The sequence below is a fragment of the Pleurodeles waltl genome, chromosome 10 (assembly GCF_031143425.1).
Source record: "Pleurodeles waltl isolate 20211129_DDA chromosome 10, aPleWal1.hap1.20221129, whole genome shotgun sequence".
NCBI classification, from domain to species: domain Eukaryota; kingdom Metazoa; phylum Chordata; class Amphibia; order Caudata; family Salamandridae; genus Pleurodeles; species Pleurodeles waltl.
In genome coordinates this window covers 370408026-370480114 of record NC_090449.1, presented here as the reverse complement: position 1 = coordinate 370480114, position 72089 = coordinate 370408026, and positions in this window count along the sequence as shown.

Genomic DNA, 72089 nt, shown 5'->3' with positions numbered 1-72089 from the left:
GTTTTCCTTAAAGGATAATGTGATGCGTTTTGAAAAGAAAAGTGAAAAGTTTCTCTGAAAAAATATTTTCACAACATTTCACCAAGGGGAAGGGGACCCCTTCCCATTTGTGAATGGGTTAACACCAATTTGAAATTGGTGTTAACTGCGATTGTATTACACCCGCATTCACGGTCGCAAAACAATCATACATGCCATTCACATTCGGTATTTGGAATGGATGCCCTGAACACGCCCCTTCCTCATATCAAATTGCAAAACCCAAATTGCGATTTGGTAACAAGTTACTGAATCACAATTTGGGTTTTGTACATCCCAAACAGCATTTTTATAGTCGCAAAAAGTCAGATTCTGCTAATTGGCACGTTTGTGACTAGAAAAGTGCTTTGTACATGTGGCCCAAAATCCATACTGACTATTATAGGTGTTAACACGTGAAGATCCATCACCCCTTATTTCATATCTGGCGGTCTTATAGTGAATAGAACTGAAAAAGGAGATAATAGTCACAGATGTCAACAGGGAAAAGCTGGGCATTCTGAACTGAAAGGTGGATGAGTTCAAAAAAATTGCTGGTGTTAAGAAGCTGGACTACATTCTCTCACAGTAAAAATCATAGCGGCTTACACTGTACAACTGCAAATCATACCTTAACATTTACTAAATTTTCTATTTGTATAAGGTCCACAACATCCCAGTAAAATCTCATAGGTTTCAAGATCACCCACAAGTTTTTCCAAGCAAGAATAGAGAATAAAGATACCTGTATTTTAAGGCATGGTCTAGTGGTTCTAGTTAGATTTGTTTTAGCGGTGTTGTTAGAAATTAGAGCCCTCATTACAACCCTGGCAGTAAATGCCACCTACCACCATGCTGGCGGCCGCCAACATGCCATGACCGCGGCGGTATTCCGCTACAGGTATTATGACCCACACAGAGAAATCTGCCACTATACAGACACCCACACAACTCCACCACACCAAAGATCAGTGATAAATTGGTGGGACCATAACCCACACCATTATACCAAAAGGAACACGCCCACAGTATCACGACCCACTAATCACCGTGGCGGTCTTTTAACCACGGTAAACCATTGGTGGTACACACCTCCGTGCTCAAAATAGACACACACTTACAAAACCACACCACATTGGACAATTCAAACTACGCACACCTGACACATATACACACACCACACCCACAACACTATAAAACATACACCCATATTACCCACAACCCCTTACAGCAAAAAAAAAGATAGCAAGCAGAGAGAGACACAAGGCAGGAGCACCCACTCAATCAGAGGCATAGAACACCATTACCCAAACACCATCCATGCACCTCACACCACACACCACAACACATCACCCCACACATCACCCCACACATCCTCACACCTACCACTCACACCACATTCATGGCACCCCAAAGACACCCCAGATTTTCTGAGGGGGAGCTAAGGGTCATGGTGGAGGAAATAATCCGGGTAGAGCCACAGCTATTCGGATCACAGGTGCAGCAGACGTCCATTGCAAGGAAGATGGAGCTATGGTGGAGAGTCGTGGACAGGGTCAACGCCGTGGGACAGCAGCCCAGAACAAGGGATGACATCAGGAAGAGGTGGAACGACCTAGTGGGGAAGGTGCGTTCCGTGGTTGCAAGACACCAGATAGCAGTATGGAGGACTGGCAGTGAACCCCCACCTACTCCCCCACAACTAACAACATGGGAGGAGCAAGTCTTGGCGATCATGCATCCTGAGGACCTCACAGGAGTAGCAGGAGGACTGGACTCTGGTAAGTCAAATCTTTACTACTATATCCCCCACCCTACATGCATGCCATCACAAACTCATACCCCTACCCTCACCCCCATCACTCCAACACCTCAATTACATCCCACCATGACAACCCACCCATCCCATTACCAAGCCCTGGATGCTACAACAAAGCATGGACACCCATCACAGACCTGCTTGGACACCCATCACCACAGCATGCCCATCACAGAGATTCACCCAGCCCACAAACCCACCACGAACACAAGGCCAAGCTGACAGGGAGATCACAAACATACAGGAAAACACACCAAAGCACAAGATGGCGCACACAGATACATTAACACTGTATTTGCATCCCCACAGGACCACTACTCAACATCACTGGAGAGGAGATGCCAGCTACAACCAGTCCACCGCCTGAAAAGGCCCACAGTGATGACAGCAGCTCGGCACGCCTGGATCAGGATGACCAACCTGGCCCATCAGGGACCTCTGGACGGTCGGTTACCCTGCCACAGTCCCAAACCACCACAGAGCCTCCCCCTCGGGAAACACCAGCACAGCACCCATCCAGCGGGCCCATCCCTCTGTCCCCAGGACAAGTCAATGAGCAGTGTGTCCACCACTACAGGGACACTAGGCAACCCCACATACACAGGACGATCAGGGACCTGGGGTCAGTGGCACCCACATACACAGGACGATCAGGGACCTGGGGTCAGTGGCAGTGGGCACACAGTTCAGGGGACAGAGGAACAGGACAACAGGGAAGCTAGGAGGACTGCTGTGCGACAGTGGGAGGACAGGCACAAGGAACCCACTCTCCACGAGGCTCTCTCCAACATCCTGGGAGCATACCACCATTCCCAGTAGACTAAGGGCCAGATACTGGCCAAGCTGCAGGAGACCCAGCAGCTGCAGGAGGGACAGTACCTAGGGATCAGGGATGACCTAACAAACATCTACACCATCCTGGTCACCATTGCAGGGCTGCTGGGTGGCATGACCAAGACCATGAGGGAGGCGGTGGCACAACAACAGGCCCCTGACACTAGCCACACAGATGAACAGCCCTCCACCTCTGCCGGTGCTAGTGGACAGGAGGCATCGTCACAGGACCAACAGGCCACCAGCACCCATCCCCCTGTAGAAGGAGAACCACCCCGCAAATGTTCCCTGCGATCCAGGCAGAAGCCAGAGAACATTGCCAAGACCCCCGCCTGGAAATAAGACTCTCCTGATTGTCACCCTTCTATCCCACTCTGTCACCCTGTCCACGTTGAACTGCCATTACTCCCCTTCCTATGCCCCCTTGGGCAATGCACCTGTGATAACAAGAAACTGGACTCTACCATGGACATTCCTCCACCATCACCTGTGCCCATTGCACATCCCCTTCTACGTATGAGCACTGAAATAAATACCCTTGGATCAAAAACAAGTACGGAGTCTGTCAATTGATTGCAATATGTTTTAGGTTAACAAGCTGTAAACATTTCAATCCATATGTCCAGTTAAATATATATTGGTATGACCTGTAGTGTGCAGCAGTACACATAGCAGGAACCAGAGTGGGGCACAGGGATCTGAAAATAGACATGGCAAAGGGTAAATTCAGTGGCCACAAACTTAGGGTAAGAGACTGTCTTGTACATTGTCCAACAGTTAAATGAAATGTAATATGAACGTAAAATGTCTTACCTGTGTGTCATTGGAAGTATTGCAGAATAATGTTGCTCCTGTTGTCAACATCTTCTTTCTCTGCCTCCTCTTCCTCACTGTCCACAGGCTCAACCGCTGACACAAGACCATCTCCAGGCTCATCCTCCTGCAGAAAAGGCACCTGGCGTCTCAAGGCCAGGTTGTGCAACATGCAATAGGCAACGATGATCTGGCACACCTTCTTAGGTGAGTAGTACAGGGATCCGCCAGTCAGATGGAGGCACCGGAATCTGGCCTTCAGGAGGCCGAAGTTCAGTTCGATAATCCTCCTTGTACGCCCATGTTCCTTATTGTAATGTTCCTCTGCCCTTCCTCACTGGGGTCAGTAGCCATGTAAGGTTGGGGTAACCAGAGTCACCCGCAAATATTGAGGTATATCTGTTAGACACACACTAACCCTTAGGGACAAACCCATACCCAGAGACATACTCATACTGTGTGGGGACTTTGGGCTCACCTATTAGCCACACCCTGTGCCTCTGGAGTTGGCCCATCACATATGGGATGCTGATATTCCTCAAGATAAAGGCGTCATGGACAGAGCCAGGTTATTTGGCTTTCACATGGGAGATGTACTGGTCCTCCAAACACACCATCTGCACATTCAGAGAATGATAGCTTTTTCTATTCCTGAAAACCTGCTCATTTCTCCGGGGAGAACAAGTGTCACATGTGTACCATCAATGGCACCTATGATGTTGGGAATATGTCCAGGGCATAAAAGTCAGCTTTCACAGTGGCCAAATCCTCCACCTGGGGGAACACGATGTAGCTGCGCACATGTTTCAGCAGGGCTGACAACACTCTGGTCAACACGTTAGAGAACATTGGCTGAGACATCCCTGATGCCATGGCCACCGTTGTTTGGAAGGAACCACTTGCCAGGAAATGGAGCACTGACAGGACTTGAACTAGAGGGGGATACCAGTGGGGTAGGGTATAGCTGACATCAGGTCTGGCTCCAATTGGGCACACAGTTCCTGGACTTTGGCACGATCAAGTCTGTAGGTAATGATAATGCCCCTCATTCCGGCCGTGGCGGTCCTTGACCGCCAGGGCCGCGGGCAACGGAAGCACCGCCAACAGGCTGGCGGTGCTTCATTGCCCATTCTGACCGCGGCGGTAAAGCCGCGGTCAGAAAAGGGGATCCGGCGGTTTCCCTCCGGAATACCCCTGGCAGGGCTGAACCTCCATGGCGGCGCTGCAAGCAGCGCCGCCATGGGGATTCCGACCCCCTTCTCGCCACCCTGTTTCTGGCGGTTCTTACCGCCAGGAACAGGATGGCAGGAACGGGTGTCGTGGGGCCCCTGGGGGCCCCTGCACTGCCCATGCCACTGGCATGGGCAGTGCAGGGTCCCCCTCACAGGGCCCCAGCATGATTTTCACTGTCTGAATTCATTCGGAGGCGGCCTCTGTGTTGCAGGGTCTTTCCTGCTGGGCCGGCGGGCGCTCCTTTGGCGGGCGCCCGCCTGCCCAGCGGGAAAGCCAGAATGGCCTCCGCGGTCTTTTGACCGCGGAGCGGCCAAATGGCGGTGACCACATGGCGGCCGGCTACCGCCGCCCGCCGCGGTCAGAATGACCGCCAATGTGTCTGTCCTCCATTGTTGTAAGGTCCACCAGGGGTGTGTACACCGGAGGATGCCACCATCTCATATGCAGCCTCAGCAGTTGAAGCCTATGGAAGAGAACGGTCAGCAGAGGGTCACATTCCCACATCTATTACACTAATGCTGTTTTTTTTACTTTACAGAAAGAAAATGTAGAACCTAGAATCAGTTGCCGTGCCAATGTATGCTGTAATGCAGTTAAGTGCCATGCCCTGTGGCCCCCTGAAATGGCGTCTGTCTGACCTGTGAGGAGGGACTAGTGGAAATGAAGTAATTGCGCTGGAATTATGCGCTGTCGGGGTACACGGTCCATGACCGCCGCGCAACTTCGCATCTGTTATCATTGGGCCCTATGGGTTCCAGAAGCCAATGGCGATGTACGCCGGCGGTGACAGTATGCACCGTGTCAGACGTGACCACCATTTTCTATCCATTCACTCACTTGCTACCTGACCTTCAACAGGAGAGGACCTATACTACAAGTGCTGCTGTGACCTGTGTCAGGAAGTGACAATGGCTACTGTGTCTGGGGAAAGGGCCCCTTCCTTCATTGTAGAGGAGTTGGAGAAACTGGTGGATGGGGTCCTACCCAGTACACTTTACTCTACGGTCCTCCAGACAAACAGGTGAATACACTGTGAGCATGATGTGTGGGTCATGAGTGTATGGAGTGCTGTGGATGTAGGCCATATGTTGGGGGGTGCTGAGGCATCGTGGCCAGAGTGTAGCATGTAAGGTGGTCATTGTATGTGCATCAGGGGATGGATGGGAACTGGTAGGCAATGAGTCTGATGATCAGACGGGTGAGTATTTCCCTTTTCTGCTGTCTTTTCCACACAGGTCAGCGACAACCAGAAAAAGGGTATTTGGCATGCCATCACCAAGGAGGTGCGTACCCTGGGGGTCTTTTAGAGGCAGAGCACCAACTGCCGCTAGAGATGGGAGGACCTGCGGCGCTGGTCAAAGAAGACAGCGGAGGCCCAGCTGGGGCTGGCATCCCAACAAGGAAGGGGTGCCCATCGCACCATGACCCTCCTGATGTTCTGCATCCTGGCGGTGGCCTATCCGGAGTTGGATGGGCGCTTAAGGGCATCACAGCAGACACAAGGGTGTGAGTACAGGTTCTGAAAGCTGACTGGGTGAGGGTTATGGGATGTGGGTGCCCCTAGGCCAGGACAATCATGGCAGGTAGGTCCCTTGTTGGGAAGGCTCTGGTGCACTCCTACCCCAATAGTGTAAGTGGCCATGTACTACTGTGCACAGTCCAGTGGGTTTCTGGTGTACATATGCTGTTGTTAGGCATTGTATGCCATGGGCTGGTGACTGTCTTAGGAAATGGTTTGGCATGGCCTAGTGCATAGGGCTGCTCCCTGAGTGTTGTGTCATCCAACGGTAGTGGTGTTGCTGGCATTGACCAAGTGTATCCTCTGTCTCTCCCCCCCTTTTTGTTTTCTCACCCTGTCCTTGTGTGCATTTCCATCATCTGGCAGCGGGGCAGAGGCACCGGTAACGGAGGGAACTGCATGCCACATGGGCCTGGAGGCCGAATCCACTAAGGGTGAGGGCAATAGTGTGACGCAGGGCGTGGGGAGCACCACCATGGGGACAGGAGGAGAGACCACAGACAGCTATTCCTCCTCTGATGGAAGCTCCCTGGTGGTGGCAGACACCTCTATGCCCACCCCAACAACAGGTACAGGTGCCAATCCCCCTACCAGCACCACCGTACCATCAACCGCTCAGTGTGTTTCCCGTGCCCGCTACACCCAGGAGGGTGGGCATCTCCTTTGCCCCAGGCACCTCAGGCCCTGTCCTGCTGCCCTAAGTGAGGAGGCTATTGACCTCCTGAGATCCCTCTCTGTTGAGCAGTCAACCATACTGAATGCCATTCAGGGTGTCGAGAGGCATTTGCAACAACCAAATGCATACCTGGAGGGCATTTACTCTGGCGTGGCGGCCCAAAAGAGAGCATTTCAGGCTCTGGCCTCAGCACTGATGGCAGCCCTTGTCCCTGTGTCTAGCCTCCCCCCTCCAACTTCCTCTACCCAGCCCCAATCCCCTCAACCCCAGCCTATCCTAAGCACACCTTCATTCACCCAAACACCACACAAAAGTGGCTCAGGCAAACATAAGCACCACACTTCATCTCACAGGCACTCACACAAGCACCATACCCATACAAATAGACCAGCATCCACTGCCTCCACTGTGTCCCTCTCCTCCTTCTTGTCCACCTCCCTCCTAATAGCGTCACACCTGCATGCACTACATCTTCATCCACTACCTCCATCACCAGCACACCATTCACAACACGCCCGCACGAACAGTCACAACTCCCACAACCATGCACACGTCCCGTGTCCTCTCCCAGTGTCTTTGTGACCCCCTCCTCCCAAAGTACACAAACACAAGCACCCACCCACCTAACAGCCATCCACCTCACAACAACATCCAGCCCATGCACCTTCACCCAAACTCAGCAGACACCTCATACAACCACTCCCTCTTCCTCCACTCCCAAACACTCTCCATCTTCCCATCCCAGTGTGTCTAAAAAACCTTTCCTGGCAAACATTGACCTGTTCCCTACCCCTGCCCACATCCTTCACCTCGGACCAGGGTGTCCAGGTCCCAGGCCAGCACCTCAGCCACCAAGTTGGCGTCCGCTGTGGTACCTGCAACTCCCAGAGGATCAAAAGGGGCACCCATCAGGCCAGGCAGTGTGCCACCGACCCCTGCAAAGGGCCAAACAATTCCGCCACCTGCAAAGGTGAAGAAGAGGCCAGCATGCAGCAAGGCCAAGGAGCACGACCTACCCTGCAAGGCCGCCTCCCAAACTCCAGCTGCCAGAGCCAAGGTCCCAGCACCATCTGACAAGGTGACGAAGGGGCAGCAAAGCCAAGGCAAGGCACTTCAGGCCTCAGATGCTCCAGGTGAGGGCCGGGTGCCCACCATCAGAACTGACAGCCCTGCCACCTGTACCGTGGCCAGTACTGTCACAAGCACCGCTGCAAGAACCGCCAACTGCACCACCATCTATCCTGCCGCTGCCACCACTACTGTCAGCAGCAGCATTCCCAGTGACCAGCCATCCGAGGCTGCAGGAGAGGGGCTGGTGCCTCCCTCCACCACTGGCAGAACCAGCACCTGCACCACGGACAGCACCGCCAGCATCCCCGCAGCAAGCACCGCTGCAAGCACCGCCACCTGCACCGCTGACAGTAGGACCACTACCTGCAGCAGCAGCCCCATTGTGCATCCGTCCGAGGCTGCAGGAGACGGCCTGGAGCCACCAACAACCACTGGAAGCACACCCACCAGCACCGGCACTACCACCAGTTTGCAGGTTTAGGTGCCACAGGATGGAGTCAGGCCCTGCCTCCATGGAGTATCAGGCTACCTGTTCCCTGCAAATCTCGTGCCTCAGAAAGCAGGTGAGGGAATGTGAACTGTCACACCCCAAGTGCTGCATCACTGGGCACAAAGTCCCCTCCAGAACCAGTGGAGAACTGCATCCACTTCCCCTATCCTTGGCAGGATGAAGCACACTGGGCACAAATCCCCCTCCAGAACCAGTTGAGAACTGCATCCATTCACCCTATCCTTGGCAGGATAAAGCACACTGGGCACAAAGCCCCCTCCAGAACCAGTGGAATTAGGCATCCGCCCACTCCCTCCTTGCACCCACCCACTGAACAGACTGTTGCCTTGCACTCCCCAGGACCAAGCAGTGGGCAACCCACTCACTTGAGAGGCTGTAGCTTTGCACTCCCCAGAAGCAGGCAGTGGGCAACCCACCCACTGAAGAGGCTGTGGCCTTGCACTCCCCAGGACATCGCTGTGGGCATGGAGGCCACTTCAGGAGCAGTGGCATTATTTCATCTTCTGGCTGAGGTGCCCTCCTCCCCTGAAGTGCCTGTGTGTTTTCGACCTGATGCCCCTGCCGTGTTCTCTCCATATTGAGGCAGGAGTCAAGTGTGGGCTTGGCCCATGATTTTTGGCCCAGTGGGCCACGGACATTTACAAAGGACAGTGTACGGCCTTCTGTACATATTGTAAATATTTGCATATACTGTTTTTCTATTCATTATGTATATCTGAGTATTTCCAAAATATCACTGACTTAACTCAATTCCTTTTGTCCTTGCATTCTTCCATGGGGTGACGGGGTGTGAATGTACTGTTGTTGCATGTGTTTGTGTGTATGGTGTTGTGGGTGAGGGTTGGGGTGGGGGTGTTGCGTGTTGCATGTGTGTGTCAGTCTCTTTTTCCTCCCCCGTCCCTTGTGTGCTAGCTGCAGTGCTCACCGTGGTCGTCACAGCCTCCTTTGATATTCCTTGTGTATGAGGAGGTAGACGAGCATGGGGAGGACCTGCAGCTCGGACTCCGTGGCATCCTGGTTCTTCGTTGAGTGTCGAGAGGTGAGTGGTTTCCCTTCCAATTCCTGTTTCTGCCGTGCTTTGGATGGCATTGGTACCGCCCCATAAAAGCTGGCGGATTGGCGGGTTGTGATGTGGTGGGTGGTACATTGTCCACCGCCTGTCTGTTGGTGGTGACCGCCGTGGTGTTTGTTGCTACCGCTGTGGCGGTCGGAGTGTTAAAGTGGCTGTCTGTGGTGGAGGTTTCCGCCGTGGTCATGATCCCATATTTTCTACCGCCGGCCTGTTGGCAGTATTACCGCCGCTTTAACACCGACCGCAAAGGTTGTAATGAGGGCCTAGGTCTTTGGTTGGCAGTCAGGTTATCCCATGTCCAACCAAGGACCCTCACTCTTGGCATTGAGCAGTCAGTCTTAACTTAGAAGGCAATGTGTGAAGTATTTGTGCAATAAATCATGCAATAACACAGTATAACATCACAACAAAAAATATAAAATATTTATCTGGTAAGATGCAGCTAAAACATTATCAAGATGCAATAAGTATATGTTACAATATCACTGTAAAAATGATATAAAGTGTCTTTAGTCTCTTAAAAAGAAACAAGTGTGTCTTGCAAGCACAAAGTACCTGGTTTGCGTTCAAATTCTCCGCAAGGTCCGCAGAGGAGGAGACGCGTGGAAAATGGGGAGGTGTGCATCGCTTTTTCTGGCGCAGACCGACAATGTGTTGTTGAGTTTTCACGTAGGGCAGGCTTTGCGTCAATTTCCGGTGCATAGACGAGGATCCTCTTCAGGGTGCGGGGTTCTTGGACGTCCTGGGGACGATGCGTTGAAATCCGGTGCTTGCAGGAAGAAGCCACAGGGGCTACGTCGATCCAGTGGGTGATGCGTGGAAAGTTCTACCACACGGCAGGCGTTGCGTCGATTTCTCTCAGGAAGTCCAGCGTCGTCGTCCCAGCTCGGCTTTGCATCAATCCAGTGGGCCATACATCAAATTTCCAGTTGCAACTCTGGCGCTGCGTTTATCTTCTCCTTGCAAAGTCGGTCTGCATCATTCCTGTTCCGCGTGCAGTGATTTTTCACCATGATGCAGGCTGTGCATCAATTGTTCACCACACAAGGAGTTCTTTGCAGAGATTAAGGGGGTCATTCCAACCTTGGCGATAAAAGGTGCTTACCGCCGTGCAGAAGACCGCCATAACACCGCCGCGGCCGCGGTAAACCGCCACGGTCATTCTGACCCACAACAGGCAAACCGCCAAAATACAGACATCCACAAAAGTCCGCCACACCAAAGGCCAGCGAGAAACTAGCGATGACCAGACCTCCACCGTCACGCCAACAGTAATACGCCCACACTATCACGACACACGAATCCACGCGGCGGTCTTTCAAACGCGGTATTCGATTGGCAGTACACACCGCCGCGCTCAAAATACACACACATATACAAAACACAGACACATTGGACAATTCAAAATACACACACCTGATACACATACAAACAACACTCCCACACACCCAACACAATATAAAACACACACCCACATCACCCACAAACCCCCACTCCTAGAGATTCGTGAACACGCACAGAGATAAGAGACACGAGCACCCTGACGTGCAATTCACTGTCACCCAGCATTATTCCCACGCACTTCAAACTACACACCAATACACATCACCACACTTAGCACCACACAATCCACCCCACACATCACCTAAACCACCCCATGGCACCGCAAAGACACCCCAGGTTTTCTGAGGCTGAACTCAGGGTCATGGTGGAGGAAATTGTACGGGTAGAGCCACAGCTCTTCGGGTCACAGGTGCAGCACACCACCATTGCCAGGAAGATGGAGCTATGGAGCAGAATAGTGGACAGGGTCAACGCTGTGGGACAGCACCCAAGAAATAGGGACGACATCAGGAAGCGGTGGAACGACCTACGGGGGAAGGTGCGTTCCATGGTATCCAGGCACAACATCACGGTGAATTTACAACATGGGAGGAGCAGGTCTTGGCGATCCTGCATCCTGAGGGCCTCGCAGGAGTAGGCGGAGGAATGGACTCTGGTAAGTCAAATCTTAACTACTTCATCCCCCCACCCCACCAGCATGCCAACTCATACCCCCACCCTCACCCCCACCCCATCACACCTACTCCTTCCAAATGTCTCACCCTCACAACCCACCCATCCCAACACCAAGCCCTGCATGCGACCACAAATCATGGACACCCATGACCTAAGCATGCCCACTGCACATACCCATCCCCCCCGGCCAAACCACCGTCACAAAAGCCCCCACACAGGAATGCAAGCACAGGGGTACACGGGCACCCACCCATTGCACGCTATGGCACACACAGAAGCAATAACCATACTTTTATACCCATGCAGGACCCGAACGCCACGTCACCGCGCAGGAGGGTCCACAAATGTCCACTCCACCCCCAGAAGAGGCCCACAGTGATGACAGCAGCTCTTTCTCCCTTTGATCGAGATGACCAGCCCGGCCCATCGGGGACCTCTGGACAGTCGGTTCCCCTCAGACAGCCACAGCAGACCTTCCCTCCTCTGGGAACACCAGCACAGCACCCACCCAGCGGGCCCATATCTCTGTCCCCAGGACACGTCAATCAGCGGTGTGTCCACCACTACAGGGCACCCAGGTTAACCCACCACCCCAACAACAACAGGGCCCTGGGGCATTGGTAGTGGGCACACGGTCCAGGGGACAGAGGCCCAGGGAAACAGGGGAACTGGGAGGGCTGCTGTGCGACAGGGAGGGGACATGCCCAGGGAACCCACTCTCCACGAGGCCCTCTCCAACATCATGGGAGCATACCACCACTCCCAGGAGACGATGGCCACGGTCCTGGCCAGGTTTCAGGAGATCCAGCTTCTGCAGGAGCAACAGTATATGGGGTTCAGGGAAGAACTAAGAAACATCAGTTCCGCCATGGGCACCATCGTAGTGGCTCTGAATCAGGTAGTCAAAACATTGCGGGGCACTGTTGCACCACAAAGGGGCCCTGACACTAGCATGGACCAAGAACTGCCTACCACCTCCTCCAGCGCTAGTGGACAGGAGGCCCCGACACAAGACCAACAGGCCACCAGAACCCCACCCCCTGCAGAAGGAGAACCACCCCGCAAGCGGGCCCTGAGATCCAGGAAGAAGACAGAGTATGATGCCAAGACCCCAGCCAGGAAAGGATACCTCCCTGATTGTCATCCCACTGTCCCACATTGACACCCTGTCCAACCTTACACTGCCCTGCTCCACTTTCCACAGGCATCTGGACAATGTACCTGTGATACTGATAGTCTGGACTCTGCCATGGACAATCCTCCACCATCACACCTCAACGATTTGCAACCACCCACCAATTTTGAGCACTGTAATAAACACACTTATTGCATAAAACAATCTGGAGTCTGGCTGAGATTTTGTACAAATGTATTAGACATTACCGTGCCAAATGGCATATTCACATTGTGATGCCAACATACCAATGTCACACAGCTGTAGTCCATGGGGAATTAAAGCAGATGTCACGCAGTGGGGCCCACATCTCTGAAATCGAAGGGGAAGTCACAACTCAGTTACCATACACTGGGGGAAAAGGTCAGACAGTAGAGAGGTAGTAGGGGTTAAGTATAAGTAAAATGCTGTTGTGGATTCTTACTTGTGTGTCATTGAAAATACTGCTGTATTACTGTGTTCCTGTTCTCTATGTCGTCCTCTTCGCCTTCCTCATCTTCACTCTCCACAGGCTCCACAGCTGCTACAACACCACCATCTGGACCATCCTCCTGTAGAAAAGGCACCTGGCGTCGCAAAGCCAGGTTGTGAAGCAAACAGCAGACCACGATGATCTGGCACACCTTCTTTGGTGAGTACAATAGGGATCCACCAGTCATATGGAGGCACCTAAACCTGGCCTTCAGGAGGCCGAAGGTCTGCTCGATCACCCTCCTAGTTCGCCCATGGGCCTCATTGTACCGTTCCTCTGCCCTTGTCCTGGGATTCCTCACTGGGGTCAGTAGCCATGACAGGTTGGGGTAACCAGAGTCTCCTAATAGCCACACACAGTGCCTCTGGAGTTGACCCATCACGTAAGGGATGCTGCTATTCCGCATGATGTACGCGTCATGCACTGACCCAGGAAACTTGGCATTAACATGGGAGATGTACTGGTCAGCCAAACATACCATCTGGACATTCATGGAATGATAACTCTTCCTGTTCCTGTACACCTGTTCACTCCTGCTGGGGGGGGACCAAAGCAACATGTGTCCCATCAAAGGCACCAATGATGTTGGGTATATGTCCAAGGGCATAGAAATCAGCCTTCACTGTAGCCAAATCCCCCACCTCAGGGTAGAGGATGTAGCTCTGCATGTGTTTGAGCAGGGCAGACAACACTCTGGACAACACCTTGGAAAACATGGGCTGGGACATCCCTGATGATATGGCCACTGTTGTTTGAAATGACCCACTTGCTAGGAAATGGAGTACTGACAGCACCTGCACTAGAGGGGGGATCCCTGTGGGTTGGCAGATTGGTGACATCAGGTCTGGCTCCAGCTGGGCACACAGTTCCTGTATAGTGTCTCGGTCAAGCCTGTATGTCAGTATGACATGTCTTTCCTCCATTGTCGACAGGTCCACCAGCGGTCTGTACACGGCAAGACTTCTCCATCTCCTCGCATGTCCCAGCGGACGGTGCCTATGAAGGACAACAGCGAGCACAGAGTCAATCTACCCACAGGTACGTCACCACAGCTTGCACATAACACGATTCCCAATGCATTGAATGGCTTGTATGAGTGTCGATGCAAGGCCTATGTATGTGTGACGCAGTAGAAAATAAGGCATGTGGGCCCTTGAAATGGCGGCTGCCTGACCTGTGAAGTGCGACAATGGGATGTGAGGTCAATGCGCTGGCGTGGCACACCGTGGCGGTAGGCGGTGGAAGACCGCGGCGCAAAGCAGCATTGGTTAACATTGAACCCTATGGGTCTCAGGAGCCAATGACGATGTGCGCCGGGGCCGCGGTACGCACCGCCACGGTACGCACCGCCGCAGTACGCACTGCCGCGGTATGCACTGCCGCGGTACGCACCGCCGCAGGCGTGACCGCCATTTTCTATCTGCTTAATCACTCGATACCTGATCTTCGACAGGAGTGGACCTACACTGCAAGTGCTGCTGTGACCACGGTCTGGAAGAGACAATGGCTCATGCGACTGGGGAAAGGGCCCCTGCCTTCACTGCTCAGGAGTTGGAGAAACTCGTGGATGAGGTCCTCCCCCAGTATGCGCTACTCTACGGTCCTCCAGACCAACAGGTAAGTACACTGGGACCATGCTTTGTGGCCAATGCCTGTGTTGAGTGGGGTGGATGAAAGATGGTGGGGAGGGGAGCGATTGAGGCATGCATCAAACGACAGATGAGAGCATGTGCCACATGGCAAGGGTGGGGATGGGGGGGCCACTCACGTCGAGCATGCAGAAGGTGATGATTATTCATCTCTCCCTGTACATGTCACATAGGTCAGCGCCCACCAGAAAATCGATATTTGGCGTGCCATCGCCAAGGACGTCCGGACCCTGGGGGTCCACCAGAGACGGGGCACCCACTGCCGGAAGAGATGGGAGGACATCCGACGCTGGAGCCTGAAGACGGCGGAGGCTCAGCTGGGGATGGCCTCCCAACGTGGGAGGGGTGCCCGTCGTACTTTGACCCCCCTGATGTCCCAGATCCTGGCGGTGGCCTACCCCGATTTGGATGGGCGCGTGAGGACATCACAGCAGACACAAGGGGGTGAGTACACTCAAATCCTGGTGACTTTGCGCGCAGTGGAGGGGTCTGGGTGGGGGAGGAGGGCTGTGGGTATCCCTAGGCCAGGGCGATATCTGTAGGCTAGGCCCCTCCGTAAGGCATGGCCCTGTGCCCCGCCCCCCACCTCTGTAGGGTGGCAAGTACAGCTATTCATTGCCCTGTGTCATGTATGTGAGCAGAGTTCGCCCATAGGCTTGTAGGCCATGTCCCACGGATTGCGTAGTCGACCCGAAGTGCGCGGCGTAGTGCAGGGGGCTTCTGTGTCTGTCCTGTCCACCAACGGTGTCGCCAATGCATGCACTCAACATTTCTTTATTTTTCCCCACCCCCCTTTTTTGTTGTCTTCCTGTTCATTTGTGCATTAGCATCATCAGGCGGAGGAGAAGAGGCATCGGAGCACAAGGGAGCTGCATCTCACATGGCCATGGCGGGCCATGCAACAGAATCGGAATTCACCAGTGAGACGGAGGGCGAGGGGAGCTCCACAGCGGGGACTCGTGCGGATGTCAGTGACAGTGACTCGTCCTCTGAAGGGAGCTCCCTTGTGGTGGCGGCAACATCCGTGCCCCCCGCACCAACAGGTACAGCCACCACCCACGCACCAGCACCGCCCTCCCAGCAGCCCCTCAGTGTTTGCCCCGTGCCCGCTCACCCAGGAAGGTGGGCATCTCATTCGCCCCAGGCACCTCAGGCCCTGCCCCAGTCACCCCTGCTGCCCTCAGTGAGGAGGTCATTGACCTCCTGAGGACGCTCATTGTTGGGCAGTCTACCCTTTTGAATGCCATCCAGGGTGTAGAAAGGGAGGTGCACCAGAGTAATGCATACCTGGAGGGCATTCATTCTGGTCAGGCTGCCCATCAGCGATCGTTCAACACTCTGGCCTCAGCACTGAAGGCAGCAATTGTCCCTGTCTCTAGCCTCCCCCCTCCAACGTCCTCCACCCATACCCAATCCCCTGTACCTCTGCCTATCCCAGACACACCATCAGACCAGCCTGCACACACCTCAACACCCAAGGGAAGCTCAGACAGACATAAGCACCACACATCACACAAGCATTCACACAAGCAACATCCACATGCAGACATACCAACACCCACTGCCTCCACTGTGTCCCCCTCCTCCTCGTCTCCCTCCTCCCTCCCTGTCACGTCTCCACTCACACCTGCATGCACAACATCTTCAGCCACTACGTCCATCACCAGCACACACACCAGAACCCCCGCACACGTGCAGTCACCACCCCCACTGCCATTCACACGTTCCCTGTGTCCTCTCCCAGTGTGTCTGTCACCCCTTCTTCCAAGCTACACAAACGCAGGCAGCCACCCACCCAACAGCCATCCACCTCACGACAGCCTCCAGCCCAAGCACATGCACCCAAAGACAGCAGACTTCAAACTCCTACAACCACAACCTCTTCCTCCACTCCCATACCTACTACACCTACCCGTCCCTCTCTTTCTAAACTTATTTTCCTATCAAAACTTGACATCTTTCCAACAACTCCCCCACCCCGTCCATCTAATTGGACTCCAGTCAGCACCTCAGCCACCACAAAAGCGGGCCCTGTGAAGACAGTCTGCCATGGACTGTGGAGTCCCCCACCCTCAAGGTCAGCCAGTTCAGTTGGGAGCCAAGGCACGGCCAGCCCACCCCCGCAAAAAGATGCGAAGATTGTGATTGGCCGGCGCGAGAGGCCTGCAACACCTGGAACCAAAATCCCTACCATGGCTCCGGCAGGGAGTGTGGTGCCAGCTGGCACACCGTCAAAGATGGGGAAGGGCCACAGGCGAACAGGGAAGGCTGGGAAGGGCAGCACGCCCGACAAGACCGCCAGCAGCCCAGCTGTGCAGGAGGGCCCTGCATGCCCCATCCCAGGTGGGCAGGAGGACACCAACAGGCCCAGTACTGCAGCCCAGGAGGGCCCCACCAGGCCCATCCCAGGTGGGCAGGAAGGCGCAGCCATCCACAGGTCAGGTGGCGAATGACCTCCACGCCATGGGCGGATGCGCTGAACTGGGCAGTCATCTGAAGCACCGCTGAACTGGGCACCGCCGTCTCAAGCACCGCTGAACTGGGCACCGCCGTCTCAAGCACTGCTCCACTGGGCCCTTCATCTCAAGCACCGCTGAACTGGGCACCACCGTCTCAAGCACCGCTCCGCTAGGCCCTTCATCTCAAGCACCGCTCCGCTGGGCACCGCCGTCTCAAGCACCGCTGAACTGGGCACCGCCGTCTCAAGCACCGCTCTGCTGGGCCCTTCATCTCAAGCACCGCTGCGCTGGGCACCGCTTTCTCAAGCAACGCTGAACTGGGCACCGCCGTCTCAAGCACCGCTGAACTGGGCACCGCCGTCTCAAGCACCGCTGCGCTGGGCACCGCCGTCTCAAGCACCGCTCCGCTGGGCCCTTCATCTCAAGCACTGCTCCGCTGGGCCCTTTATCTCAAGCACCGCTCTTCTGGGCACCGCCCTCACAAGCACCGCTCCGCTGGGCCCTTCATCTCAAGCACTGCTCCGCTGGGCCCTTCATCTCAAGCACCCCTGGCCCATTGGCGGAAGGGGCAGGCCCGCATCTGTGTCGGGCAGGGCTGCACGAAGCACTCTGGGCACTAGTCCCCCTCCAGTACCAGTGGAGACTGATATTGACTTGAGAGACTGTGGTTTTGCACTCCCCAGGATGGCACAGTGGGCAACCCACCCACTGTAGAGACTTGAGAGACTGTGGCTTTGCACTCCCCAGGATGGAACAGTGGGCAACCCACCCACTGTAGAGACTTGAGAGACTGTGGCTTTGCACTCCCCAGGATGGAACAGTGGGCAACCCACCCACTGTAGAGACTTGAGAGACTGTGGCTTTGCACTCCCCAGGATGGAACAATGGCCATGGAGGCCCCTCGTGGATCTGGCGTCGTGGACTCATCTGGCTGAGGTGCCCCCCCTTCCCTTCCCCCTGAGGTGCCTGTAGTTTTCCTATCTGATGCACCTGCAGTGTTCTCTCCGTTGGAGTCAGGTATCCTGTGTGGGCTTTGCCCATGTGATTTGGGCACAGTGGCCAACGAACAATGCCTGATACACATATCGGACTGGACAATTTAGGTATATAAAGTTTTAGATGTGTGATATATTTTATACTCAGTCATACAATATATTCCAAAGTTTATAATCATTTCCTTTTGTCTTTGCATTCTTCCGGGGGGTTTGGGGGGTAACTGTGATGTGTTGCTATGCATTGATGTGTGTGTTGTAGTGGGTGAGGGTAAGGGTGGGTGTGTCGCATATGTGTGTCCCCGTAATTTTTTGCCTCCCCCCTCCCCTGTGTCGTAGGTGCAGTACTCACCGTTGTCTTCTGCGCCGGCATTCGTGCTCCTGGTAGAGGAGCAGGAAGACAATCGCTGGGAGGATGTGGAGTTCGGGTTCCATGCTGTCCAGATTCCTCGTGGGGTGTATGGAGGTGAGCGTTTTCCGTTTGAAATGGCTGTTTCCGCTGTGTTTTTATCGGCGGGGCTACCGCCCCGGAAAAGGTGGCGGATTGGTGGGTTGTGATAGGGTGGACGGTACATTGTCTCCCGTCTGTCTGTTGGCGGTGACCGCCGCACTGTTTGTTTGTCCCGCCGTGGCGGGCGGTGTGATGAAGTGGCGGTCTCTGTTGGCGGTTTCCGCCAGGGGCGGAATTGCATTTTTTTTACCGCCAGCCTGTTGGCGGTTTTGCCGCCGCTTTAACACCGACCGCCAGGGTTGGAATGACCCCCTAAGTCTTTTTGGTCCTGAGACTTCAAGGAACAGGAGACAATCTCTATCCACGCCCTTGGAGAGCACTTCTCAGCAGAGCCAGAGAGCAGCAAGGCAGCAGGACAACATCAAGGCAGTAGTCCTTCTCAGAAAAGCAGTCCAGATGAGTCCTTAGGGCAGCCAGGCAGTTCTTCTTGGCAGGTTGCAGGTTCTGGTTCAGGGTTTCTTCTCCAGAAAGTGTCTGAGTTGGTAGGGGCAGAGACCCTGTTTCACTACCCAAATGTGCCTTTGAAGTGGGGGAGACTTCAAAGAATGGTTTAGAAGTGCACAAAGTCCCCTTTCAGTTCCATCCTGTCTGCCAGGGTCCCAATAGGGGGTGTGGCAGTCCTTTATGTTAGGGAGGCTACTGTCATTTAACATGTAAGGAAGAGGTGCCCATCGCACCATGACCCCCCTGATGTTCCGCATCCTAGCGGTGGCCTATCCGGAGTTGGATGGGCGCTTAAGGGCATCACAGCAGACACAAGGGTGTGAGTACAGATTCTGAAAGCTGACTTTGCACGCGTTATGGGGTACCTGGGTGGGGGTTGTGGGTGGCCCAAGGTCAGGGCGATCATGGCAGGTAAGTCCCTTGTTGGGCAGGCTCTGGCGCACTCCTACCCCAATAGTGTAAGTGGTCATGTACTACTGGGCAGGATCCTGTGGGTTTCTGGTGTACAGATGTTGGTGTTAGGCATTGTACGCCATGGGCTGGTGACTGTCTTAGGAAATGGTTGGGCATGGCCTACTGCATAGGGCTGCTCCCTGAGTGTTGTGTCATCTAACGGTAGTGGTGTTGCTGGTATTGACCAAGTGTATCCTCTGTCTCTCCCCCCCTTTTTGTTTTCTCACCCTGTCCTTGTGTGCATTTGCATCATCTGGTGGAGGAGCAGAGGCACCGGCGATGGAGGGAGCAGCATGCCACATGGGCCTGGAGGCCGAATCCACCTAGGATGAGGGCACCAGTGGGACGGAGGGCGAGGGGAGCACCACAACAGGGACAGGAGGAGAGACCACAGACAGCTATCCCTCCTCCGATGGAAGCTCCCTGGCGGTGGCGGACACCTTTATGCCCACCCCAACAACAGGTACAGCTGCCAATCCCCCTACCAGCACCACCCTCCCAACAGCCCCTCAGTGTGTTTCCTGTGCCCGCTCACCCAGGAGGGTGGGCATCTCCTTTGCCCCAGGCACTTCATGCCCTGCCCTGCTGCCCTAAGTGAGGAGTCTATTGACATTCTGAGATCCCTCTCTGTTGAGCAGTCAACCATACTGAATGCCATTCAGGGTGTCGAGAGGCATTTGCAACAACCAAATGCATACCTGGAGGGCATTCACTCTGGCATGGCGGCCCAAAAGTGAGCATTTCAAGCTCTGGCCTCAGCACTGATGGCAGCCCTTGTCCCTATGTCTAGCCTCCCCCCTCCAACTTCCTCTACCCAGACCCAATCCCCTCAACCCCAGCCTATCCTAAGCACACATTCAGACCAGCATTCACTGAAATCACCACACAAAAGTGGCTCAGGCAAACGTAAGCACCACATTTCATCTCACAGGCACTCACACAAGCACCATACCCATGCAAACACACCAACATCCCCTGCCTCCACTGTGTCCCTCTCCTCCTTCTTGTCCACCTCCCTCCTAGTAGCATCACACCTGCATGCACTAGATCTTCATCCACTACCTCCATCACCAGCACGCCAATCACACACACCCCGCACGAGCAGTCACAACCCCCGCAACCATGCACACGTACCGTGTCCTCTCCCAGTGTGTCTGTGACCCCTCCTCCCAAAGTACACAAATGCAAGCACCCACCCACCCAACAGCCATCCACCTCACAACAGCATCCAGCCCATGTACCTTCACCCAAACTCAGCAGACTCCTCCTACAACCACTCCCTCTTCCTCCAATCCCAAACACTCTCCATCTTCCCATCCCATTGTGTCTAAAAAACTTTTCCTGGCTAACATTGACCTGTTCCCTACCCCCCCCCATCCTTCACCTCCGACCAGGATGTCCAGGTCCCAGGCCAGCACCTCAGCCACCAAGTTGGCGTCCGCTGTGGTACCTGCAACTCCCAGAGGATCAAAAGGGGCATCCATCAGGCCAGGCAGTGTGCCACCGACCCCTGCAAAGGACCAAACTATTCTGCCACCTGCCAAGGTAAAGAAGGGGCCAGCATGCAACAAGGCCAAGGAGCACGACCTACCCTGCAAGGCCTCCCCCAAAACTCCAGCTGCCAGAGCCAAGGTCCCAGCAGCATCTGCCAAGGTGAGGAAGGGGCAGCAAAGCCAAGGCAAGGCACTTCAGGCCTCAGAGGCTCCAGATGAGGGCCGGCTGCCCACCATCAGAACCGACAGCCCCACCACCTGTACCGCGGCCAGAACTGTCACAAGCACCGCTGCAAGAACCGCCACCTGCCCTGCTGCTGCCACCACTACTGTCAGCAGCAGCATCCCTAGTGGGCAGCCATCCGAGGCTGCAGGAGACGGGCTGGTGCCTCCCTCCATTACTGGCAGCACCAGCACTTGCACCACGGACAGCAACGCCAGCATCCCCGCAGCAAGCACCGCCACCTGCACCGCTGACAGTAGGACCACTACCTGCAGCAGCAGCCCCATTGTGCATCCGTCTGAGGCTGCAGGAGACGGCCTGGAACCCGCGACCACCACTGGAAGCACCCCCACCAGCACTACCACCAGTTTGCAGCCTTAGTCACCACAGGATGGAGTCTGGCCGTGCCTCCATGGAGTATCAGGCTACCTGTTCCCTGCAAATCTCATGCCTCAGATACCAGGTGAAGGAATGTGAACTGCCACACCCCAAGTGCTGCATCACTGGGCACAAAGTCCCCTCCAGAACCATTGGAGAACTGCATCCACTTCCCCAATCCTTGGCAGGATGAAGCACAGTGGGCACAAATCCCCCTCCAGAATCAGTTGAGAACTGCATCCACTCACCCTATCCTTGGCAGGATGAAACACAGTGGGCACAAAGCCCCCTCCAGGACCAGTGGAGAACTGCATCCACTTCCCCAATCTTTGGGAGGATGAAGCACAGTGGGCAAAAAGCCCCCTCCAGAACCAGTGGAGAATTGCATCCATTTCCCCAATCCTTGGCAGGATGAAGCACACTTGGCACAAAGCCCCCTCCAGAACCAGTGGAGAACTGCATCGACTCACCCTATCCTTGGCAGGATGAAGCACAGTGGGCACAAAGCCCACTCCAGTACTAGTGGAGAACTGCATCCACTGCCCCAATCCTTGGCAGGATGAAGCACACTGGGCACAATGCCCCCTCCAGAACCAGTGGAGAACTGCATCCACTCACCCTATCCTTGGCAGGATGAAGCACACTGGGCACAAAGCCCCCTCCAGAACCAGTGGAGAACTGCATCCACTTCCCCAATCCTTGGCAGGATGAAGCACACTGGGCACAAAGCCCCCTCCAGAACCGGTGGAGAAGCCATCCACTCCAGAGACTGTGGCTTTGCACTCCACAGGACCAAGCAGTGGGCAACCCACCCATCAGAGAGACTGTGGCCTTGCACTCCCCAGGACCAAGCAGTGGGCAAACCACCCACTAGAGAGACTTTGGCCTTGCACTCGCCAGGACCAAGCACTGGGCAAACCACCCACTTGAGGGACTGTGGCTTTGCACTCCCCAGGAGCAGGCAGTGGGCAACCCACCTACTGAAGAGACTGTGGCCTTGCACTCCCCAGGACCAAGCAGTGGGCAACCCACCCACTTGAGAGACTGTGGCTTTGCACTCCCCAGGAGAAGGCAGTGGGCAACCCACCCACTGAAGAGACTGTGGCCTTGCAATCCCCATGACCAAGCAGTGGGCAACCCACCCACTTGAGAGACCGTGGCCTTGCACTCCCCAGGACATCGCTGTGGGCATGTTCCCCCCTCCAGGAGCAGTGGCTTTATTCCATCTTCCGGCTGAGGTGCCCTCCGCTTCCCCGTCCCCCTGAAGTGCCTGTGTGTTTTCGACCTGATGTTGCTGCAGTGTTCTCTCCATATTGAGGCAGGAGTCAAGTGTGGGCTTGGCCCATGATTTTTGGCCCAGTGGGCCACGGACATTTGCAAAGGACAGTGTATGGCCTTCTGTACATATTTTAAATATTTGTATATACTGTTTTTCTATTCATTATGTATATCTGAGTATTTCAAAAATATCACTGACTTAACTCAATTCCTTTTGTCCTTGCATTCTTCCATGGGGTAACGGGGTGTAAATGTACAATTGTTGCATGTGTTTGTATGTATGGTATTGTGGGTGAGGGTGGGGGTGTTGCGTGTTGCATGTGTGTGTCACTCTCTTTTTCCTCCCCATTTCCCCTGTGTGCTAGGTGCAGTGCTCACCGTGGTTGTCGCCATCGCCTATGATATTCCTCATTTATGAGGAGATAGACCAGCATGGGGAGGACCTGCAGCTCGGGCTCCATGGCATCCTGGTTCTTCGTTGAGTGTTGAGAGGTGAGTGGTTTCCCTTCCAATTCCTGTTTCTGCTGTGCTTTTGATGGCATTAGTACCGCCCCGGAAAAGCTGGCGGATTGGCGGGTTGTGATGTGGTGGGTGGTACATTGTCCTCCGCCTGTCTGTTGGCGGTGATCGCCGCGGTGTTTGTTGTTACCGCCGTGGTGGTCGGAGTGTTAAAGTGGCTGTCTGTGTTGGCGGTTTCTGCCGTGGTCGTGATTCCCTTTATTTTACCGCCGGACTGTTGCCGGTATTTCCGCCGCTTTAACACAGACCTACAGGGTTGTAATGAGGGCCTAGGTCTTTGGTTGACAGTCAGGTTACCCCCTGTCCAAGCATGGACCCTCACTCTTGGCACTGAGCAGTCAGTCTTAACTTAGAAGGCAATGTGTGAAGTATTTGTGCAATAAATCATGCAATAACACAGTATAACACCACAAGAAAAATATATAATATTTATCTGGTAAGATGCAGCTCAAAAATGATCAAGATGCAATAAGTATATGTTGTAACATCACTGTAAAAATGATATAAAGTGTTGTTAGTCTCTTAAAAAGCAACAAGTGTGTCTTGCAAGCATAAAGTACCTGGTTTGCGTTCAAATTCTCTGCAAGGTCCGCAGAGGAGGAGACGCGTGGAAAATGGGGAGGTGTGCGTTGCTTTTTGTGGCGCACACGGACATTGCGTTGTTGAGTTTTCACGCAGGGCAGGCTTTGCATCGACTTCCGGTGCATAGACGAGGAGCCTGTTCAGGGTGCTGGGTTCTTGGATGACCTGGGGATGATGCGTTAAAATCCAGTGCTTGCAGGAAGAAGCCACAGGGGCTACGTTGATCCGGTGGGCGATGCGTGGAAATTTCTAACACACGGCAGGTGCTGCGTCGATTACGCTCAGGAAGTCTGCCGTCGTCGTCCCAGCTCGGCTTTGCATCAATCCAGTGGGCCGTTCGTCAAATTTCTGGTTGCAACTCTGGCAATGAGTCTATCTTCTCCTTACGAAGTCGGGCTGCATCATTCCGGTTCGGCGTGCAGTGATTTTTCACCATGATGCAGGCTGTGCGTTGTTTCTTGCAGGCTGTGCATCAATTGTTCGCCACACAAGGAGTTCTTTGCAGAGATTAAGGGGGTCATTCTGACTCCCGCCGGCCGCGGTAACCGCAGGGCCGGCGGGAGCCACCAGAATACCGATGCGCGGTCAAAAGACCGCCGCGGTTATTCTGAGTTTCCCGCTGGGCGGGCGGGTGACCGCCAGAAGGCCGCCCAGCGGGAAACCCCCTTCCACGAGGATGCCGGCTCCGAATGGAGCCGGCGGAGTGGAAAGGGTGCGACGGGTGCAGTGGCACCCGTCGCGATTTTCAGTGTCTGCAAAGCAGACACTGAAAATCTTTGTGGGGCCCTGTTAGGGGGCCCCTGCAGTGCCCATGCTATTGGCATGGGCACTGCAGGGGCCCCCAGGGGCCCCACGACACCCCTTACCGCCATCCTGTTCCTGGCGGCCAAAACCGCCAGGAACAGGATGGCGGTAAGGAGGTTGGAATCCCCATGGCGGCGCAGCTTGGAGGATTCCCCAGGGCAGCGGGAAACCGGCGGTACACCACCGGTTTCCCGTTTCTGACCGCGGCTGTACCGCCGCGGTCAGAATGCCCATGGATGCACCGCCAGCCTGTTGGCGGTGCATCCGCGGTCCCCGGCCCTGGCAGATTTTACCGCCAGGGTCGGAATGACCCCCTAAGTCTTTTTATTCCTGTGACTTCAAGGAACAGGAGGTAAGCTCTATCCAAGTCCTTGGCACTTCTCAGCAGAGCCAGAGAGCAGCAAGGCAGCAGGGCAACAGCAAGGCAGTAGTCCTTCTCAGAAAAGCAGTCCAGGTGAGTCCTTTGGGCCGCCAGGCAGTTCTTCTTAGCAGGTTGCAGGTTCTGGCTCAGGGTTTCTTCTCCAGGAAGTGTCTGAGTTGGTAGGGGCAGAGATCTTGTTTAAATACCCAAATGTGCCTTTGAAGTGGGGGAGACTTCAAAGAATGGTTTAGAAGTGCACAAGGTCCCCTTTCAGTTCCATCCTGTCTGCCAAGGTCCCAGTAGGGTGTGTGTCAGTCCTTTATGTTAGGGCAAACTACTGTCATTTAACATGTAAGTGTTAGGCCCTCCACATTCCCAGCCCAGGAAGACCCATTCAGTATGCAGATGTATGCAAGTGTGATTAAGCATCCTGTGTTTGGGGTTGTCTGAGTGGATGCACAAGGGAGCTGTCACCTAAACCTAGCCAGACGTGGATTGTAAGGCACAGAGGGATTTAAGTGCCGAGAAATGCTCACTTTTTAAAAGTGGCATTTCTAAAATCGTAATATTAAATCCAACTTCACCAGTCAGCAGGATTTTGGATTACCATTGTGGCCATACTAAATATGACCTTGCTACTCCTTTCAGATGAGAAGCTACCACTCAAACATTATATGAGGGTAGCCCTAATATTATCCTATGAAAGGAGCAGGCCTCACTGCAGTGTGAAATTAATTTAGGAGTTATACACTACCAGGACATGTAAAGTACACAGGTACATGCCCTGCCTTTTTTCTACACAGCACCTTGCCTTAGCGGTTACCTAGGGCCCACTTTAGTGGTGCCTTTTATGCAGACAAAGGGGAGTTTTAGGCTTGGCAAGTACTTTTAAATGCCAAGTTGAATTGGCAGTGAAACTGCACACACAGGCCTTGCAATGGCAGGCCTGAGACATGGTTAAGGGGCTACTTACGTGGTTGCCACAATCAGTGCTGCAGGCCCACTAGTAGCATTTAATCTACAGGCCCTGGACACATATAGTGCACTTTTCTAGGGACTTATAAGTAAATTAAATATTCCAATTGGGTATCCAGTGTCACCATTTTTTAAGGGAGAGAGCATATACACTTTATCACTGGCTAGCAGTTGTAAAGTGCGCAGAGTCCTAAAACCACCAAAAACAGTGTCAAAAAGTGGAGGGAGGCAGACAAAAGGTTAAGGGTGACCACCCTAAGGCTGTCAGGTGCTCAGCTTGATAGAAAAGCAGCTTGGACATTTCTTGGTGTTGTTATTTCAAGAAAAGTGCACTATGCCATCAATACATGCGTGTGCTGGTCAAAGTTATGTGAAACATTTTTGGATGCAAAAATGAGATCATTGACACCTTCAACATGTCACAAAATTACATGGTTTCTTGAGCCATGGCCAAAATATGGAAGGTATGGTATTTTTTTAAGTTAAAATGTTAGCTATGGTGGGAATGATCCCTAAACAATTCTGTGTTCTATATAGATGGTTCTGGCACAATATGTGTGGAGACACATAGGCTTACATTTTAGTAATAAGTGTGGGAGGAACCTGAGTGAGTGGCTGGGAAATGGGGAATACATGTTACAAAATGGGAGGGGATAAGGGAGGGGTAAAGAGGTTCTTAGGGAGTGGTACAAAGGGGATTAGGGAAGGAGACGCAATAACAAACACCAACTCTCAAAAAAGGCCTGTTTTTGTGCACAAACTGCACTTCTAAAGATATTACAGACAAAAAGGACTCCAATATTATGGATGGGAGATGTTAATATCATTTTCAGCAAAAATGTAGATGGCTTTTTAGACATAGCAGGGAAAGGTCACCTGCATTTTAGACGTAAACCATATGGGATGTATTTCAATAAGCTCATCATGAATTTTAATTTGTTTTGTCCCTTAGTTGATCAGAGGGTCTTGGTGACTCACTTATTGGTGTCATTAATAGGAGGAGGCTCTCAGAGCACTATTAAGTTAATCCTAGCATCTGTTATCTTAGCATTTGTTCTATCTAATTATGTGGTCATATCTAAATGCCATGGTGATCATAATCCTCTCACAATTGATATTTTGGCCAATAGGAAGTGTAATCAAACTAAGTATTTGCCGATAAGATACCCAGAAAATCAAAGAGGGCAGTTAAAATGGGAAAGCATTGACCATGTTAAGTTTCTTAAAATCTGTATTTAAGGATATCTCAAGACATTTAGGCCCTCATTCTGACCTTGGCGGTCTTTTCGCAAGACCGCCGAGTTACCGCCGCGGTGAAGACCGCCGACCGCGGCGGTATGCCGCTGTGCGCATTCTGACCGCTGGGAGCGTACCGCCGGAAAACCGCCAGCAGCCACACTGGCGGTCGGCGGGAAAGTGGAGACTGGTCAACCTCCACCGCCACGCCAGCAGAACTCCGCCCACAGAATTACGACCCACATTTCTGTGTGGCGGTCTTCTGTTGGCGGTCTTCTGTTGGCGGTCACCTCCCCATGGCTCCTGTCACCTCCCGGAGGACCAACGCACAAGGTAAGTTGATCGTCCGTGAGGGGAGGGGGTGGGGGGGTGTTGTGTGATGTGTGCGTGCATGGGGGTGTGCGTGGGAGTGTGTAGAGGGGGTGTGTGAGTGCGTGCATGCGGGCGGGGAGTGCTGCTGTGCCTATGGGCAATGTGTGTAGTTCGGCGGGTGCGCATGTCGGCATGTATGTGTGCGGGTATGTGTCCCCGTTGTGTATGTGTGTGTGTAGGGGGTGTGTATATGTGCATGTTGGGGGTGTGTGCATGTCGGGGTGCGTGTATGTGCATGTCGGGGTGAGGAGGGGGTTCGTACCACCTCTGGGGGGTGGCAGGGGGGTGGAGGGTGTGGGGGGAGGACTCGGGGGGCAGTGGGGGGTGGAGGAGACCCCTATCAGTGCCAGGGAAGGAATTCCCTGGCCCCGATAGTGCCTACCGCCATGGTTCGCATGGCGGTTCCCGACTGCCAGAAACCGCGGCGGTAAGCAGGGTCATGATACCGTTGGCGGTCTTGGGTCGACCGCCGGACCGGAGTGCGCAGACTCCAGCCCGTCGGTCATGACCGCCGTGGCTGTCGGAGTGGGGAAGTGGCGGTCGGTCGCGGCGGTGACCGCCGCGGTCAGAATGCCATTTTTAATACCGACGGTCTGTTCGCGGTCCGACCGCCGTCTCTCCGCCGACCGCCAAGGTCAGAATGAGGGCCTTAGGCTCAGATTCAAGAGGACCTAGTATTTCCTTGTGCCACATTAGCATCATTTTTTTATGCTAATGTAGCCCAATGAGGCCAAAATTGCTGCACCAGATTTACAAAATGGTGCAATGCATGCATTGCGCCACTTTGTAACGATTATATGACGGAACACCAAATTAAAAACAACTACTAACCTTAACAACGAGGTCGGAACACCGACCTCGTCCTTACTACTAATGATTTTACCACAAATGCCTTAACAACGATATTTTTGTTGTAAAGGCATTCCTGATAAAATCATTAGCAATAGGCACCATTCACCCTACATCCCTCAACCCACCCCCCCAACCCCACCCCAAAACCTAAAACCCGCTGACCCCCCACCCACTCCCCAAAACCAAAAACGCCCCACCCCCCAACCCCACCCTCAAACCTAAAACCCCCTGACCACCCACCCACTCGCCAAAACGCCCCACCCCCCAACCCCACCCTAAAACCTAAAACCCCCTAACCCCCCACCCACTCCCCAAAACCAAAAACGCCCCACCCCCCCAACCCCACCCCAAAACCTAAAACCCCCTGACCCCCCACCCACTCCCCAAAACCAAAAACGCCCCACCCCCCCAACCACACCCCAAAACCTAAACCCACCACTTACCTTCGCCAACTCCCTTCTTTGTACCTTAACCTCGCATGTTCGTTGTTCAGAACATACGTAGTTAAGGCACAAAAATACGAAGTCGTGGTTAAAAAAAGCATTGTCACGCTTTCGTTAACCACGACTTTCGTAATAAAAAAGTCGTAAAAAAGGATGTTTCCCCTTTGTAACCCCTTGCACCACATTATGTCTGCGCCAGGCATAATGTATGCATGGGGGACATTCCCCTGTTACTGGGGGCCAGAAAAATTGTGCAAAGAAATCTAAAAGATTTATTTGCACAATTTTTTCAGCATTTTTAACGCCTGCTCAGAGCAGGCATCAAAAGGGGGCACACCACTATTTATATTGTGCCCCTATGTGCTGTTAAGGGTTAGGCCAACATTTTGGTACTAACCCTGGACAGTACATTAACAGCGTAAAAAGTTTTGACGCTATTGCCCCCTACCATGTGCCATGGTGCACTGTATTTTAAATACGGCGCACATATGGCGGTACGGGGGAACTAAGAGGCATAAGAAAAGGGGCGCTGCACTTGGTGCAGCACCACCTTTCTTAAATATGCCTGTTAGAGATTTCTCTAAGTTCTGAATGAGCACCTACAGAATTTATATGTAACTTTCAACATCCTATTGAGTCTCTAAATTATTTCTTAAATCAGAAAAACTAAATTTATGGGTTATTCCAGGAAATAATTATTTAGCCATGATTGTTCAAAGGTTCATAAGCAACTCATAAAAGCTCTGCACAGATCCGATTGCACAATTAGACAAGCTAGAGCCAAAGATATTTAGACCTTGAAAGTTAGAAAGAGGGAGCTAAATGAAAAGTCCTGGGATGACTTACAGATGCCTGGTAAATGTAATGATTTAGGTACATTTTGGCATGTGGTTAATGCACCATATTTTTGTCCCTCTAATTTGGACCTGTCTGATGCAATAATTCCTGCAGATAAATGGTTTGAATAATTTGTAGAAGTTTTTGGCCCCAAACATTCAGGGGCTAATGGGTGTTTATTGGTTCATCCTATTGATCTACATGGTTTAAATGTGTTGGTATGCCCCATACAGTTACAGGAGGTAGAAGATGCACTATTCATAGCCTCATCAGATAAGGCACCAGGATAGAGTGCCAGTATTGATTTCAAAAGAAATATCTCACTTTGGGCCCCTCTGCTAGGAAATGTGATAAGGGAAGCTATAGTTGGATGTTTCCCATCATCTTAGACTTGGACGGTGACAGGCAAAGTTTTGATTTTTAAAACGCAAGACAGGAGTCTCTGCCTGTTATTACCTAATTTCTCTCCTCAACTCCACGATAAAGGTCCTAGGCAGAATTCTTCTTAATAGACTGGAGAGTTGGGCAGAGAAAAAAGGGATTTTTTTTAATGTACAGTATGGCTGTTGCCTGGAATTAGGAACAAACGTGCAGTGTCTCAATCGCCTTTTGATAATGGGCAAATATAGTAAGGCAAAGACGGGCTCCATCCATATGGTTTTTATGGATTTAATGTCAGCATTTGCATCTGTGAATCAGTCTAAATTATGGCTGCTGATGGAGGCTGCCTGGGTGAAAAAGCTACTGATTAGTCTTTTCAGGAAGATACATTCAAACACACAAGTTAGGTTTTGTTACTCTCTCACTGGTGCCTGTACAGAGAAACTACCCTTGGTTAAAAGTGGTCACACAGGGACGGGTATTGGCTCCTTTTTTATTTTCAATTTATAGTAATGGTTTGGAACATTTTTTATCTGTTGGGGGGAAGATTTACCACAGGTTGGGAGATAGTCAATCGAGAATGGCAAATATCCTTCACCTTTTGATTGATTTGTTTAACCTTTCAATTAAAATATTAGATTTAAACATTCATCAAAACGAATCTTATAATATTACTAGTGGGCCTAGGAGCTCTAAAATCAAAACTCATTCAATTGATAATTTAAAAATCAATAGAGTTCCCCATTTTACCTACTTGGGCTTGCAAGTTGTGGCAACATTAAATTAGAATTACCTCCATACTATTAGAACTCAACAAATGCTGAGATTTGCTGCAAAAGTAGGAGAGAAACCATTTGGACCTACATTGGAAATCTATAGGGCAATTCGTTTATCAGTGGGTAGTTATGGGGGATGGGTTTGGGGGTATATTAATCCTAAACCCCCACAAAAGATAGAAAATTAGTTTTTACATTGCCTTCTAGCAGTCCAAAATATACTTCTAACTTCCTTCGACATGAAGAGTCAGGGACGCCTTCTATTTCTGATGTTATTAGAAGTTGTCCGATCATGTTCTGGCTTCCAGTTTAGGTTTAGAGGTAAATCACTTTCTTAAAAGCTGTGATAAAAGCTTGTTGGATTTGGGTGCTCCTGGAATTTTTGAAAATCCAGGCGGCATTGATGGGGAAGTAAAATGTAAAATACTGGTCAAACTTTCTAAGACCTATGAGAGCAAGTGGATGGGGAAATTGATAGGGTTCCCAGCTAAAAGTGATTATCTACCCTTGGTTTTAGTAAAGGCCACAGAGCCTTATTTTTTAACTGTCAGCAATTCTCAGTTCAGATTTTAATCAATCTGGCTTAGGTTGAATACTTGCATTTTCTTTTGGAGTTCCCTATTGCCGACATATGGAAGCAAACACTTCCTCCCTGCTTTTGTGACAATGTTTCAGTTTCACATATCTTCTCTGAAACATTTTTTTATTGCCGCTGTATAACAAATGTAAAACTCTCACCTATAAGGAGGCATTTCTTTTAATTTAGCAACTTTTATCTGAGTATAAATGTTTAGTTGTTTCAAATTTCATATGGTGTCTTCGAATATAAGGATTAATTACAGGAATGTAGTCTGATTATTTAATTTTGCCATTCTATAAAAGTCTTTTTGTATTAATTATTGATCATTTGTTTTTTTAATGTTGCCTTGTATTATTGATATGTTTGCTTTTTATTGGTGATCGAAGCTGAAAAAAGAGTGAATTATTAGATTATAAATTAATATTTAACTATTGGTTTAAAATTAATTAAATAACACTTTTTACATTTATTTAAAGAATTAAACCAATAGGATTTCATGCATTCTAGTAAAAATTCAATATAAAAACGAGTTTTTACTTTTTAAATTATATATGTATATAATATATTATTTATAAGAGATATGACAATGTTTTATTTACCTAATTCTGTATAAAACATTTATTTGATGAGTTAATGTGCTCTAACATGTTTTACTTTTTAGTTCCAGTTTAATAATATTAATTTTAAGCTAATTTACAATTTAACTTTGCATTAAAATAGCATCATATTTATCTTAATTAAAAAGCTTTAATATTTTCCCTATAAATTACAATAGGGATATGAGCGCCATGGTGATGGAGAAACTTTACACTCAGAAATCCTGTTCTAGCAGACTGCACCCCCAATTTTTCAGGGGGTGGAGACATGTCAGTCTTAACCTAGTAGTAAGCTTACACTCATTAATGGTAAATAGCAAACAAGTGCAAAGTTAGTATAAGGTGCAGTAGTAAGTTTACAAATGGATACATCTTCACATATAAATTTACTTTAGTGAATAGGCTCCAATATAAACTTAAGATCTTTGCACCTATGTACATTGAAATGGTTGAGCTCCTTATTTAGGGATGTTGCTGTGATGCATAAAAAAAGCATAGGAAGTTACTAGGCAATTCCAGGTACAAACCTGGTTCCATTGAACAATTTCCATTTGATAAGTAGGTGTTAGTAACAGTAACCTGCTCACAATCCTGTTTGAGAATGTGTGTTTCATCCGTTTAGGTGGACATCATTACTGCTGAAACAAACCAACATATTTGAATGCTGCTCTTGTTCACATGTACTTACACCCATATAAATAAGCGTGGTACATAGAACCTTTTTCTGTAATCACTGGAAGAGATGTAAGTAACTGCATAACTATTGGCTTGGCTAAATATCAAATGTGATGTTGTGTTTAGAAGTGATTATCAATGGATATTGCACACTCTGCATTTGAAACACCCTTTGGACTTGATTGAGTGCCCTAAATGTTTTGAGATATATTTCCCACCAGAAACATACAAATCATTTTGAGATCAGAACTTATTAGGTGAGATAAACACCATCTCTCACACTTTTTAGCCTACAAATTGGGGCTAACATGCAGATTTGTCTCTTTTCACACCATAATTAGCATATCCCATTATACAAGTATTTTCCTCAGTTACAATTTAGCAGGCTTAATCTCTGGAAGTTCCTCTCTGAGGTGAAGACTTCATCCCATAGAGAGGGTTCTTTGGCAGAAAAACATTGTTGGAAGGTGCCAGGGGTGTTAAGTGTTCCCCAGTCTGTGATTAGTGAAGGACTGGAAGGAGTGTGAGTTAAGATTGGCTACAGGTGCTATGACTTTACCCTGAGCGGTTGGACCTATAGCAAGGTTAAAAACAAGAGATGGGAATTGTCAGGAATAATGGTCGACTATTCCCTAAGTATGAGTCTGTATGTGTAATGTATATACTACAGGAATACATTTGAGCAAATCTGTATGTGGGATTACTTACTCTGCAGAAATGTTGTTTCAGACCCTAAGGTGGTCATTCTGAGTTTGGCGGGAGGCGTAGGCAGCCCGCCAAACTCAACCCGCCACCTGACCGCTAGTGCCGCTGGGACACCACTGGTTGTATTCCAAGTTCACCGCCGGCCCTGCGGTGAAGAGGGCCTTAGCATTGACGCCGTCTCGAAATCGAGCCCGCGCCAGTGTAGTGGTGCAGCAGGTGCAGGAGCACCTGTTGTGCATTCCACTGCCCATAATTCGGACAGTGAAATGCGTGACAGGGCTGTGCATGGGGTCCCTGGCATCCCCATTCCGCGAGATTTTCCACAGCGGTGTAAACCGCCATGGAAAGGCTGGCGGAATGGGATTCGTAATCCAGAGGGAAGCGCTGCTTGCAGCGCTGCCCTGGTGAATTACAACCGCCAGGACTGCCAGGCTGCAGGCTGACTGCAGCTTGGCCGTGTCAGGGGTTTGACTGCGGCAGCTCAGCCTTGGTCAGAATGTGGCAGATCGGACCGCCACTACTGCAGTGGTCTGACAGCCACCCACAGTCTGGCGATCTCAAGACCACCAGACTCAGAATGACCCCCTCAGTAGTCACAAAGGATCTAATGGCATTTCATTAGGAACTAAATGGAAAAAACCTAGGGCCAGAAGTCTCAAACCATTTTGCATTTGCAACGGTGCAAATTGCAAAAATCACCTTCCAGAATGTGTGAAAGCCATTTTCAGTGTCATTTTAAGAAATCGCAAAATTAGCGATTCTCTAAAATTGTGACTCGTCTCAGTTGCAAATTGCAATTTGCAAATAGGTAATCGCAAATCCAATGTATAAACGATTCGCAAATTGCAAATGGTCACAAAACAGGGACTTTGCATGTGCTATTTACCACCAACTCAAATCAGGTGATAAACAGGTGCAACCTATACAAAGAGGTCCAAATTGCATATGCTTCTTCAGCAATGGCTGCACTCTATGTCACGGTGAGGAGGATGAGGATCCTGGCAGGTTTGAGGTGAGGGAGGAGGTGACAGGAGTGCATTTTCAGAGTGCGCATATCTCAGTTTGACCAAACAGAGGAGGAGATCTATGACAAGTAGAGGTTAAATTCAACCATGATTTCAGACTCTATTAGAAGATTTGCAACCACAATTGCAGCAACACACACACACACACACACAGAGCCAATGCAAAACCCACTCATTTGTAGGTGCTATGTTTCCTGCACCTCTCTACCTCAGGAACCTATCAGGGGATAATAGCAGCAGCTATAGGTGTGTCCCAAAGTGTGATCTCACATTTCTTCCATGAATTGAATGCAATGTTAACTACAATAAAAGAGCAGATCAAATTCCCCAACACCCCACAGGACTTGAAGCACACAAAATCACATTTCTACCAGGTAGCCCAGTTCCCACATGCCAGTGGCTGCATTGACGGGACACATGTTACAATCGGTCCACCATCTGCCATTGACTATATATACAGATATCAGAAATTTAGCCGTTCTATGACCATACAGCTCATCTGCAAATGCCTCAAACATCATCACTGAATTAGTGGCCAGATTTCCTGGTAGCACACATTATATTTAGACACAATGGAACCTATACATGGCTACTTGGTAGAGAGTTTGGAGAAGGACACCTACTTAGTAATTTCTCACATAACAATGTAGCATAGTGTACAGATGCAGTTAGAGGTGACTCAATATTCACTCCTATCATTGTAGGAGACAGTGCATATGCAGTGCAGTCCTTCATCCTCACACCATACCTCAATCCACTCACACCAAATTAACAGTGTTACAATGCTGCACAGGGGAGGATGCAAAGTGGGATTGAGAGAACAATTGACCTGCTGAAGAGTTGCTTTCAATGCCTGCAGAAAAGTGACGGGCACTACAATACAATCTTGAGTCCTGCTGAAAGTCTATGGCTATATGTGATATATTGTACAACATCATAACATTGAGAGGCCTACACTTGGAACCCTCTAATATGGAGTCTCATGAGGATAATGACCCATTACCACCCCTTACCCAGCAGATGGATCAAGAACAGCAGAAGGTAGACAAAGACGTGCTGAAATCATGCACAATTATTTTTGTGGTAAGCAATGAAGGGGACACGTATTGTTCCTTATTGCTACAGGTACTACCTTAACTTCAGGCCAAGTATGTGGGCATACTACAAAGGTAGTCCAAAAACACAATCAGTACTTAAACCAAATGCTTCACCATTAACATGACTTTTGTATTGCAATGTCACAAAATAACAAGCCCCAGAACATGTTTCCATTACTTTTTGCCTCCACGCACTTCACTGGAATAATCACTGGGCTCAATGGTATCTTTTGTTGAGGCTTCTGAGACAGCACTGTGTCTGGAACTGTGATGCCTATTATCCATCATGGGGCAACCATACTACTGAGGCCAGAGAGCTCCTCACTATTCCCACCACCAAGGTCGCTGTTCCCAGTGATTCTGAGAGTCTGCATGTTCTCTACTACATTAGTAACCTGCACCATTTGCCATGCAATGTTTCCACTGCAATGTGCCATCTCCACTTGCATGCCAATGGCACATCATGACAATGAAGCAGATATATTTGTGATTGAGATGGACAGATCTGCAAAACCCATCCAATCTACCCATTAATTGGTGATGATGCCTACGGTGGGTGACTTTGTCCTGCTGGATTACTGTGCAAAGTTCCTTAATGGCATTCGTCATCTCCCTTAAATTGCCTGCTGGACCTTTCTGTCCTTCGAATACTGTTGCATTCAACTGGCACATGTTGTGATTCAGAGACAGCAACTGTCTGTGCATTGATTTCATGTGGTTACCTTGTAGGTGCTGCACCTTCAACACTGATGCCTCCAAACCTCCAAACACAGATGGGCCCTCATCTTCCTCTGAACTCTGTCTGACATATGCTCTACATCTACTGAGGGGAGTGTACGGGTGCTGTAAAAGGCACCGGCATCTGTGGGTGCATCTGTCCTATGAAGGTGGTATATGCACGTTGTTAGAAATGAGGTCTTTGGTTGGCAGTCTGGTTCCCCCCTGGCCAAGCAAGGACCCTCACTATAGTCAGGGCAAAGGAGAATCACCCTCAGTTAACACCCGCTCACCCCCTTGGTAGCTTGGCACGAGCAGGCAGGCATAACTTCAGAAGTAATGTGTAAAGTATTTCTACCAACACAAATAGTAATACAGTGAACCACTAGTCTTAGGCCCTCATTATGACATTGGCGGTGAATCCCGCTTACCGCCGTGCTGATGGCCGCCTAGTTACCGATGCGGCAGCGGATATCCGTTCACCATATTATGACACACCAATCTGACAGAATTCAGCCACATACACTAATCCGCCAGTCCAGAGGTCAGTGATAAAGTGGATGTAACAAAACCCACATCGTTACGGCAACAGGACAACGCCCATCACATTATGACCCTTGAATCACCTCGGCGGGCATTCAATGGCGGTAAACCATTGGCGGTACATACCGCTGTGCATACAATTGACACCCACATACAAAACAACATCACAATGGACAATTAAAACAACAAACACCTGACACCCATACACACACCAAACCCACTCACCCGCACCACTATAAAACACACACTAACATTACCCACAACCCTTTACAATTACAAATCATTGCCACCAGAGTGACACCAAGACCACTGAGACAACTAGAACCACACACTACTCACACCTATACACTCACACACTCCACATCACACACCCCAACACATTACCCAACACACCTTCACCAACACACTTGACATATGTTTCACAGAGGAGGAGTTAAGGGTCATGGTGGAGGAAATAGTCAGGAGCTATGGCAGAGAATTGTGGACAGGGTCAACGCCGTGGACAGCACCCCAGAACTAGGGATGACATCAGGAAGAGGTGGCACGACCTACGGGGGAAGGTACGTTCCATAGCAGCAAGACACCAGCTCGCTATCCAGAGGACTGGCGGTGGACCCCCACCACTTCCCCTACAACTCACATCATGAGAGGAACAAGTCTTGGCAATACTGCATCCTGAGGGACTGGCCAGAGTCGGAGGAAGACTGGACTCTGGTATGTCAAGTCTCTATTATTATCACCCCCCTACCTGCATGCCATCACATACCCTCACCCTCACGCCCATCTCTCCAACACATCCTACACACTCCACCATCACAATTCACTTATCCCAATGCCAAGCCCTGAATGTTGTACCAATGCATGGACACCCCTCACAGCCCTGCATGGACACTCATCACTAAAGCATGCATAGCATAGAGAACTAACAATCCCATACACAAGTGAAAGCTGGCAGGGAAAATCCAACCGCAGAGGGGAAGCCAGAGATGTACAATCTCTCAAACACATAAACCATAACACATCATTTACATCCCCACAGATACCTCAGCCAGCACTATCCAGTCCCCCAACAGAAGAGGCCCATAGTGATGACAGTAACTCTGGACTTCAGGATCTGGGCGATCTATCTGGCCCATCAGGGACCACCAGACAGCCGATTACCCAAGCCCAGTCATGGACCAACACAGAGCCTCACAAATCAGGAAACAACTCCACAGCACCCACCCAGCGTACCCACACCTCTGTCCCCAGGACTCATCAATCAGCAGTGTGTCCAACTCTACAGGGACCCTAGGCCACACCTCGCACACAAGACAATCAGGGAACTGGGGTCAGTGGCAGTAGGCATGCAGTTCAGGGGACAGAGGCACAGGTCATAAGGGACACTGGGAGGAGTGCTGTGTGCCAGGGGGAGGACAGGCCCAGGGAACTGAATCTCCAGGAGGCACTCTCTGAGATCCTGGGAGAGTACCAACATTCCCAGGGCACAATGGGCCCGATCCTGGACAAGGTGCAGGAGAACAGGCAGCTGCAGGAGGGACAGTACCAGGGGATCAGGGAGGACTTGTAGGCCATCAACAACAGCCTTATCTCCATAGAAAGGTGCTGGCAGACATGGCCAACATTATGAGGGAGGCAGTCTCACACCAGCGGGCCCCTGCCACTAGCCAGACATCTGAACAGCCTTCCACTTACGCTGCCATTAGTGGCCAGGAGGCCCTGCCACAGAAATCACAGGCCACCAGCACTCCTCCCCCTGCAGAAGATGAACCACCCTGCAAACATTCCCTGCGATCCAGACAGAAGCCAGAGACATATGCCAAGACCCCTGCCAGGAAATGAGACTCTCCTGTTTGTCCCCCTTGTGTCTCACTCAGTCACCTTGTCCACGTTAAACTGCCATTGCTCCCCTTCGTATGTCCCCTTGGACAATGCACCTGTGCTACAAACAGCCTGGACTTTCCTCCATCATCACCCCATCCCATTGTACTTTCCCCCATATGTTAGCACTTCAATAAACACTCCTTGAAAAAAATCTATTTGGAGTATGTCATGTATATCAAATATGTATTTTTTAAACAGGTACAAACATTGCAAATGAACTGTACATAGAATGGGCATAGATTAATGACCTATAGCTGGCTGTAGTGATCACACCTGGAGTATCTGTCAAATCAGTAAGTGGGCATAGAAGTGGGAAGTATCAGCATGCCATTGCCACAAGGATTACCACCAAAGTCAATGAAATGTAAAGTTACACTGTCTACCACTGTGTCATTGGAAGTATTGACGGATCACAGATGTTCTGTTGTCCTCATCCTCATCCTCTGCCTCCTCATCCTTACTGTCCATGGGGCCATCTGCTGCGACAGGGACATCTCCAGTCTCTTCCTCCTGCAGAAAAGGGACATGGCGTCTGAGGGCCAGGTTGTGCAACATGCAGCATGCCACCACTATCTGGCAGACCTTCTTGGATGAGTAGCACAGGGATCCACCTGTTAGACAGAGGCACCAGATCCTGGCCTTCAGGAGGCCAACGGTCCTTTCAGTGATCCTTCTGGTTCGCCCATGTACCTCATTATCACGTTCTTCTGCCCTTGTCCTGGCATTCCTCACAGGGGTCAGCAGTCATGATAGGTTTGGGTAAGCAGAGTCACCTGCAAATGTTGAGGGACAACATTTAGCCACACACTGTCCTATATGGCCAACACTAGAGGCATACACCAGCATATACTGGGTGGGAACCAGGGCTCACCTAATAGCCACACCCTGTGCCTCTGTAGTTGGGCCATCACATTTGGGATGCTGCTTTTCCTCAGGACAAAGGCATCATGCACTGACCCAGGATACTTAGCATTGACGTGGGAGATGTACTGGTCTGCCAAGCACACCATCTGAACATTCATGGAGTAGAAACTCTTAAGATTCCTGAATACCTGTTCATTCTGCCGGGGGGAGGATTAATGCAATATGTGTACCATCAATCACCCCAATTATGTTGGGGATGTGTCCCATTGCATAAAACTCAGCCTTCACTGTGGCCAAATCCTCACCCATGTGTTATATCAGGGCAGACAACATTCTTGTCAGTACTATTGAGAACATTGGCAGTGACATTCCTGCTGCCAAACCCACTGAAAGAACCAGTTGCCAGGAAATGGAGTACAGATTGCACTTACACAAGAGGGGGGATCCCAGTGGGATGACGGATAGCAGATATCAGGTCAGGCTCCAATTGGGCACACAGCTCTGTGATTGTGGCCCTAACAAGTCTATAGGTTAGGAAGGTGAGGATAATGTGCCTGTCCTCCAGAGTAGCCAAGTCCACCAGGGGTCTGTACACTGGGGTAGGTCTCCATCTCCTATCCATCCACAGCGATAGGTATCTAAGGGACACAAGATTGAGGAGACTGTCACAAACTGAACATTGGAGCCACAACAGTAGTTTGCATTCTGTAAACATGTAATGGATCAGTGTGATTTGTCCAGTATGTGCCTATTTCTCCTGAGACGCAGCATGATTCCATAGGGATGCCCCCATGAAATGGCGTCTGCCTGTTCTGTGTGGAGGGCAGGTGGAAGTGAGGTCATTCTGCTGACGTTGTGTGCTGTGGCGGGAGGCAGTCGGGAACCGCCGTGCAATTCCTCATTGGTTAAAATTGGGCCCTATGGGATACAGTGGCCAATGGTGATATACGCCGGTGGTGACGGGATGCACCGCCGCGGATGTGACCGCCATTTTCTATCTGATTTCTCACTTGCTACCTGACCTCTCATAGGAGAGGACCTACTCTGCATGTGCTGCTGTGACCTGTGTCTGGAACCTATCATGGCCAGTGTGACCAGGAAAAGGGCCCCAACCTTCACTTCGGAGGAGTTGGAGAGACTGGTGGATGGGGTCCTACCCCAGTACGGACTGCTGTATGGGCCTCCAGACCAAGAGATGAGTATACTGTGGGCACGATGCATGTGTTATGAATGCATAGAGTTGTGTGTGTGAAGGCCTTGTGTTAGGGGGTGGGTGGATGTCCTCTTTGCGGTGTACACTTTGTGTGCTGAGCTATGTTGTGTCAATGGTGAAGGAAACGGGTATGGTGGGCCATATGTGTAACTGGCTGGACTGTTTGTCTAATGGTGTTTTCCTGTGTGTATTGCCTCTGCAGGTCAGCTCCAATCAAAAGAAGGGTATATGACGTGTCATCGCCAAGGACATGCAGATCTTGGGGGTCTATTGCAGACAGAGCACCCATTGTCGCAAACAGTGGGAGGACCTGAGATGCTGGGCACAGAAGACGGCAGAGGACTAGCTGGGGATGGCCTCCCAATGAGGAAGGGGTGCCCATTGATCCCTAACCACACTGATGGCCCGCATACTGGCTGTGGCCTATCCAGAGCTGGATGGGCACTTGAGGGCATCACAGCAGCCACAGGGGGGTGAGTACAGTGGCTATCATTACAACTTACGGTTGGTGGGGTGGTATTCAGGTGGTGGATATGTGTTAGTGGGTGCCCCTAGGCCAGGCCTGACATAGCAGCGTAGGTCCTCTGGTGGCTAGGGTTCTGAAGGGATGATCCTGCCTACCTAGTTTGTAGGCATCCACTACTGGTCAGGGCTGCGTGGGTCCCAGGTGTGCTGCAGTTGGCGGTGTGTGCCCTTCCTCATGCCTTGGTGGCTAACAATATCAGTGGTGGTGCAATGCATAGTGCGTAGGCCTGTTCTCTGTGTGTGAGGTTGCTGTGTACGCCAACAGTGGTGTTGGTGCAGCCATTGACCCAGTGTATCCTTTGTCTCTTTCTCCCCCATTTCTTGTTTTGTCATCCTGTCCTTATGTGCATTAGCATCATCTGACAGAGGAGCAGAGGCACTGACGACGGAGGGAGCTGCATCCCACAGGACCCAGGAAGCAGATTCCACCGATGCTGAGGAGACCAGGGGGACAGAGGGTGAGGGAAGCACCACGGCGGAGACTGGAGGGGACAATTCAGACTCAGATTCTTCCTTCTATGGAAGCTCCCTGGTGGTGGCGGACTTGTCTGTGACCACCCCAGCTACAGGTAGAGCCGCCACCCCCAGTACTAGCACCGCCCTCCCAGCAGTCCCTCAGCGAGTTGCCCGTGCTCACTCACCAAGGAGGGTGGGCATCTCCTTCGCCCCAGGCACCTCGGGCCCTGCCCCAGTGAACCCTGCTGCCCTGAGTGAGGAGGCTATTGACCTCCTGAGATCCATCTCTGTAGGGCAGTCAACCACTGTGAATGGTATCAAGGGGCTGGCAGCCCAGATGCAGCAATCTAATGGATTCCTGGATGGCATTCACACTGGACTGCCGGCACAACAGAGATCGATCCAGGCTCTGGCCTCCTCTCTGATGGCAGCTATTGTCCCTGTTTCTACTGTCCACCCTCTAACTACCACTTCCCAGTCCCATTCCGCTCAACCCCAACCCATCCCAAGCACACAGCCAGACAAGCATGCACACAGGACAACACCCAAGAGTGTCACAGGCAAACACAAGCACCACACCTCATCCCACAGGCACTCACACCAACACCATCCAGTTGCAGACACAACAACATCCACTGTTTCCAGCAAAATCTTCAGCAAAAATATTTATAATTGGGGAATAACAAACACATTTTACATTACAAGAGGGATGAGATAAGGATGTCCTCTCTCCCTTCTATTGTTCAATTTATATATACAGCCATTTTTTCAATGGATCCGAACAAATCAGAACATTATTCCCTTTGAGGAATTAGGGTTGACTATGATGGCGCATTATATGCTGATGATGTAATACTTTATACATTTAAGCATAAGAATTTGAGGTAATCTCTGTTATAAAATTAATACATCAAAAACTAAGGCTATGATATGGGGAGTCCCAGAACTCATACAGAATGTAGAAGAACAGATTAAAAAATTAGGTGTTTAAATCTCACTAACTTTAGAAGAGATACCTACCAAAAATGTAAAGAACATTGTTAAAATGATAGTCTGTAAGGAAGATGGGAAAGTCTACCATGAGAAAAATACGAAAAGAGTAACTTAAAATGACAGTTCTCCCACAATTATGCTTTGTATTCAGTGCTATTTCTCTTTCATGACCGGAAGAGATTATAGCAGAATACAAGGAAAAATTAGTAGCTCTATCTGGCCTTTTAAAGGCGGTAGAATCTTATGGAAGACGATTAGAAAGCTAAGAAAGCTTTCAAAGGGAGGCTTAGTGCGCCCTGATTTTCAGCTGTGTTGTTTAGCCTCCCAGTTTAAAAACTGTTGAATACTAATGACGCAGCCAGATGATACACTTAAAGGCTGCATGTTTGCTGCAGTGCTGAGCAGGCAGGGTCAGGAAAAATGTTTATATAGGTTCAGGGAACCAAAAAAAATTTTTTTATAAAGGTTCCACTGAATGTTTTAAAATAATCTTTAAAAGTGTGGCTCTATAGAAGGAAAATAGTCGGGATTCACTATCACACTAAACCAAGCGCTGATTTGGCATTCACAGGGAAACCAGCTTATTTCAACGATACATTTACCTTACAATTGAGGGCAGCAGGAATTAATTATTTGTGAGAATTAAGGGATGGACTAGACTTTGTTACCGGGGAAACAATCTTGGATGTACCTTAGGAACAATATTAAGACTTAATTACGTACAGCTTTATGCATGGTGATGTTCTAAAAATGGACTAAAATTATAACGGGCTTCGAAGAGAAGAATTCTCAAGAACGATCTCTCTGTCTGGTACTGGGAGTTGGGTAAAGCTGAGGAAAAGAAGATAAAGGAACCATGGACTGTATGGGATGGAGGGTTGCCTATGCTGGATCTTGAAGATTTATGACAAGAATCTGTAAACGTGCATTACTCTGATGTAAAATGTGCTGCTTTAAAGAAAACTCACCTTTTCCACTTATCATAGGATTTACCGGTAACCTGAGATGTTGGCAAAATCTGCTACAGATGTAACCCACTGTAACAGTTGCCACGAACTAAGACCAAACAACAAACATGTTTTCAGCTTATCCAGCATCGGCAAGCTGTTGAAAGGAAGTAAGAAAATTCATGTCCTATAAAGATCAAGGTAAGCCAAGTTTTAATTACGTTTGGATTGGACTCTAACCCGGAGTGTTTCTTTAATGCGTTACAGATATTCTATCTGTAAAAAATGCGTGCATTGGGAACATCCTCTCGCAATAGAATGGGTAAACTCGGTAACATATACTAACCACTTTGACATAGAATGTAGTTCAAATAGCTTAAGTAAAGTTCGGCAATGCTGATAGAATGGCAGGTTGCAAAAGCAGTCCAATAATTATAGCAACAAATTGCTAACCCCAAAGGCTGAACGAGACATACCAGCAAGAGAGTTATATCAGATTTTCACAGAAACTAAGCAAGCCGCTATGTTCTACTGAATCTGACGGTTATATGAGGAATTAAGCAAAAAAAAAAATATAGGATCTGATTCGCCTTATGGCGCCGTTGGAAAACATATGGATACAGGATCACGAGTTGTTCAGTTTAATATGTATTCCAGTAAAATTAAATATTCAATGAGTTTGTTTTTTCTATTAATGAGTGCATCGCTGTATTCTTTTGAAAAGCTAATAAAACGTTAAATTGCAAAATATTTTCAAAGACACTGACCATGTGTAATCCTAAAATGCATTTTAGACTCCTAATTACAGCCACAGTTGAATATCTGAATTTTTTAACATTGCAACAATCAACAAAGTCCCCCATACATAGTAAAAAAGTTGGGAATATGTACAAAGTGAACGGGAGTCAGAAGCTTAATAATGCAATGCATTCTGAAATCAACTGTGATAATTCCATGTAGTGAAACATAAATATTCAAAACTGATTATATGGAGGCTTTATACTGAAGTTTATTTGGGAATAAATTACAAATTCATGTGGTCACACATGAATATTAAAGATTGATTATGTCACGGATTAGAATAAAGGTTCACTGAGACATATACAGTTCTTTTCCATGTGCCTATGTGCATAAATATTTAAAATGTATGATGCTGACATGTGGGATTTATTTTTATTGGGCTATAAACAATGATATCTAAAGCTATCAAACATGAATATTAAAGATGTAACTATGCACCACAAGGCAAATTCTTAGCAAAAGCATACAGTCTATCAAGTTCGGCATTATGAGAATCTCAGTATACACGTTTTTCATAGTCCAACAGGACAGTTCATCTTCTTTAACTTATAAGGTTTGGCTCTACCTTAAGAGCAATTCTATAATAAAAACACACATTGTTGCACTACTCTGAATTTCCCCTGCCCCCTCCCACCCCGCTGAGCCTCAGTGGATTGCTTTGCAGTCACTTAGCTGCACTGAATTACCCAATTATCTTAAAAATTATAAAAGTCAAATCTGTACCACCAACTGTTCTAGGAACTGCCAGGATGTGCAGTGTTGCAAAACTGTAGCAAACTGTGCAAACAAAGAAACCCTACTGCACAGGGAGTTGAGCAGTCCAGTGATGCCAATCCAAGAGGCTTCAATCAAAGGGGAGATTGCTTCCCAAACATGCTAAAACAGTGCAATTTTTGAACTCCTTCACTAATTACTGGCTGCAGATGTATCAACTGAAGCAAACGAGACACAGACAGCCATTAATTATCTAATGAGGCCAGCAGTGCTTCTGATGAGGTGGGGCTGATTAAATATTAAACAGCAACACATGGAGAGTGCCAGAAACAAAGGAGCGGGGTATGACAGCCTGTTTGGAGGGGAGGGGGGATTCATCATAGACACAAAAAAATACCAAGACACAAGAGCATTCTTACTCACCACGAAAGGCAATTAGGACCAGAATGAAACTGCAAAAGCAGAAGAAAAACGTGCGGCGAAAAATTGCCTTTTGAAGACGTAGTCAGATGAAAAGGTTTCACATAAAAGATATGCCAGAAATATTTTGGCACGGAGGCAATCACCTCTCTGTTGAAAACCTTCACTGGTATTTTGATCTGGAGTGACAGATTTTTTACTTGTCTGGACAAAAACATTCTTTTCATTGAGAATTGCACATTCAAAATAATGCGATACATTTGACTAGTACGTATACATATGTAATATGTTTAGAAACATAATTACGAGATCAGATCTTTGCATTTGACTTAAAAGTAATCCAACTGTATGACGAGTTTTATTCTAGAGTAGGTCTGAATTGTCATACCAAAGTTGGGTGGAGGTTTTTGATCCCCGACTTTAAAGGTAAACACATTTGTTAATGCACTTTTTTATGTGTCCTTCGCACTTGCACAAATATGTTTTTTGTGTCAAATAATGTACGATCTGAAAGGCCTACTTGTTCGTGGGTCTGTCAATATATAAGCGCTCAATTTTACCCTCACTCGTAAATGGCAGAGTGCTAATTTGCACCAGAGCAAATAGCATTTACGCTTGGACTCATGTGTCATTGGCCAATTATAAAGCGAATGCAGTACTCACCCACCTAAATTCCGCATTGTTCAGGTGCACCCGGGCGTTCAGTAAACTCACTTCAGTCTTTCCCCAGAAATACCTCCAGCTACAGGCAGGAGAAAGGTCTGCGTGGAAGCAGGCACAGAATTGGGGGACACCATGCAGAGGGGGCCCAAAAACAATGTATCCTGCATGGTCGTCTCCTTTCTAGGCTTGAAAAGTAGCAATTGCATCGAGCAAATTCAAAAACACCATGTGAAATAGTAATTAAACCATATCTGTCCCAGGCAAGCCTGCCCATCTGTCCCATGCAACTTGGATTATGGTCCCAATTACCATCATGTGATAGTCTAGGAGTGAGCACACATTGTGCTAATTTACTCATTGGACTCGCTAAAACAGATGCAAATACAATTTGCTTCTATTTTTAGGTCAAGCCTACCAGATACCATAGCTGTCTGCTAGTGAAAAAAACTATTGTTTGTTTTGTAGATTTTACATTGGGTTTAGTGCCTGCCCATTGCTTACCATTGGTTGGCATTATTGTCACTCTCATTTGCACGCTTCTTATTTAATGGCATACCTTGTCTATGTGGTGTTTGTACCACCCCTGGACCATAACCTCTTTACTTGTGTGCTTCCATTGCTCACTTTTAGGGAACTACTTACGTTGACATTGCTGTTGCAGTGTCTGCACTGCTGACAGCGGGGGAATATGGCCTGGAATCTCTTTGTCCCGCACACAAAGTGGGGTTTAAGCTGCTGAAAACATGCTGCTTCTCAAACACCCCCCTTGCATTGCTTATTGTGTGTTTGAGGCAGGAGTACATGTTCCCTCCTTCTCCTATCTTTGCAGTTCATATTCTCAGCTCTGTAAGGTTTGAGGACTTCCATTAAAGCTGTAGCACACACTTCCTAAACTTCAGTGGAAAAGACACATGTACCCCACAAGCATTCAAATGGGTATGACCCCTGGGTTTCACCACTTACAAGGTCAGCGCTCATGTGGAATCAAACATGATTCACCATGATCTGCCCATGGAACCTAAAACAATAGGTCTCCAGTACAGAGAAACAGCTTCAATGCCCTCCTTGCTTTCACTGCTGTGTCTAATAGAATATGTAGGGTTAGAACACTCCAGCAACTAGCTGTCTACCAGACACAGCCATCTTCTCTGCACCTCATTACACATACCACATTTTTAAATCATGGAGGCAGGTTTAATTTTTTTGGGACAAAGCCGGGGGACGTAATTGATAGTCATCAGAGACTGGACTTCAAATAAAATATTACGGCAAGACCGGAGGCTCCTATTATGCATTTAGTATTTTCTTTAATTTAACAGCAGCTGCAGTCAAGAACAAAACTACTGATCCCATAAGGCTTAAGGAAGAAGCCAATGAGGATCAAAAGGTAGTTTCAAGTAATGGACCAATCACTAACAATGCCTACTAATAATACCTATCTTGGCTGGGAACAGCCCTCTTTTCTTGCTGCTCGCAGTCAAGATAAGTACAACTTCTTATATTCATTAACTTCTTTATAATTGTTTATGTTTTACATATATGTATTAGTTGAAGGTTATCTGTTTGGCCGTTATATGCTTTTTGTATTAGTTTTCTTTGTCAGGGTCGGCTTGTAGCTGCATGTTATTTCCTTCATTTGTGTCGCGTGCCGCTTACTGACGTTATCGCTAGCTGTTTCCCCTCAGCGCGCGCCGTTATCTCGGCCGCCCGCTGAGGAGAAACAATAACCTCCTCACAGGCTTCGCTGAGCGCGTCCTGCTTAGAGCGGTTTTGTCTGTTTTCGGCAGCTGGTTATTCAGCAGAGATCTTCCGTCACGCCTCAAGAGACAGCTTCTCCCGATTCCCAGCACGTTTACTGTCACGCTTCAGTGACTTTATTTACCTACCGCTTGCTTGGGCTTATTCCTTTTTCTCTACCTCCTGCCAGCGCCGGACTCTGCGTTCTGTGGAGGTTTCGGTTTTCTTTTTTTTGGCAGCTTGTCTGATCTGCCCAGAGGCGGGGCTTTCTCCTCACTCTCACTTAGGTGAGAATTTTTAACCCTTTCTTTAGGCAATTGTTTCTATTCCCTTTTGGTCATTCTCTAGCACCATGGACAGCTCTAACCACCCAATGCTGTCTCAGGAGGAGGAGGAGGACGTCCTCAAAGAAAATCTGAATGACTTTATTTAGTCCTCAGTGGAACAGGCTATGGCAGTTTCGTGGCATAAATTATCAAAGAATTTGGAAAACTCTGTAGTTAATCTGGTGTTAAAAACCATGCTGGTCCAATCTGCGGGGGAAGGCAGAAAGCGTCACAATCCTTCTAAGAACATTAAAGCGACGCTATTGGTGAGTGACAAAAGTTCACATGTGGCAGAGGATGTGGTTCCTCAAAGGCCTCTGACAAAGGAGGGGTTATTGAATAAAATATCTAAAAAATGCATGGTTAAAACCAAACACATTTCTTCACCGATTGCTATATCAAAAATTATGGACACCGATGACGAAGTGCAAGACCCTAACTCGGATTCGGATACTTCCGACAGGGAGGTTGGAGATGTCATCTCCCCTCCTCCTCTCAAAAAAACTAAAATTGGGTCACAAGACTTTGCGGGTTCTTGCACAATTCTTGATGCTGAAGGGGTGCCTATGTTTGATCCTGCTAGCATCCAGCATCCTAATTCGACGGAGTGGTTCCATACGGACCATGTGGCAGAGTATGTGACAGCCAGGTTGCGTACACCCTTAGATAAACAGGTGCAAGCGAAACTCAGATCTGAATGTCCTTGTCCCGGCCCCTTTGCTCTAAGATTAATGCAACTCCGTCTATTGACACCTCTCTTATTACCTTTTTTACTAAATATGGCTAGGACCCACGGAAGGGGGTTGATAAAGCTTGTTCTTCTTGCCAAGATAAACTGTTAGACATGGTGGGTCCCCTAACACGTATATTTGACTTTGCAGAAACTGCTCGCTTGGAACAAGCTTCAGTTGACCCAGCTGAACTCTCCTTGTGGGCCCAACAGGCCATTTGCTTACTAGGGAACGCCAACTCCTCCATCACGCATGAGCGTAGGAAGGGCCTCCTTCATAAACTAGATCAAAAGCTGGTCAACCTGGCAGGTACAGACCCCAGGGTCAAAGCAGAGGGTATGCTTTTTGGTGACTCCTTTATTAAGGAGTTGAGTAAATATGTTGCAACTTTTTCGTCGCTCGACAAAGCACAGCAATCTTTAAAAAAGATGTTTTCGTCATGTGTTTTTGCCAGGGCCGGCAGAGGCAGGAACCGCTTTGCCGGCCGTACCTATGCCAATCAAGGTTCCTGTGGCTACTATGGCAACACAACAACTCAAGACTACAGGCCACAAGGGGAACCGGAACTCCAGGTTCTCTTCACAAGCCAGTAAGTCAAACAATTTTTTCTCCTATTCTAGGGGGTCGTATTTCAACATGCCTGTCAAAATGGAAAGAACTCACAGCAGAGCCTTGTGTTCTAAATACCGTTCAGGGATATGTTATAGAACTATTTTCAGAGCCTTTTCAAACTGTTTTCCATCCTCCTCCTCACTTCTCTCTCCAAATGATGAACCTAATTTCCTCAGAAATTCAAGCTCTTCCACAGAAACAAGCGATAATCCCTTGTTCTCTGGACCCCTCAGGGTTTCTCAGCTTAGTTTTTCTGGTCCAGAAAAAGAACAAGAAGATGCGACCGGTTATCAACCTAAGGCAATTCAATCAGTTTGTTCTTTATCAACACTTCAAGATGGAAACCATCCTACAGCTCAGGGATATCTTACTCCAAGGAGATTGGATGGTAAGGTTAGACCTACAAGATGCATACCTCACCGTACTCATACACCCATACTCCCAAAAATTCCTTCAATTCTAATGGGCTGGTTAGACTTTACGTTTTACTTCTCTTCCTTTCGGTCTGTCTTCCACCCCGTGGTGTTTCACAAAGCTAATGAGACCGGTAGCAGCCTTTCTCAGGGCTCAAGGCATCAGATTAATTATCCACCTGGACGATATTCTGATCATGAATCAAAATCGCTCCTCTCATCTTGCTCAGGTGCACTTTACTTGCACGCTTCTTTCAGATCTAGGCTTTATCATAAACTACGAAAAATCTTCCTTGGAGCCGATCCAAAAGATCGAGTTTCTAGGTTTCCTGGTGGATTCAGTTTTGACTTCTTTTCTTCTTCCTTCTTCAAAGATAAAAACTATCAAGTCGGAAATTCTCCTCATTCTACGCAATTCTTGACTTTCTCTCCGATCCCTTGCAAGGGTCTTAGGACTCCTCTCTTGTTCAATTCAAGCTATTTTCCCAGGAGCATTCTCCACTACGGAGCCTTGCAGAGACTAAAAATCTGCCATCTCCAAAGAGGGCTAGCTTATTCAGATTCCATAGCGCTAGACCAGGGCTCTCGAGCGGAACTTCAATGGTGGATAGACCATTTAGACGCCTGGAACGGCAGGACTATCTTCGCATCAGCCCCAGATCTTGTATTAGAATCAGATGCAAGTCTTCTGGGCTGGGGGGCCCGTTGTGGTACAATCTGGACTGGAGGCTCATGGTCTCGAGAGGAGTCAAAACTGCACATAAACTGTTTAGAGATGCTTGCCGGCTCCTTTGCAATCAGAAGCCTTGCAAGAGACAAAGTTTCCTGTTCTGTTCTCCTTAGGATGGACAACATTTCCGTGGTCCGTTACATCAATCGCTTGGAAGGCACAAAATCCAAGCCTTTAGCGGAATTGGCGAAAGAGTTCTGGGAATTCTGTCTCCAAAACAGGATCTCAGTTCAAGCGGAGTACCTACCGGGCAACCTCAACATTGTGGCGGATTGGTACTCTCGCCATTTCCAGGACTCCAGCGACTGGATGCTCAATGTGCAGGTCTTCATCAACATTCTCCACAAATGGGGTCCCTTAGACATGGATCTCTTTGCATCACGTCTCAACGCATAACTTCCGAAATTCTTCAGCTGCAATCCAGATCCACTAGCTCTAGCATTCAATGCTTTCTCTCAAGACTGGTCATCTTCCCTCAATTGCGCCTTTCCTCCCTTCATTTTGATTTCCAGGGTTCTGGCTCAGGTCAGACGCCAGCAGGCCTCAATAGTACTAATAGTTCCCTTCTGGCATTCTCATGTGTAGTTTCCATCTCTCCTGGAACTATCAATAGAACCTCCATTATTGCTTCCCCCGATCCCGGACCTTTTAACCAATCCTCAAGGTCTATGCCACAATCTAATTCTCCAGAATGCTGTCACTCTCTCAGCCTGGAAAATCTCAGGGAATCCCAGCTTGGCGCTTCTATTTCGACAGAAGCTTCAAATTTCTTGTACTTGGCAAGAGCTCCAGGAACAAAGAAAGCATATAGATCAGCTTGGGCTCTCTGGCATAGCTGGTGTGTGGGAAAACAGGTTGATCTCTTTACAGCAAATATAAAAATGTTTATTAATTTTCTGGCAGCAGAAGCTTGCAAAGGTAAATCGTTCCGTGCCATTAACCTGTATAGGTTGGCTATTTCTTCATCACATGCGTTTTTCCAGGGAAAACTATTGGAGAACACCCCTTGGTGTGTCGCCTTTTAGAGGGAGTAAAATTTTCAATTCTTCCGAAACCAAAATATAGTTCGTTATGGGATGTTAATACTGTGCTAAAATTGTTTGTATCATGGCCGGACAATACCTTGTTATCATTGAAACAGCTTTCCGCTAAACTGACCATGATTTTATGTCTAGTGTCTTTCAAACGTTTATCTGATGTTAGAGCTTTGGAAATTACAGCTCGTCAGTTTACACCTTCTGGTGTTATGTTTCATGTGTTAAGATGTACTAAAACTAATCTTTCTTCAGTTTTTTACCCCTTTTTTCCTGATCACCCTAAACTTTATGTAGGTCAATGTTTAAACGTTTATGAACAAAAGACAGCCGGTCTGAGGAATTCCTCCTCTACCCAGGTCCTGATATCTTTCAGGAAACCTTTCAAATCTGTGTCTTCTCCTACCTTAGCGCGTTGGGTCCGTTGGGTTATGTCTTTAGCTGGCATTGAGATCTCCGTCTTTGGATCCCATTCGGCTAGGGGGGCCATGGCTTCCAAAGCTTTTTAGGCCCGGTGCCCGCTTGGAGGATAGGGATAGGAGCCTCCGGCCTTGCCATAAAATGTAGATTTTCCTAGTAATTTATGAAGGAAAGTCTTAATTTTATTAAAGACACGGAGGCGAGTATTATCCGGCCTCTACAAAGATTAACCCTGTTATTTTGTTTCCCTCCCTTTCCAGCATCTACATCAGGACAACAGTCTGCTGCGTAAGGCTTATTCCTTGGCTTCTACGGCCACTTCGCTCGTCACCTCGCCTGCCATCATGATTAGTCTGCCATCGGATCACAACACCCTGCCGGAATACGTTCAAAGATTGATTTGCCTTTTCCAAGAACTTTTAGCACTTTGCCTGGCTATTTGTATTTGTGGTTTCATTATTCCTTTGTTTACTACGGTTTGAACTCGCACAAGAAAAGAGGGCTGTTCCCAGTCAAGATAGATATTATTAGTAGGCATTGTTAGTGATTGGTCCATTACTTGAAACTACCTTTTGATCCTCATTGGCTACTTCCTTTAGCCTTATGGGATCAGTAGTTTTGTTCTTGACTGCAGCTGCTGTTAAAATAAAGAAAAGACTAAAGGCATAATACTCGCCTCCATGTCTTTAATAAAATTAAGACTTTCCTTCATAAATTACTAGGAAAATCTACATTACGTTCCACATCCAGTACTATACATTCAGGCACCTTTACCCTGCACTTACACACTTATCAGCCTTCATTCATACACCACTCACAATGCACAGAGATCACTCATGCCATCATCGCTACACTCATACACAGCTCCCACACCTCTTATTAGTAAGCCCATAGGCGAAACCTAATGCATTTACCAATGCTTGCTATCTTTCCAGTTATACACTCCATGAGAGTGCATGTGTTTTTAAGTTTGTCTTGGCTTTATACTTTTCCCTACCAAACACCACACAACCCACTCCATTGGAGGCTCCACACTCTTTCTCATTTGTTTCTCTTACCTCCATCCTCATCAGCCCTGTGTTCTCATCTTCGTGTGATACTCCCACCTGGCTTCCATTCTTCTCTCTCTTTCTCAGTATCATGCTTTTCAATTCCTCCCCACCCCTCTGTTTCTTTAAAACTCCTGATAGCTTCTCTTCAATCGGCCGCTGCGTGGTAGGCTGAGCAATACCACTGACCTGGTCAGTGCATTTCTCTGCCTCCTGTGGCTCCACCCTCTCCCTTTTCCTGGCTCCTCTGAACTCCTGACTCCGTCCCACACATCTGCAGAACTACAATCGGCGGTAGATCAGTCTTGCACCTCGACGCCAAAATGTGTAACACTCTTCCCACCCACCTGCGCCAGACCAAAGACCTCCTTACATTCAGGAAACTACTCAAGACCTGGCTGTTCAGGCAGTAGCAGCACCTCCCCTCCCACCTTCTCCCCTCTCCCCTCCTCAGCACCTTGAGACCCTCACAGGTGAGTAGTGCGTTTTCCAAATCCCTGATTGATTGATTGATTGATTCAATGACACCTGGCTGAACATTATTTTTCTACTCTCAATTCACGTCATCCCCATCATGTCTTGTTACCGTGCTCCCCTTCCCAACTGTCTGTTACTCTTGCTGCACTGCTCCTATCCAACTGGTGTCTTCCAAGCACAGTGCTGAAGATGCTGTCTCCATAGCTGTTGCCAGTGCTCTGAACAAATGTGCTAAGTGGAATTGCACTGTCATGTTTGCAATTATGAAGGGAAAAGGAGTGCTAAAGGAGTGGCTAGGTGAAGACAACCCCGTGCCCATCACTAAATCAATCTCTTGTAAACAGTAGGCTTTGGTGTCAACATATTGGACAGTATTTCCACATGCAACAGATACCAATCAATGAAATGCTTCCTATGGACTACATTCTGGGACTTCACTTTAACACCAGTAAAGTTCACTCTAGGTGAATAGTTGTAGTAAATTAGGTGAGATTCTCAGCATTCCACTGTCCCCCTCTGCCCCAAACTGAATCATAGACATGAAATTGATTCATCTGAGTTATGTAGGTGTGAGCTGTTGCAGTGAAAATAAGTATGTTTGACCACTGACTTTGTGTTTCACCACTGTGCATATTAGTTGTTCAACGTTCCCCAGTAGCACATTACATTTTTTATTCAGTTTAGCTGTCCATTGGCTTTATCGTGGCATTATAAATTACACTTTGTATTCAGTTTAGCTGCCTATTGGCTTTATCGTGGCGTTAGACATTGCAGTTGAGACATTGCAGATGAGCTGTGTTTTTCCACTGGTAAACTAAGCTTGTGTGTTTCGTATTTTCACCTACCGAACATGATAGCACGATAAGGAAGCTCATATTTGGTGTTTTTCTTTAGTGCAGGGAAGGACTCGGCCTTGGGAGAGAGAGCCTTGAAAACCTGGCCAACTTTCAATGTTGTTTCTTCCAACTCTGATCTACAGTAGCCAGCATGTTTTGAATATTATATAAAAGGTGTCCCTGGGCAGCAGCGAGGGGGAATTTTCTGAGACTTCAGTCAGGAATGGACATCAACTGCCTGACCTCCCTTGAGGGCGGAAAAACACATTCTCGCAGTTGAACAGGGGTCATCAACTTGCTGGCATGAGAAAGATGAAAAGCAGTGATAGGCCCTGCGTTAATGAATTTTGACTTTATTCTTTGCTTGGCAGTTATGCTATAATATAATCACATATATTTGGTGTGTACTGTGCACTTGAGAATCACTTTGATATATTTTCCTTTCATTGCTGTGACTATTTTTAAACATATGCCTACAACCTACTAATCTCCTCTCTGAGGAACCTCGTGGTGAAGTAATAATAAATGTCTTCTTTAAACTAAGAAGTGCATTCCAGAGATTTTTGTCAGCTCGTCATTAGTGAAAGCAAAACAACTGTGGAGTATAGCAGCTGTTGTTTTGCACATGTGTTAAGAATGGTAACAATACACAGACACACTTTCATCCCGTCAATGCTTTAGATGGCTGATTCTGCACTAGTTGTGAAGTCACACATGCATGCATGTATGTATGTTTTTGTGAATGCAGTGCTGAATGTGTTGGTTTTGTACAAATTATTGGCCTGGCTTTTCTAAAGCACCTTTCCTTAATCTCCTCAAAGACTGGTTCTTGAAGAACTGTTGGTGTTGTGAAGTGTGTATTTCTGGCATGATGGAATTTACAAATATACAATATTACTGAAGTTTTGCTTGTAGATGGGCTTCACTTAAGGTATCAAAGTGGAATAAACTGTGCCAGTGCAAAGGATCGCATTTTCTTTGGGCTATGTGATACATGCAAGTAGCTCTGCTGTTGCTGCTTTACATATGTATGCATATAGAAACACTTTATACAGGAAAACCAGATAGGGTATGTAACTAGGCTTGATCACTTGATCAGGTTACCACCCTGTGACATGGGGCTTTTACCGATGGAGTAAATAAATATTGAATTTGTTGGCTTTCATGTGAGCTATAGAAAAGTGTATTGTGGTTATATGTGCAACATCTCATGCGTCTTGCGCTGGAAAGGTTATGTGTCATCATTAACCAATCATTCCAATGATCCTACACACAGACGCCCACACAATCTCTCTCACACACATACTTTGTCAAATACCATTACATAATCTTGCTCTCTTTCTCACTCATACAGCCACTCTTTGAGCCAGGGTCACAAAGGTAAACTTATACTTGTGTGCACAATCACAATTTTTTGTTGTTCACAAAGGTATTTTTCTAGTAGTATCTTTACGACTGTGAAGTCTCTGCACATAAAAAGATAGGGTTGTCCTACCTTTTTATGTGTTGAGATTACACAATTGTACAGGCACTACTTGTAAAATATCTTTGTGAATAGGAAACAATCATAAACTGAAGGGTATGTTTAACTTCGTGAATCAGGCCCATTGTGTATTTCTGACACATTGTTAAACACACATCAACTCTTGATCACTCTTTTTGCACACACATCCACACACATTTTAATGGACTGCACAGAGGTTTAAAACATATTCCCAGTGCTTAATTGGAGGTGGTGTTTGCCAATTGAGGGCAAATGCACTTATTTTTATGGACCAGCATTTATTTTACCCCATCAGTTACTTACTGATTTGGGGGGACTTCATCTAACAAGCACCGGTGAGAAGGAACATTTTTTCCTTTCCCCTTGTGTGTTTTTAGTGTATTTCTGCTCCACGATCATGGGCAAGGCTGTGATCGTAGAGTAGGAACATACTCCATTAGACCTTCAGGGCATTTTTATGGTTGGGGGAGTGGCCCCTTAGGTAAGAGTTGTTCCCTCTTGGGGGCATATAATGTAGCCATGTTTCAGCCCACCCTGGGCCCAGTTTGGCTGTTTTATTTTAACCGATTTGCCCTGGGGGGAGGGAGGCATCAAACAACTAGACAGGGATAAATGTATATAATAAAGCTGAGGGGAGCAACCCCTTGGGCTAGGGTCACTCCTGTTGGGGATAATTCTGTTTGTATTCTGCCCCCAAAGAGGACAGATAAGCAGTTTTCAGGCCAATCTGCTCTCTGGGGGGTTGGAAGTACACTAGACATCAGGGAATAATGTTTGCTTCCCTTGGGGGGCAATATTGTTTTTCTAATCCACCTCTCCCTGAGCGGAAGATATCAATGTCTTTTGACTAATATTTTATCATTTTTATTTGTGTTTTAATTTTCTTTCTTATTGTAAACCCAATTGTTTCCTTTGTCTTGGTGGTGAATCCTGTTTGTGGGTGCCACTTTGGCAGATCTGTAGTTTGTGGACTTGTGGTTGGTAAGCAAATCATTTTGTAACCTTTTCATTTAATTTGTATCCATGGCGTGTTTCTATAATTATTTTTTTAGGTTTCAACCTTTTTACTGATTTTACTATAGTTATGAAACAATACAAACCCCTCTCCTACATCCAGTGACCGGTGAGTAACAATAGAGAGAAAGAATAAAGATAGTTAAAGAAACATGAGGAAAGAGATGTGTACCTATACCACTGAGTAGGTGTTTGAAGCGATGAAGCTGGGCTACAGAGTGTGATATGGATAAAGCCAGGGACCTCCTCTATAATGTATGAAGTTAGGCCGGTATTGAGTCTGTGGGTGTGAGGCGGAGGATCCGTAGATAAGCAAGGCAAATGAGTTCCATGAATTCTTGTGAGAGGTAGGACAGACAATGCCCCCATTTGTTCTGAAATTGGGGCAATCTCTGTTCAACCATGGCCCTCAGCTTCGCCATACCTATTAAGTCTCAGAGTCTACATAGTCAATATAGATATGTGGGTAGCGTGTCAGTGCCCAATCGTGTTAACAAAACCGGCTTAGCAGCACATAGGGCCAATGTGATTGCTTGTCCCCATAGCGATTGCAAGGAGTAGTTTAAGACATCTGGAGGGTCCAAAAAGATATAGCTCAGAAATCTTGGGATCATTATGTTATATATTTTGTGAATGGTGTCTAAAACTTCAGACCAGTAACAGTGGAGTTTTGGACATCTTCAAAGGAGATGTGTCAGTGTTCCCTCCTGAGTACAGCCCCACCAGCAAACAGCATCTCCATACCTCGTCCATTGGGCAACACATGTCGGTGTATAATACCAACAGTGTACCACCTTAAGAAATGTCTCTTTACCCGAGGTGCTTTGTGCCAACGAGTTAGCCCGTTTGAGGATTTCGGACCACTCCCTAGGTGTGAAGGAATGTTTGCACTCCCTCTTCCAACACTGTTGTGCTGAAATACATGTGGGGCTTGAAAAGTGTTAAGAAAGGTATAGATGTCTGAGAGTAGGTGCTTGTTGGAACCTCTAGTCAGTAGCCATTTCTCAAATATGAATAGGGGATGGCTCGCATACAGCCTAGTGGAAGGCTGAGTGTCCCAATTGCATAAGGCCAAAGGCTGCCATCGAGTGGTTTCAGGGACACCATATTGTTGTTGGATCTGAGCAAAGGTCAGAAGACCGGATTCATCAAACAAGTCCCCAATCCTCTTACAATTGGTCTGCTGCCACAACACATAGCTGGATCCTTGATTTGGGGGGAAGCATGGATTACCTATGATTGGAGTGAAGGGGGGAGATTCGGGTGGAAAGATTTCTGCTCATCTGTACCTTGTCCCAGACTCCCATTGTGGCTCTTAAATTTGGGGAGATATAAACTCCTGGTGGGCTATGGTGCTTAGGTAGCCATGGTATCTTCCAGATGTATGACTGAGATGGCCTGGTCAATGAAGCATCAGTGTGTTTCTATGAGAGGTCTGGTCCACTCTACTAAGTACCTCAGTTGAGCGGCATGATAGTAGTGTGTAAGGTGAGGGATCCGCAGGCCACCCATCCCTGAAGTCAGGTAAGTCTGCTTCCTGGCTATGCATGCTTTTTCCTTCCAAAATATTTTCTTCCATATGACATTGTAGTTTAGTCAGCACATGGGGAGGGGGAGGTAGAGGCAACATCTGCATTATGTATAGAGTTCTAGGTAGCAAGGTCATCTTAACTGCTGCAAAGCAGCCCAGCCAGGAGAGTGCATAGGCCTTCCAGGAGTAAAGGTCCACACGCTCGCTCGCCAGGGAGGCGCCATAGTTAGATACTGTGGTTTTAACCACGGTGGAATGTATGTGGAGTCCCAAATACATCACTGCCTGTGCGGCCCAGGTAAAAGGGAAGCAGCATTGTAGAAGAACTTGCTCTGCCGCCAGGACTGTCACATTTAGAATCTGTAATTTTTGTAGGTTCACCGTAAACCCAGAGGCCTTTCCGAAAGCCTCCAACTCCTGCATCAGCAGGGACAAAGATTGAAGGGGATGCATCAGGACCACCTCAATTGTGATCTCGTCCCCATACGGATGCCAGTTATTATAGGATTTCAACGAATATGCTCAGCAAAGGGCTCCATGTACAGGGCATAATGTAGTGTGGGGATAATAGGCAGCCCTGTCTGGTGCCCAAGTGACCTGGAAGGGGGAAGATGTTAGTCCATTCACCCGGACTGAAACCTTAGGACCATTATAACTGCATGTTACCCAGCTGATGAACCACTCGCCCAGGCCTACCCTCCGAAGCACTGCAAACTAGTAGGGCCAGTCGATCCAGTCAAATGCCTTTTGGGCATCAACCAATAGCAACAGTGCCAGTGTCCGGGAGTGTTGAGTCTTATCCAGCAGGTGACATATGTGTTTTGTATTATCACTCTAGTTGCACTCTAGTATAAACCCCACTTGATCTGCATCGATAAGGCTTTGCATAAAGGGGACCAATCGACTTGCAAGGATAGAGGTAAATATCTTAGCGTCCACATTTAGTTACATAATCAGTCAATAAGAGTAGCAGTGTAGAGAGTCCTTACCTGGTTTAGACAAAGCTGTGATAGTGGTGAGTTTTATGGATTCTGTAAGGGTGCCCATGGTGCTTAAGGAGTTCTATAGGCAAGTGAGTATAGGGGCCAATTGTCCAGCAAATAGTTTGTAAAATTCAGAGGCTTATCTATCATGCCCAGGAGCTCTACCGGATTGTAAATGGGAGTTCACAGATAGCAATTCATCCACATGGATATCCTAGTCTAAACACAGAGCATCTGATGTGGGTAAATTCTCTAACTGGGTGTGTGCTAAATATGCAAAATGTCTCCTTCCATTAAAGGGTCAGCGGAGTAGAGCTTGGCATAAAATTGCTCGAAGAAGAGGGCAATTTATTCATCCTGATCCAGCCCTCACCCTGGGGACCCTCCAATGCTGATATATATTGCTGGACTGCTGGGGCCTGCAAGCAGTGTGCTAGGAGTCACCCAGCTTTATTGCTCCCCACATTAAACTTTTGTTTGGTGCAGACAAGAGCATATGCTGTTCTGTCCATGTCAGCACCCAAAGATGTTTGCGTGCTATATTTAATTGTTGGTGTATCTTGTGAGACCTTGTCTATTTGTAGTACATTTCTTGTTCTTTCACCTGCCCTTCCAAGCAAGGTTCTTTTATCCCTCCTTTCTCTAGTAAGGTGGATCACCAGGGAATCAGGTGACCGCGAAGGACCAATTTCAGTGTGTCCCAAAGCCTTGCAATGTGTGTGATAGGGAGGTCACCGTGGCTGAAAAACTCAACAATGGAGCATGATAACTGTGGTATGTGCTTTGCTAGATAGGAGTCGATGATTAAGGTACCAGGTGCGTTGTTGAGGGGCTAAGTCTGGAAGAAGTATGGTGGTGTGGAGAGGAGCATGGTCTGAGAGTGTTGCAGTTCCTATATCTACATGAGTGATGGATAGCAAGAGGTGTGGTGTAGCTAGATAGAGATTTATTTATGTTTACGTCAGGTGGACCACTGGAAAGAAGGCGTAGTCCCTTTCTGTGGGATGGCATCTGTGCCAAACAAATGTGATCCCATAGTTAATCAGTTGTTCCAAACACTGCATGGGAAATGCCCCTGTCTGTCCCAACCATTGTGAAGATCGGTCCGTTCCCATATCAGGCACTAAATTGAAGTCCCCTCCAATTAGTACATCCTTATCTCTAGTGGCCATCACCCTACCCAAGGCTTCTAGAATAAAAGCCTCCTGGTTTTTATTGGGTGCATAGAGGATAGCAAGTGTAAACGTATTTTGCTGTAGCATTATACAAAGAGACTGGAGCCTGTCTGGGATTTCAGCCTGTGACTGAACCACTTTACCTGGGAAGTTGGAGGCCAAGAGAAAAGCTACTCCAGCCGTTTTCTCTGTGCCAGAGGAAAAGTATTGTTGGTCAAACCACTTGGATCTTAGACACTTCCAGCCTGCCTACATGAGGTGAGTTTCCTCTCCCAGACAAATATCACATTTGGATTCCTGAAGCATAGACAAAAATGCTAAACGATTTGCAGGTGTGTGAAGCCCCCAAATATTATAACAGATAATGTGTATCAGTGAGGAAACGGTGTGGAAGTGTGTGCCTGTGAAGCAGACCATGGATTGTAAATATAGTACACCGACTAATTCTCACTGTAAATGATAGGTAGGAAAAGGGGTCTTTCCCAGCATCGCAACAAACAAACAGATTGGGGTCCATTTCAGGGCATCGCAGGTGTAGCAGGGCTCTCCTTCATGGGGTGAGAAGCCCCTCCTTCAGTATATGTCCTTCATAAACTATGGAGATGGGCCCAGATGAGCTGTCTTTCTGTGTAATATGGAGGGCGGTGAGTTATCCCAATGTTAGGGCCTTCTGTGCCGTCATGGTTATGGAGTCGTTTCTCAGCCATTATCTGGGTCAGAAGCCTGATCACGGGGATTCAGCTGATGAAGAAGGGCTGCCCCTTTTCTCTGGCTCTCCATTTCATATGGTCTGACCATTTTCACCTTTTTCTTCCTCGCAGAGCATCTAAAGGTTGTCGACAAGGGTGAAGGGCTCAGCTTATGTGAAGGGGCCTCATCTTCGTTCTGTCGGCTTGTGATGGGTAGTATTACCTGTGCCACCTCCAAGGTGCTTACACTGCATGTCTCATTGTCCCAGATGAATATGAGGCAAAAAGGATGACCCTAGTGGTAGCGCACACCCTTCTTTTGTAAAAATTCTGTTGCAGGTTGCAATTGGAAGTAACGTTTAAAAGTGATACGTGCAAGATCTTGATATAACCAGACCTTGTTGCCTTCAAAGACTATATGGTTGCGGTCCCTCACTGCTGCCGTAATGGTTTCTTTTTGTCAGCAGTATTGGAGGCAAGTTAAGGTGAGTTGGGATTGGCCAGGGGATGCAGAAGTTCTTCTGGCCCTATGTGTTCTGTCCAGTACACTCTCTAGGGGTGAAAACATTGGTACTGCATGATGGAAAAATTTGCAGACATAGTCCTCCAGGTTCCCTCAAGCTGCTTCCAGAGGTACTCCCTTGATTTTTCTGGTGGCCGTCCTGGAACTATTTTCAAGATCCTCCACCTGGTATCATAGTTCTGCATTTTTGTCTTGCAAGTCCAGTATTTCACAGTGACTGGCATCCAATTCTTTTCCATGCTTGTTGTTCAAGGCTTTACACCCAATCTCCCAGTCCATTCACTTCTATTGTGATACCCTTGATGTCCGCTGTAATGTCCTGTTTAAGTGCTGCAATATTCTCGCTTAGAGCTCCTAAGAGAGTCTCCAAGAAGGTACGTTTGACAGGCTCAGCACTGTCGGTCACTCCTATGGTGTCACCATCTGTTGCTGGTGGTGCCAAGAGGGTGGCGTCTTTGTGGTGGTCCACTTTTTTACCCAGGTGACTTAGTGACCAGATCCCTAATAGAAATGTCTTTCTCATGGGTGTGGGGGCCTGCCATGATCCTCCTAGGTCCATACCCATCCTCTAGGCCCCACAAAATTTATTCTGTCAGCTACCAATCTATGTTCCCACCTCTAGTGTTCTAAAGGTAGTTCAAAATTCCAGCTACTTCACAAGTGTCCGCCCAGTCGCCTGGCAGGGTATGCTACGAGGCCTGATTCGCCCTATTCTTTGGTCAGAGCTATGCTGGAGTAACGCGGCTCACAGGCAGGTAGCACTCACCTCCAGGACATTCAGTGCTGCCCACTGCATCCCCTGAGTCTCACCATCCACTTTCATTACAAAGTGGGCCCATACCATTCTCAGCCAAGGTGGGAGCATCAGTGAAGCTTTCGACAGGTAAGAGTGCATGATTCAAATGAACCTAAGCGACATCCTGGGCCATCCAGGTGCTGCAATACCATATGGTTGCTTCTGCTCCCCGTGGTGTTCTGGGGAGAATGCCCACCAAATGTGACACCTCTGTCCTGCAGTGCCGGTGTTGAACTATGCTCCGCTGATTTTCACCACAGCAGACCACCATGCCACTGTGTGTTATTTACTGCTTCATGGTCCCTTTGCTGGTTCTTCCACCAAAAAAGCCTCATCGTTGGGGATCAACTGTGTCCATATTTGGAGTCAGGGTCTCTGAGGGAGGATGCTGGATCTGACTTAGATAGAGGTCTCTGACATGCGTGCGTAGTATCCTGAGTAGCAAGTAGGTCTGTCCGCAGCTAGCTCCAGGCTGCCACCATTTTGAAGTCAGGCAAGCCGTGATGCGCGTCATCTGAACCTCAAAGATGGGGCACAAGGCTCCTGGCTCCAAAGTATTAACATGTCCCACCTTCCAGTGCTGATCTCAAGGCTGCTACTCCAGTCTCCGCAAAGAGTAGGCCCGATATCTGCTACTGTTAGCAGGACAAATGAGGCTCTCCAACATTTCACTACAGTCTGGGAGCCATCTTGGACATTCCACTTGTATAATTTATTTTTTACTGCTGCACTCATTTTACCTTTTGTGTGATTGTCTTTCAAAGTAAGGTATTGTTTTGTTCTATACTGCCTTGTGATATGTGTAATGTGTTTTTTTCCATTCCAGTGGGGCTTTTTGATGCTTACTGTGTCAGTGCAGATTAGGTGCAGTTGATCCTCAGTTTTGCTGTCTGGCAAATAAGTGGTACCATTTATGAGTATATAGATATTTGTGTGATTTATTTTGATTGACTTTTCCTTCCAGATTTCTAAATGTCATTAGTTTTACTTTCTGTTTGATAATGCTACTGTTTGCTTATTATTTATTTTACAATGCTGGTTATTGTAGACTTATTTGTTGAAATACTTTTATCAGTAATGATTATGGCTAACTGCAGGATTACTGCTCAGCAGGTTGTTGGTTTGCTTTTTGAAAATACCTCTGATCATGAGTCTGAGACTGACTTTGCATCTGAGACAGAGGAGGGTGTCCAAGATCTGGCAGTGAATTTTCTGCTCAAGAGGAATCATGTGATGATGAATCCACTCTCAGTGCAGACGAAATGCCTCTTTTAGAGGAGGACACTGATATGGCGAAAGTACAGCAAGGGGAATCTGGATTACAGCCTGGGGCTGAAAGGTTTCCCATTCAAAGTGCTGAACTCTGTTTTGCCCGAAACATAGTGCAACCTGTTCTGTCTGCCTTTGGTGGTGTTGCAGGGTGAGGACTCAATAATGAAAACGTTTTGCCTATAATTTTCTTTCAGTTGTTTATGGATGATTTTTTTTGGATGAGACTGCTGACCAGGCTAATTTGAATACTGAGCAATATTTAAGGGGCAACAGTCCCAGACTTAAGCCCCACACTAGATCTAGCATGTGGACTCCCAAAAATCTGGATGAGTTAAAGAAGCTCTTGGATTTTACTTATTGATGGAATTGATAAGCAATCCTTTGCTGTTTCAATATCGGTCTACTAGTCCCTTGATGGCAACATCTATATTTCCTGCAGCCATGAGTCTTGATTAGTATTTGCTTCTGCTTCGAATGTTGTATTTTGTTGATAATGCTTCAGCATTGTCACGGGATCACCCTAAATGTAACTATCTCTTCAAGATTTTTGCCCTGTCCTTGGTCATTTTGTAGATTGCCTTTTTAAGATCTATGTTCCAGGAAAATAAATAGTTGCAGGTGAATCTTTGGTCTGTTCAAGGGCTGCTTGCTTTTTAGGCAGTACATTCCTAGCAAGACTGCACATTATGGAATTAAGATATAAATGTTGACTGAGAATAATACTGTATATTTTGGTAGTTTCATGGTGTGCACTGGTTGGGATTGTTTTATTTTCCCCCCTGGTTGTCTGTCCACTTTTGAAGTCAATGAGAAAATTGTGTGGGAAGTTGGTAGAGGACTTTTTAACAAAGGTCACCACTTATCCGTAGATAATTTCCCGTGTGCAATTGTTCAAGGAATAGTTCAAAGTGGACACTGTTGCATGTGGCACAATCCATCCTAACTGTAAAGGGTACCCTAAAGAGTTTGTAAGTAAAAAACCTCAGAGGAGACAGCGCAGTGCCTTGCATAGTGATGAACTTCTAGCTGTGAAGTTTTTAGACAGGAGAGATGTCCACATGCTGACAACCATTCATGATAAAAGTTCATTACCTGTTTGGGGTCAGGTTGCTGAAATGTACAAACCTGAGTGTGTGTTAGACTACGATAAACACATGGGTGGAATAGATAGAGTCGGTCAGAGGTTTGGAGACTCACAGTGCTGTTCAATGCTTTTGTTGCATTCACAGGTTATTAACCAGACTCAAAGAAGACTTTTGGTCAGTTTCAACAGTGTATCATAGCAGCCTTGTTGTAGTGGAGCAGTCAGGTTTTACAAGAGTTGGAAGGGTGGAGTATGTGGCTAGATTGAAAGATCACCTTTTTCCTGATTACATTCCTCCCACACTAAAAAAAAACTTTGCAACTTTCCCCTATAGGAGATGGAGAGTCTGTGTCCAAAGAGGTGTGCTAAAGGAGAGTTGTATGTACAGTCCTAAGTGTCTTTCTAATCCTGAGCTACGTGAGCCTGCATAGCTTTTGTTCAGTTGCACGGTTTTTGATTGTTTGATGTAATTTGTTGTTATAGTTGGCTTTTCATCTCCTTCAAATTAGTTTGTGTTTTCTTTATCGTTAAAAAAATAACTTGATGGCTTTGTGTCTGGACTGGGGCTTGGCTGGCAGTGAGTGTGGGCTGGCTCTTGGATGGCAGTGTTTGGACTGGTGCTTGGTGGGAAGTGTCTGTGAACTAGAGTTTGACTGTTAGTGTGTGTATAGTGACTTGCGCTAGTCACTACACACACATTGACAACCAAACACCAGTCCACACACTCCATCAGCTGTCAGGCGGTGTGATTGATGTGTCAGCCTTGTGGGCATATAAAAGTGAAGGGGCCTAGAATAATGCTGTTTGTTGATGTGAGTGATGTAATGTGCTGGGCTAGCGGCTGGTGTTGTGAATGTTTTTTTGTGTGTCACACATGAAAGGTGTGTGAATGGAATGTAAAGCAGTTGGTGCCTTGTCGTGACTTTAAGATTTGAGTCAGTGGTCCAGCACAAGGAACTTTCAGATATTAATACTGAATTAGATTTTTTTGAAATCTTCTTTTTTAATTCTGAAGTTTTCACTCACCCTCATGCCAAATCTAACCATTTGTACTTGAGGAGTAGATAGTTCTGCAGTAATATGTGTCTTTTTTGTCCTTCTCTGCCAAGGTGCACATTGTCTCTAGGAAAAATCAATGAACTCTAGATATATTTGTAAACTATACACCAGGGAGACTATAGGGTGACTCATGTGAATCCCTCAAAGTATTGGAATCTGCTGGGAGCCTCAAACTTCCTGCTACCGGAAATTCCAACACATCTCCTGATAGAAATGGTCCCTTACATGTGTGGGTTGGCCTAGTGCTAGCAAAGGTGTGGGGTCCAAGATGCAATGTGGCAACATCAACAAAAAGGGTTTCTGCAGGTTTTGGGTCTGGGCTCGGCAGCTACACAGGAAAACCTACCAACCCAGGTATTTCTGAAAACTAGATATCCAGGGGAGTACAGGATGGTGTGCCTCTTTTGGATCCCATAATATTTTCTTACTAACAGTGCCCGGCAAACTTCAAAATTTGACTAAAATCACACATTTTCCTTGCATTTCTTTGGCGTATCCTTCCAGAATCACAAGGAATCCACCAAATTCCTACTACCCGGTGGATCAAACTCTTTGTTGTTTGATGTTTTCCTGTTGTGGGCTCTATGACAAGCTACAGAAGTGGGTCAGCATTTTATTGCGATATGTGGAAGAATGCTGGATGCAAGGGATTTTGTGGATTACTTCTGATTCCAGAACTATCCATTACAGAAATGTGATTAACATGTTTTTTTAGACAACGTTTGAGCTGTGCAAGGGTTTCCAGGTAGGAAAACCTGGTGGGAGCCACACAAGTCACCCCATCCTGGACTTTCTTAGGTATCTACTTTTAAAAAATGTGCAGGGTTGCCAGGTTTTCCTAGGTGCTGGTTGAGCTGGGGACCAAAATCACAGCTAGGCACATACAATAAAAGGATTAAGGTTTCATTAGAAAAATGTGGCATATCCATGTTGTGTTTTTGGGACTTTCCTGTCACAGGTGCTATCCCTACCCACACAAGTGAGGTACCATTTTTATTGGTAGACCTGGGGAAATGGTGGGTGACAGGAAATTGAGTTGCTCCCTGCAGATTCCAGCACTTTTCATCACAGAAATGTAATATAAATGTGTTTTTTTAAGTCAATGTTTGAGGTTTGCAAGGACTACTAGGTAGGAAAACCTGGTGGGATCCACACAAGTCACCCAACCATGGGTTTTCTTAGGTGTCTAGTTTTAAAAAATGGGCAGGTTTGCTAGGCTTCCCTAGGTGCCGGCTGAGCTAGAGCACAAAATCCACAGCTAGGCATATTGCAAAAAAAGGGTCAGTTTTCAGGGGAAAAATGTGATGTCTTTGTATTGCATTTTAGGGCATTTCCTGCAGTGGATACTAGCCCTACCCACACAAGTGAGGTACCATTTGTATCAGGAGACTTAGGGAATTACAGAATTGTAGAACATGTATTATTACCAATTGAATTTCTCTGCATTTATGCCTTCTCAATGTAAGCCAGAGTGTAAGAAAGACGATTTTTTGAGAAATGCCCTCTAATTTACATGCTAGTATGGTTACCCACAAATGCAGAGTTATGCAAGTATCCATTGCTTCTAAACTCCATATCATGTGCCCATTCCAGAATTATGTAGGTTTCCATGATACCTATTTTTTGCTCTTTGTATTTTATCATATGTATTGCTCCATACCCAGTACACAATGAAAACCCACTGCAAGGTACAGCTCAGTTTTTGGCTCTTGGTGCCTTAAGTTCTTGCAAAACCCGAAAATCCTATATATCCCCACAGCCAGAAGGATCTAGCAGATGTAATGGTATATTGCTTTTGTAAATCGGCCACCGTGACGAAAAGTTACAAATGAAAAGGGTGTCACGAATAGACATTTTTTTGTACTAATTTCCAATATTCCCTGAGGACTTCGTTTACATATTGGCGGACTAGTTACTCCATCACAATGGTGATGGATATCCCATCCACTAAAATCTAAATACCATTATATCGTATGGGATTTAGATTTCGACCGACGGATTATCAGTTGCCATTGTGTTGGAGTAACTCATTCGCCAATAACTAAATCAGGTCCTTATTTAAATAGAAATACCATGAAGTATCTTCACAAATTACCCCTTGCTGAATTCAAAATTTTGTCTAGTTTTCAGAAATGCATAGCTTTCCAGGATCCACCATGGGTCCTCACCAGATTTCACCACAAACTGGCAGGACTTTGGAAGCACACAAAATAGGAAAAACAGGCTGTCTCTCGGTAAAATGCCAAAACTGTGCTAAAAAATTGTTTTACTTAATAAAGTCTGCCTGTTCATGAAAGCTGAGAAAATGGTGATTATAGCACTGCAAAATTTTTGTTGATGCCATTTGCTGGAAAAAACAGATGCTTTGTTCTGCAGCACTTTCTTCCCATTTTTACTCAAAAAATAACATTTTGCTATATTCTGGCTAATTTCCCAGTCCCCCCAAAGGAATCCACAAACCCAGGGTACCTTTAGAATCCCTAGTAAGTTGTGAAAAAAGGAACCGAAGGGGCATATTTATACTCTGTTTGCACCAAATTTGTGTCATTTGTTGAATGCAAATTTGGTGCAAACTTAACTCCATATTTGTATTTTGATGCTAGATCCGTCTAGCATCAAAATATAGGAGTTGATGTAATTTTTCGGATGCGTGAACCCACCTTGCGTCAATGAGATGCAAGTTAGGCGTTCCTGTCAAAAAAATGATTCTAAGCCTGTAGCGGCTTATTTATCCTCCCGTGCAAAAATGGTGCATGGGTGGGAGGCAGGCCTAAATAATGGTGCTAAGCCTGCCAAGTGCCATTATTTAATGCCTGACCAGGCGCTAAGGGACTTATAGACCCATTTCCATGGTCAAACACTATGGAATGGGCCCACAGGTTCCCACCCGAAGCCCCAGGAACACTCCCACCCAAAACAGAGGGACACCAGAGGATGGGGGACCCCATCCCAAATAAATAGGGTAAGTATAGGTAAGTATTTTTTAAAATAAATGTAAGTGCCATTGGGGGCCCTGACATGGGTCCCTCTGCATGGCACTGGGTGCAATGGCCATGCCCAGGGGACACTGGTCCCCTGCGCTGGCCATTGGGGTGGTGGGAATGACTCCTGTCTTTTATAAGACAGGAGCCATGTTGTTATAGATGGTTTTGCATCAGGAAATGATGCTAGGCTAGTTAATGGCATTTTTTCTTGCCTCTAATCAGCCTAGCATCATTTTTTGAGGCAAAACCCCCTTCACTCGTACTTCCATCCCCACCCGGCTAACATAATATTTTAGGACACTAGCCCAAGCTTAGCGCCAGCTTGAGGCATTCCATAAATTTGGTGCCCGACTTGCGCTATGGAATGACGCAAGCCGGGTCTATACTTTTTGCCACAAAACTGCGTTTGCTCAGTTTTGCAGCACAAAGTATAAATCTGGGCCCAAATTTGGTGAGGAAAGCCTATGCTGAAGAAAAGGTATGGAGGCCTATATGCAAAATATTCCAATCAGTCATATCAATGCTTAGCACCGGGGGACACCTATCAGCCAAAGTGTTAAAGAGGCATTAAATGGATTTAAGACTACCAGCCTTGGCATTTGGTGCACTAATGTTTAATTCTATTGACCGTTGGCATCTGAGTGAGCTTCGAGTACCAGCACTCTTTCTTTTACAAAATAAGCACTGCAGATTCCTATCACCTAAATAAAAAGGTGTGATGAGATAAATACTCTGCTCTTAAGGCTCCCTTCACATGTGCATGTGATGTCCTTTTGTCATTTGGTGGCAGAGCTTGATGAAGTGAGAATCCTAAAATCCACCGCCACTAAGATTTCAATGCCTAGCTGTATTAATATCATGACATCAGCTTTAAACCATTATCCAGGAAGCTTTTTTTCAAACAAATCTGTTTAACTGCAGTGTGAAATCAGCAGGCTTGTCAGGAGAGAGGGCACAGGGGCTTATTACACCCCATGCCCACACGTTTTGTGGACCCTGAGTTTGTGTGGCCACATTTATTTATAGAGTTTATAACAAGGTTGCTCTATTTAATAATACTGAGGCAACTAACATGGAAAATACCACTAGATAGGGCCAAATGTTGGCTCTGCCCTGTGTCCTTTCCCCAACAGGGCAGTTCTGGAAGATGTCCTTGTTTTACACCTCTTTAAATAGTTAACCTGGGCCTTAGAAATCAAACTTCCAGATGAAAGGTACAAAGCCAGTGCTTAATTAGAGCTGGTGATTGCCGGTGGGGCCACAGGCACTCACTGCTGGAGACTGCACTTATTTTTCCTGATCAGATATTTCCTGAGAGAAAGAGAGGGAAAAACATACAATGGAAAAAGTAAAGATAAAGGGGTAGGGAGTGTCTTGTAGATTATTATAGAGGCATCAAGTGGAATCCAGACTTTGCAGCCTTGGTATTCTACACAATTAATTTCATAGTGCTGGTTGCAGGTTTCTGGGCAGAGCTTTAGGCACTGGCACTCATCGTTGACAAATTAGGCACTGTGTAAAACCCATACTGAACCTATTTATAAACTGCTTATGTGCTGGAAACTGACTGTTTAAATCTTTCAAACAAACACCATTTCTTTTTGTCGAGAACATACAATAAGCCAAATAAAATATGGAGAACTTACTTATAAGAAAGGAACATCAGCACACAGTGAAAATAAAACTCACTTCAAATACTCTCAACTGACTGAGTATGGAATGATACCTAAAATTCCAAAAATCATGCACAAGGCTTTCTGGGACACACACCGGACCTTCTAGCAGCAAAGACAATAGGCCCAGCTTATAACTGAAAGTGCTTTTTTTCTAGTTTGTTTCCTAACTCCGGTTGCCCCTTCCTTATCCTCCTGTCATCCTTATTTGCACATTGCTGATTTGCTCCACATTTGTTTACAAATTTATTATAAGGAGCAAGACAGCTGCAAAATGCCCCTAGGCTGCTCACTTATGATTGTGCACTTCTGTTCTCTTTCTTATTCTTACTTTACCATTCTTCAATGGCTGTCAGCCATGTTGGAACAGTAAAGAAAAAGAGGTCAACATTTTGGCTGATGCATCACAAGAAATCCATTCACTTGAATCTAAAGTATGTGTGCAATTGGCAGACACCTTGGCATGTTTTCTTTACCATTCCAAAATGGCCAATGTATGCACACATTTGTGGGCCTGCCTTTTTGTGTGTGCATTGAAATGCATTCATGTATATGGGGGTCATTCCGACTCCCGCCGGCGGCGGTAACCGCACGCCTGGCGGGAGCCGCCGAATGACCGCACCGCGGTCAAATGACCGCAGCGGTCATTCTGAGTTTCCCGCTGGGCTGGCGGGCGACTGCCAGAAGGCCGCCCGCCCGCCCAGCGGGAAACCCCCTTCCACGAGGATGCCGTCTCCGAATGGAACCGGCGGAGTGGAAAGGGTGCGACG